Source organism: Engystomops pustulosus, chromosome 10, assembly GCF_040894005.1.
Source record: "Engystomops pustulosus chromosome 10, aEngPut4.maternal, whole genome shotgun sequence".
In the NCBI taxonomy this organism is placed as follows: domain Eukaryota; kingdom Metazoa; phylum Chordata; class Amphibia; order Anura; family Leptodactylidae; genus Engystomops; species Engystomops pustulosus.
In genome coordinates, this window is record NC_092420.1 from 2096812 (window position 1) to 2168900 (window position 72089).

A 72089-nucleotide genomic window follows, 5' to 3' on the forward strand; every position below is an offset into this window, starting at 1 on the left:
AGTCATACCCCCCCTCACTATATACTACAGTCATACCCACCCCCCTCACTATATACTACAGTCATACCCCCCTCACTATATACTACAGTCATACCCACCCCCCTCACTATATACTACAGTCATACCCCCCCTCACTATATACTACAGTCATACCCCCCCTCACTATATACTACAGTCATACCCCCCCTCACTATATACTACAGTCATACCCCCCTCACTATATACTACAGTCATACCCCCCTCACTATATACTACAGTCATACCCCCCTCACTATATACTACAGTCATACCCCCCCTCACTATATACTACAGTCATACCCTCCCTCACTATATACTACAGTCATACCCCCCCCTCACTATATACTACAGTCATACCCCCCCTCACTATATACTACAGTCATACCCCCCCTCACTATATACTACAGTCATACCCACCCCTCACTATATACTACAGTCATACCCACCCCTCACTATATACTACAGTCATACCCCCCTCACTATATACTACAGTCATACCCCTCTCACTATATACTACAGTCATACCCACCCCTCACTATATACTACAGTCATACCACCCCTCACTATATACTACAGTCATACCCCCCCTCACTATATACTACAGTCATACCCACCCCTCACTATATACTACAGTCATACCCCCCTCACTATATACTACAGTCATACCCCCCTCACTATATACTACAGTCATACCCCCCTCACTATATACTACAGTCATATCCCCCTCACTATATACTACAGTCATACCCCCCTCACTATATACTACAGTCATACCCCCCTCACTATATACTACAGTCATACCCCCCCCCCTCACTATATACTACAGTCATACCCCCCTCACTATATACTACAGTCATACCCACCCCTCACTATATACTACAGTCATACCCCCCCTCACTATATACTACAGTCATACCCACCCCTCACTATATACTACAGTCATACCCCCCTCTCACTATATACTACAGTCATACCCCCCTCACTATATACTACAGTCATACACCCCTCACTATATACTACAGTCATACCCCCCCTCACTATATACTACAGTCATACCCCCCCTCACTATATACTACAGTCATACCCACCCCCCCTCACTATATACTACAGTCATACCCCCCTCACTATATACTACAGTCATACCCCCCCTCACTATATACTACAGTCATACCCTCCCCTCACTATATACTACAGTCATACCCTCCCCTCACTATATACTACAGTCATACCCCCCTCACTATATACTACAGTCATACACCCCTCACTATATACTACAGTCATACCCCCCTCACTATATACTACAGTCATACCCCCTCTCACTATATACTACAGTCATACCACCCCTCAACTATATACTACAGTCATACCCTCCCCTCACTATATACTACAGTCATACCCCCTCACTATATACTACAGTCATACCCCCCCTCACTATATACTACAGTCATACCCCCCCTCACTATATACTACAGTCATACCCCCCCTCACTACATACTACAGTCATACCCCCCTCACTATATACTACAGTCATACCCCCCTCACTATATACTACAGTCATACCCTCCTCACTATATACTACAGTCATACCCCTCTCACTATATACTACAGTCATACCCACCCCTCACTATATACTACAGTCATACCCCCCTCACTATATACTACAGTCATACCCCCTCTCACTATATACTACAGTCTACCACCCTTACTACATACTACAGTCATACCCCCCCTCACTATATATTACAGTCATACCCCCTCACTATATACTACATTCATACCCACCCCTCACTATATACTACAATCATACCCCCTCACTATATACTACAGTCATACCCCCCCTCACTATATACTACAGTCATACCTCTCTCACTATATACTACAGTCATACCTCCCCTCACTAATACTACAGTCATACCCCCCTCACTATATACTACAGTCATACCCCCCCTCACTATATACTACAGTCATACCCACCCCTCACTATATACTACAGTCATACCCCCCCTCACTATATACTACAGTCATACCCCCCCTCACTATATACTACAGTCATACCCCCCCTCACTATATACTACAGTCATACCCCCCTCACTATATACTACAGTCATACCCCCCCTCACTATATACTACAGTCATACCCCCTCACTATATACTACAGTCATACCCCCCTCACTATATACTACAGTCATACCCCTCTCACTATATACTACAGTCATACCCACCCCTCACTATATACTACAGTCATACCCCCCCTCACTATATACTACAGTCATACCCCCCTCACTATATACTACAGTCATACCCCCCCTCACTATATACTACAGTCATACCCCCCTCACTATATACTACAGTCATACCCCCCTCACTATATACTACAGTCATACCCCCCCTCACTATATACTACAGTCATACCACCCCTCACTATATACTACAGTCATACCCCCCTCACTATATACTACAGTCATACCCCCCCCTCACTATATACTACAGTCATACCCCCCCTCAACTATTACTACAGTCATACCCCCCCTCACTATATACTACAGTCATACCCCCCTCACTATATACTACAGTCACACCCCCCTCACTATATACTACAGTCATACCCCTCTCACTATATACTACAGTCATACCCACCCTCACTATATACTACAGTCATACCCCCCCTCACTATATACTACAGTCATACCCCCCCTCACTATATACTACAGTCATACCCCCCCTCACTATATACTACAGTCATACCCCCCTCACTATATACTACAGTCATACCCCCCTCACTATATACTACAGTCATACCCCCCTCACTATATACTACAGTCATACCCACCCTCACTATATACTACAGTCATACCCCCCCTCACTATATACTACAGTCATACCCCCCTCACTATATACTACAGTCATACACTCCCCTCACTATATACTACAGTCATACCCACCCCTCACTATACCCCCTCACTATATACTACAGTCATACCCACCCTCACTATATACTACAGTCATACCCCCCTCACTATATACTACAGTCATACCCCCTCACTATATACTACAGTCATACTCCCCCTCACTATATACTACAGTCATACCCCCCTCACTATATACTACAGTCATACCCACCCCTCACTATATACTACAGTCATACCCCCCCTCACTATATACTACAGTCATACCCACCCCTCACTATATACTACAGTCATACCCCCCTCTCACTATATACTACAGTCATACCCCCCCTCACTATATACTACAGTCATACCCCCCCTCACTATATACTACAGTCATACCCCCCCTCACTATATACTGCAGTCATACCCACCCCTCACTATATACTACAGTCATACCCCCCTCACTATATACTACAGTCATACCCCCCTCACTATATACTTCAGTCATACCCCCCCTCACTATATACTACAGTCATACCCACCCCTCACTATATACTACAGTCATACACTCCCCTCACTATATACTACAGTCATACCCACCCTCACTATATACTACAGTCATACCCCCCCTCACTATATACTACAGTCATACCCCCCTCACTATATACTACAGTCATACCCACCCCTCACTATATACTACAGTCATACCCACCCCTCACTATATACTGCAGTCATACCCCCCCTCACTATATACTACAGTCATACCCCCCTCACTATATACTACAGTCATACCCACCCCTCACTATATACTACAGTCATACCCCCCCTCACTATATACTACAGTCATACCCACCCCTCACTATATACTACAGTCATACCCCCCTCTCACTATATACTACAGTCATACCCCCCCTCACTATATACTACAGTCATACCCACCCCCCCTCACTATATACTACAGTCATACCCCCCCTCACTATATACTACAGTCATACCCCCCCTCACTATATACTACAGTCATACCCCCCCTCACTATATACTACAGTCATACCCTCCCCTCACTATATACTACAGTCATACCCTCCCCTCACTATATACTACAGTCATACCCCCCTCACTATATACTACAGTCATACCCCCCCTCACTATATACTACAGTCATACCCCCCCTCACTATATACTACAGTCATACCCCCCTCACTATATACTACAGTCATACCCACCCCTCACTATATACTACAGTCATACCCCCCTCACTATATACTACAGTCATACCCCCCCTCACTATATACTACAGTCATACCCACCCCTCAATATATACTGCAGTCATACCCCCCCTCACTATATACTACAGTCATACCCCCCTCACTATATACTACAGTCATACCCACCCCTCACTATATACTACAGTCATACCCCCCCTCACTATATACTACAGTCATACCCACCCCTCACTATATACTACAGTCATACCCCCCTCTCACTATATACTACAGTCATACCCACCCCTCACTATATACTACAGTCATACCCCCCTCTCACTATATACTACAGTCATACCCCCCCTCACTATATACTACAGTCATACCCACCCCCCCTCACTATATACTACAGTCATACCCCCCCTCACTATATACTACAGTCATACCCCCCCCTCACTATATACTACAGTCATACCCCCCCTCACTATATACTACAGTCATACCCTCCCCTCACTATATACTACAGTCATACCCCCCTCACTATATACTACAGTCATACCCCCCCTCACTATATACTACAGTCATACCCCCCCTCACTATATACTACAGTCATACCCCCCCTCACTATATACTACAGTCATACCCCCCCTCACTATATACTACAGTCATACCCCCCCTCACTATATACTACAGTCATACCCCCCCTCACTATATACTACAGTCATACCCTCCCCTCACTATATACTACAGTCATACCCCCCTCACTATATACTACATACCGTGCGCTCTCTGGACCCTCCTCCCGGTGAATCTCTCCTTCCCCTCTACACGATGATTTGCTGTGGATCTTCTGCTTTCTCTTCCCTCAGGACCAAAAGACTGAATCCCCTTCTCCAAGAGCTCATTCTGCTCCAGCACAGCAGACCGGAGCCAGACCCGACGCATCATCAGGTGCAGCACAGAGACATCGGGGAGGAAGACACAGACATCGGGGAGGAAGACACAGACATCGGGGAACAGGACAGAGACATCGGGGAGGACAGAGACATCGGGGAGAAGGACAGAGACATCGGGGAGGAAGACAGAGACATCGGGGAGGAAGACAGAGACATCGGGGAGGAAGACAGAGACATCGGGGAGGAAGACAGAGACATCGGGGAGGACAGAGACATCGGGGAGGAAGACAGAGACATCGGGGAGGAAGACAGAGACATCGGGGAGGAAGACAGAGACATCGGGGAGGAAGACACAGACATCGGGGAACAGGACAGAGACATCGGGGAGAAGGACAGAGACATCGGGGAGGAAGACAGAGACATCGGGGAGGAAGACAGAGACATCGGGGAGGAAGACACAGACATCGGGGAGGAAGACAGAGACATCGGGGAGGAAGACAGAGACATCGGGGAGGAAGACAGAGACATCGGGGAGGAAGACAGAGACATCGGGGAACAGGACAGAGACATCGGGGTGGAAGACAGAGACATCGGGGTGGAAGACAGAGACATCGGGGAGGAAGACACAGACATCGGGGTGGAAGACAGAGACATCGGGGTGGAAGACAGAGACATCGGGGTGGAAGACAGAGACATCGGGGAGGAAGACAGAGACATCGGGGAGGAAGACAGAGACATCGGGGAGGAAGACAGAGACATCGGGGTGGAAGACAGAGACATCGGGGTGGAAGACAGAGACATCGGGGTGGAAGACAGAGACATCGGGGAGGAAGACAGAGACATCGGGGAAGAAGACAGAGACATCGGGGAGAAGGACAGAGACATCGGGGAGGAAGACAGAGACATCGGGGAGGAAGACAGAGACATCGGGGAGGAAGACAGAGACATCGGGGAAGAAGACAGAGACATCGGGGAGAAGGACAGAGACATCGGGGAGGAAGACAGAGACTTCGGGGAGCAGGACAGAGACATCGGGGAGGAAGACAGAGACATCGGGGAGGAAGACACAGACATCGGGGAACAGGACAGAGACATAGGGAAGGGCAGAGACATCGGGGAGCAGGACAGAGACATCGGGGAGCAGGACAGAGGGATCCGGGAAACTTCAGAGGAAGAAGAGAAGAGGAGCCTGGGACAGCGCATCCAGGAGATCAGCACCAAGGACAGAGACATCGGGGAGACTGCAGCCCGGGCCGTGCAATCAGGTAAATCCGCTGTGTGTGAATGGGGGTCTCACAGCAGAAGATCCCGAGGTCTCAGACACTTGCTGAAAGCTCAGAGAGAAAGTTGCAGAGAAGAGAAGACAGGACAAGTTATATGAGGGGTTCAGCAGGAGAGGGGGGAAGGGCATGAAGGGTGAGGGGGCAGGAATCCTGACTATCCACTCAGGTACATTTGGGGTGCAGAGGGTTCACTGTGACAATGTTGGGTGCTGTGTAATTGCTGGGTGCTGTGTAATTGCTGGGTGCTGTGGCATTGCTGGGTGCTGTGGCATTGCTGGGTGCTGTGGCATTGTTGGGTGCTGTGGCATTGCTGGGTGCTGTGGCAATGGTGAGTGCTGTGGGATTGTTGGGTGCTGTGGCATTGCTGGGTGCTGTGGCATTGCTGGGTGCTGTGGCATTGTTGGGTGCTGTGGGATTGCTGGGTGCTGTGGCATTGCTGGGTGCTGTGGGATTGCTGGGTGCTGTGGCATTGCTGGATGCTGTGGCATTGCCGGGTGCTGTGGGATTGCTGGGTGCTTAGGCATTGCTGGGTGCTGTGGGATTGCTGGGTGCTGCAGCATTTCTGGGTGCTGTAGCATTGCTGGGTGCTGTGGTATTGCTGGGTGCTGTGGGATTGCTGGGTGCTGTAGCATTGCTGGGTCCTGTGGCATTGCTGGGTCCTGTGGCATTATTGGGTGCTGTGGGATTGCAGGGTCCTGTGGCATTGCAGGGTGCTGTGGCATTGCAGGGTGCTGTGGGATTTCTGGGTGCTGTGGGATTGCAGGGTGCTGTGGCATTGCTGGGTGCTGTGGCATTGCAGGGTGCTGTGGGATTTCTGGGTGCTGTGGCATTGCTGGGTGCTGTGGGATTGCTGGGTGCTGTGGCATGTTTGGGTGCTGTGGAATTACTGGGAGCTGTGGCATTGCTGGGTGCTGTGGAATTGCTGGGTGCTGTGGCATTGCTGGGTGCTGTGGAATTGCTGGGTGCTGTGGGATTGCTGGGTGCTGTGGCATTGCTGGGTGCTGTGGCATTGTTGGGTGCTGTGGCATTGTTGGATGCTGTGGGATTTCTGGGTGCTGTGGCATTGCTGGGTGCTGTGGCATTGTTGGGTGCTGTGGCATTGCTGGGTGCTGTGGCATTGCAGGGTGCTGTGGCATTGCAGGGTGCTGTGGCATTGTTGGGTGCTGTGGGATTTCTGGGTGCTGTGGAATTGCTGGGTGCTGTGGCATTGCTGGGTGCTGTGGCATTGCTGGGTGCTGTGGCATTTCTGGGTGCTGTGGCATTGCTGGGTGCTGGGCACGGCAGGGGATGACCTGTTATATTTAGCAGCATAGTTGGGGCTTGTGAGGTGAGGATAGATTACTGGGTCATATAAGTGGAAGGTGTTCTAGGTTGGCTTAGAGGCAAACTGATGCTATAGACACGAAACACCAGCTCTGTTAGGATCCAGAGAAGGATAACACAGCACAACACTCTGGGTACAAACTGCATACACCCTAATGACACCAAACACACACCCCACCATGTACCTACCCCAAGCTGCATGCACCCCACAATGTACTGACCTCATTATGCATGCACCCACAATGTACTGCCCCCCACACTGCATGCACCCCACAATCTACTGCCCCCACACTGCATGCACCCCACAATGTACTGCCCCCACACTGCATGCACCCCACAATGTACTGCCCCCACACTGCATGCACCCCACAATGTACTGACCTCATGCTGCATGCACCCACAATGTACTGCCCCCCACACTGCATGTACCCCACAATCTACTGCCCCCACACTGCATGCACCCCACCATGTACCTACCCCAAGCTGCATGCACCCCACAATGTACTGACCTCATTATGCATGCACCCACAATGTACTGCCCCCCACACTGCATGCACCCACAATGTACTGCCCCCCACACTGCATGCACCCCACAATGTACTGAGCCCACACTGCATGCACCCCACAATGTACTGAGCCCACACTGCATGCACCCCACAATGTACTGACCCCACACTGCATGCACCCCACAATGTACTGACCTCATGCTGCATGCACCCACAATGTACTGCTTCCCACACTGCATGCACCCCACAATGTACTGCCCCCACACTGCATGCACCCCACAATGTACTGACCCCACACTGCATGCACCCCACAATGTACTGAGCCCACACTGCATGCACCCCACAATGTACTGCCCCCCACACTGCATGCACCCCACAATGTACTGCCCCCACACTGCATGCACCCCACAATCTACTGTCCCCACACTGTATGCACCCCACAATGTACTGGCCCCACACTGCATGCACCCCACAATGTACTGAGCCCACACTGCATGCACCCCACAATGTACTGCCCCCCACACTGCATGCACCCCACAATGTACTGCCCCCACACTGCATGCACCCCACAATCTACTGCCCCCACACTGTATGCACCCCACAATGTACTGACCCCACACTGCATGCACCCCACAATCTACTGAGCCCACACTGCATGCACCCCACAATGTACTGCCCCCCACACTGCATGCACCCCACAATGTACTGCCCCCCACACTGCATGCACCCCACAATGTACTGCCCCCACACTGCATGCACCCCACAATGCACTGCCCCCACACTGCATGCACCCCACAATGTACTGCCCCCACACTGCATGCACCCCACAATGTACTGACCCCACACTGCATGCACCCCACAATGTACTGCCCCCACGCTGCATGCACCCCACAATGTACTGCCCCCACGCTGCATGCACCCCACAATGTACTGCCCCCACGCTGCATGCACCCCACAATGTACTGACCCCACGCTGCATGCACCCCACAATGTACTGACCCCACACTGCATGCACCCCACAATGTACTGCCCCCACGCTGCATGCACCCCACAATGTACTGCCCCCACGCTGCATGCACCCCACAATGTACTGCCCCCACGCTGCATGCACCACACAATGTACTGCCCCCCGCACAGCATGCACCCCACAATGTACTGACCCCCGCACTGCATGCACCCCACAATGTACTGACCTCACACTGCATGCACCCCACAATGTACTGACACCACACTCCATGCACCCCACAATCTACTGCCCCCACGCTGCATGCACCCCACAATCTACTGCCCCCACACTGTATGCACCCCACAATGTACTGCCCCCACACTGCATGGACCCCACAATGTACTGACCCCACACTGCATGCACCCCACAATGTACTGACCCCACACTGCATGCACCCCACAATGTACTGCCCCCACACTGTATGCACCCCACAATGTACTGCCCCCACACTGCATGCACCCCACAATGTACTGCCCCCACAATGTACTGCCCCCACGCTGCATGCACCCCACAATGTACTGCCCCCACGCTGCATGCACCCCACAATGTACTGACCCCACACTGCATGCACCCCACAATGTACTGACCCCACGCTGCATGCACCCCACAATGTACTGCCCCCACACTGCATGCACCCCACAATGTACTGCCCCCACGCTGCATGCACCCCACAATGTACTGACCCCACACTGCATGCACCCCACAATGTACTGACTTCACACTGCATGCACCCCACAATGTACTGCCCCCACGCTGCATGCACCCCACAATGTACTGACCCCACGCTGCATGCACCCCACAATGTACTGACCCCACACTGCATGCACCCCACAATGTACTGACTTCACACTGCATGCACCCCACAATGTACTGACACCACACTCCATGCACCCCACAATCTACTGCCCCCACGCTGCATGCACCCCACAATGTACTTCCCCCACGCTGCATGCACCCCACAATGTACTGACCCCACACTGCATGCACCCCACAATGTACTAACCCCACGCTGCATGCACCCCACAATGTACTGCCCCCACACTGTATGCACCCCACAATGTACTGACCCCACACTGCATGCACCCCACAATGTACTGCCCCCACGCTGCATGCACCCCACAATGTACTGACCTCACACTGTATGCACCCCACAATGTACTGACCCCACACTGCATGCACCCCACAATGTACTAACCCCACGCTGCATGCACCCCACAATGTACTGCCCCCACACTGTATGCACCCCACAATGTACTGACCCCACACTGCATGCACCCCACAATGTACTGCCCCCACGCTGCATGCACCCCACAATGTACTGACCTCACACTGTATGCACCCCATAATGTACTGACCCCACGCTGCATGCACCCCACAATGTACTGACCTCACACTGTATGCACCCCACAATGTACTGACCCCACACTGCATGCACCCCACAATGTACTGACCCCACACTGCATGCACCCCACAATGTACTGACCCCACACTGCATGCACCCCACAATGTACTAACCCCACACTGCATGCACCCCACAATGTACTGACCCCACGCTGCACGCACCCCACAATCCTCTAGTCACATACTGATGCACCGCTCACCCTACAATGACAGTACCCCAATACTGCCTATGCCTTATGTGCAGGCTTGTGATCCATAGTATCTGTACCCCACAATACTGTGAGCCTGCACCGTGTAGCGGCGGCTGCCATCTGTCTCCGGGCGCTGGGGCTGCCGCTCTCTGCGGGATACATCACATCTGGTTGTGTTGCTCTATTTTCCTCTCCGTGTACAAGTGTCTTGTCTGTGTCTTTCGTCTCTTTATATTGTATAATGTGCGGCGTCTCCTCCATCTGTTTGTCACTAATTACCAGAGAATTCTGCACTTTTCTTAAAGGTGATGTGTAATGTATGAGAAGGGGGAGGTCATGGAACATAGGACATGGAACATGGAACATAGGACATAGGACATAGGACATAGGACATAGGACATAGGACATGGAATATAGGACATAGGACATAGGACATGGGACATAGGACATGGAACATAGAACATAGAACATAGGACATAGGACATGGAACATAGGAAATGGAACATATGACAAAGAACATGGAACATAGAACATAGAACATAGGACATGGAACATAGGAAATGGAACATAGGACAAAGAACATAGGACATAGGACATAGGATATAGAACATAGGACATGGAACATGGAACATAGAACATGGAACATAGAACATGGAACATATGACATAGGACATAGGATATAGAACAAAGGACATAGAACATGGGGCATAGGACATAGGATATAGAACATAGGACATGGAACATGGAACATAGAACATGGAACATAGAACATGGAACATAGAACATGGAACATATGACATAGGACATAGGATATAGAACATAGGACATAGAACATGGGACATAGAACATGGGACATAGGACATAGGACATGGAACATAGAACATGGAACATAGAACATGGAACATAGAACATGGAACATATGACATAGGACATAGGATATAGAAAATAGGACATAGAACATGGGACATAGAACATGGGACCTAGGACATAGGACATGGAACATGGAACATAGAACATGGAACATAGAACATGGAACATAGAACATGGAACATATGACATAGGACATAGGATATAGAAAATAGGACATAGAACATGGGACATAGAACATGGGACATAGGACATAGGACATGGAACATGGAACATAGAACATGGAACATGGAACATAGAACATGGAACATAGGACATAGAACATAGTACATAGGACATAGGATATAGAACATAGGACATATGACATAGGATATAGAACATAGTACATAGGACATAGGATATAGAACATAGGACATATGACATAGGATATAGAACATAGGACATAGAACATGGGACATAGGACATAGGATATAGAACATAGGACATAGAACATGGAACAAGGAACATAGAACATGGAACATAGGACATAGGACATAGAACATAGGACATAGAACATGAAACATTGGATATGGAACTTTGGACATAGGATATAGGATATAGGGCATGGAACATAGAAGATTGGACAAAGAACAAGGGACATGGAACATAGGACACAGAACATAGGACATAGAACATAGGACATGGAACATAGGACATGGAACATAGGACATAGAACATGGGACATGGAACATAGGACATAGAACATAGGACATAGAACATAGGACATGGAACATAGGACATGGAACATAGGACATAGAACATGGGACATGGAACATAGGACATAGAACATAGGACATAGAACATAGGACATAGAACATAGGACATGGAACATAGGACATGGAACATAGGACATAGAACATGGGACATGGAACAAAGAACATGGGGTATAGAATATGGAACATAGAACATGGGGCAAATCACATAGTACATGGAAAATAGAACATTGAATATAGAACATAGAACATATAACATGGGGTATAGGACATAGAACATGTGGCACAGAACATAGGACTTATCACATAGGACTTATCACATAGAACATGGGACATAGAACATGGGACATAGTACATGGGAAATAGAACATGGGACATAGTACAAGGGACATAGAACGAGGAACATGGGACATATCACATAGAACAGGGAACATAGAACATAGAACATGGGACATAGAACATAGAACAGGGAACATAGAACATAGAACAGGGAACATAGAACATAGAACATGGGACATAGAACATAGAACAGGGAACATAGAACAGGCAGGTGACATCTTGGACACAGGTGTCGTGGTTTTATCTTAGAGGATTTTTGCATCCTCCTTCCCGGAGACCCCCCCCCCCCCCCCATCTCTGCCTCTTCCAGGATCTGGTTTCCATGGCTACTCAGCCCCCCTACCCCAGACAATGCTCGGAGCCTGTGTGTAGCATTTATATGGGGGATGAGGCCAGGAGCTGCTCAGTGTCACCCAGAGGTGCTGCTCCTGCAGGAGAAATAGAGGGGCCAAGTCATGCAAGAGTCACAGAGGAGGAGCCACAGGAGGCCGGGGAAGGTCACAGGTCATGCTTTCCCCTATTTCTAGAATCCAGTGTGAGATATGATCCCAGATAATCTTAATGGAAGACTAATGCTATCAATCCCTACGATGCTTCAAGTGCCAAAGGAAACATGAAACGAACAAATCGGTCAAACATAATCAAATTCATTTCCAGAGTGGAGGTTCGGGGCAGTAAGTCTGATCACATAGGAATTCAAAGAGAACCTGTCAGCCGGTGCGACCCTGAGACTGCAGCCAGTGTTATGTATAGCCCCTGGAGAGATATGTAATCTTCCCTCACACTGCTGTGCTCTGTGCTCTCTGCAGCCAGTGTTATGTATTGTCCCTGGAGAGATGTGTAATCATACCTCACACTGCTGTGCTCTGTGCTCTCTGCAGCCAGTGTTATGTATAGCCCCTGGAGAGATATGTAATCAGACCTCACACTGCTGTGCTCTGTGCTCTCTGCAGCCAGTGTTATGTATAGCCCCTGGAGAGATATGTAATCAGACCTCACACTGCTGTGCTCTGTGCTCTCTGCAGCCAGTGTTATGTACTGCCCCTGGAGAGATGTGTAATCAGACCTCACACTGCTGTGCTCTGTGCTCTCTGCAGCCAGTGTTATGTATAGCCCCTGGAGAGATATGTAATCAGACCTCACACTGCTGTGCTCTGTGCTCTCTGCAGCCAGTGTTATGTATTGTCCCTGGAGAGATGTGTAATCAGACCTCACACTGCTGTGCTCTGTGCTCTCTGCAGCCAGTGTTATGTATTGTCCCTGGAGAGATGTGTAATCAGACCTCACACTGCTGTGCTCTGTGCTCTCTGCAGCCAGTGTTATGTATTGTCCCTGGAGAGATGTGTAATCAGACCTCACACTGCTGTGCTCTGTGCTCTCTGCAGCCAGTGTTATGTATTGTCCCTGGAGAGATGTGTAATCAGACCTCACACTGCTGTGCTCTGTGCTCTCTGCAGCCAGTGTTATGTATTGTCCCTGGAGAGATGTGTAATCAGACCTCACACTGCTGTGCTCTGTGCTCTCTGCAGCCAATGTTATGTATTGTCCTCACACTGCTGTGCTCTGTGCTCTCTGCAGCCAGTGTTATGTATTGTCCCTTGAGAGATGTGTAATCAGACCTCACACTGCTGTGCTCTGTGCTCTCTGCAGCCAGTGTTATGTATTGTCCCTGGAGAGATGTGTAATCAGACCTCACACTGCTGTGCTCTGTGCTCTCTGCAGCCAGTGTTATGTATTGTCCCTGGAGAGATGTGTAATCAGACCTCACACTGCTGTGCTCTGTGCTCTCTGCAGCCAGTGTTATGTATTGTCCCTGGAGAGATGTGTAATCAGACCTCACACTGCTGTGCTCTGTGCTCTCTGCAGCCAGTGTTATGTATTGTCCCTGGAGAGATGTGTAATCAGACCTCACACTGCTGTGCCCTGTGCTCTCTGCAGCCAGTGTTATGTACTGTCCCTGGAGAGATGTGTAATCAGACCTCACACTGCTGTGCTCTGTGCTCTCTGCAGCCAGTGTTATGTACTGTCCCTGGAGAGATGTGTAATCAGACCTCACACTGCTGTGCTCTGTGCTCTCTGCAGCCAGTGTTATGTACTGTCCCTGGAGAGATGTGTAATCAGACCTCACACTGCTGTGCTCTGTGCTCTCTGCAGCCAGTGTTCTATATTGTCCCTGGAGAGATGTGTAATCAGACCTCACACTGCTGTGCTCTGTGCTCTCTGCAGCCATTGTAATGTATTGTCCCTGGAGAGATGTGTAATCAGACCTCACACTGCTGTACTCTGTGCTCTCTGCAGCCAGTGTTATGTACTGTCCCTGGCGAGATGTGTAATCAGACCTCACACTGCTGTGCTCTGTGCTCTCTGCAGCCAGTGTTATGTACTGTCCCTGGAAAGATGTGTAATCAGACCTCACACTGCTGTGCTCTGTGCTCTCTGCAGCCAGTGTTATGTATTGTCCCTGGAGAGATGTGTAATCAGACCTCACACTGCTTTGCTCTGTGCTCTCTGCAGCCAGTGTTAATTATTATCCCTGGAGAGATGTGTAATCAGACCTCACACTGCTGTGCTCTGTGCTCTCTGCAGCCAGTGTTATGTATTGTCCCTGGAGAGATGTGTCATCAGACCTCACACTGCTGTGCTCTGTGCTCTCTGCAGCCAGTGTTATGTATTGTCCCTGGAGAGATGTGTAATCAGACCTCACACTGCTTTGCTCTGTGCTCTCTGCAGCCAGTGTTATGTATTGTCCCTGGAGAGATGTGTAATCAGACCTCACACTGCTGTGCTCTGTGCTCTCTGCAGCCAGTGTTATGTATTGTCCTTGGAGAGATGTGTAATCAGACCTCACACTGCTGTGCTCTGTGCTCTCTGCAGCCAGTGTTATGTATTGTCCCTGGAGAGATGTGTAATCAGACCTCACACTGCTGTGCTCTGTGCTCTCTGCAGCCAGTGTTATGTATTGTCCCTGGAGAGATGTGTAATCAGACCTCACACTGCTGTGCTCTGTGCTCTCTGCAGCCAGTGTTATGTATTGTCCCTGGAGAGATGTGTAATCAGACCTCACACTGCTGTGCTCTGTGCTCTCTGCAGCCAGTGTTATGTATTGTCCCTGGAGAGATGTGTAATCAGACCTCACACTGCTGTGCTCTGTGCTCTCTGCAGCCAGTGTTATGTATTGTCCCTGGAGAGATGTGTAATCAGACCTCACACTGCTGTGCTCTGTGCTCTCTGCAGCCAGTGTTATGTATTGTCCCTGGAGAGATGTGTAATCAGACCTCACACTGCTGTGCTCTGTGCTCTCTGCAGCCAGTGTTATGTATTGTCCCTGGAGAGATGTGTAATCAGACCTCACACTGCTGTGCTCTGTGCTCAGGGGAAGATGCCCCTCATGATCTCTAAGATGCGGGAGAGGTCTATCCATCTCTCCTGCTGATTCCCAGAATCTAAAATAATAATAAGTTTTATAATTGTCTACGTCCTAACGCAGAGGATCCAACCATATACCAAGATGATAAGGAATTTGGTGGTTTATTTTTAACCCCAATAATAAGGGAGGATTATACACCACCACTAGAAGGTGATCACTACATACAGATTATACACCACCACTAGGGGGAGATCACTACATACAGATTATACACCACCACTAGGAGGAGCTCACTACATACAGATTATACACCACCACTAGGAGGAGATCACTACATACAGATTATACACCACCACTAGGGGGAGATCACTACATACACATTATACACCACCACTAGGAGGAGATCACTACATACACATTATACACCACCACTAGGGGGAGATCACTACATACAGATTATACACCACCACTAGGGGGAGATCACTACATACACATTATACACCACCACTAGGAGGAGATCACTACATACACATTATACACCACCACTAGGAGGAGATCACTACATACACATTATACACCACCACTAGGAGGAGATCACTACATACACATTATACATCACCACTAGGGGGAGATCACTACATACAGATTATACACCACCAGTAGGAGGAGATCACTACATACAGATTATACACCACCACTAGGGGGAGATCACTACATACAGATTATACACCACCACTAGGAGGAGCTCACTACATACAGATTATACACCACCACTAGGGGGAGATCACTACATACAGATTATACACCACCACTAGGAGGAGATCACTTCATACACATTATACACCACCACTAGGAGGAGATCACTACATACACATTATACACCACCACTAGGGGGAGATCACTACATACAGATTATACACCACCACTAGGAGGAGATCACTACATACACATTACACACCACCACTAGGAGGAGATCACTACATACAGATTATACACCACCACTAGGGGGAGATCACTACATACACATTATACACCACCACTAGGGGGAGATCACTACATACACATTATACACCACCACTAGGGGGAGATCACTACATACAGATTATACACCACCACTAGGGGGAGCTCACTACATACACATTATACACCACCACTAGGGGGAGATCACTACATACAGATTATACACCACCACTAGGGGGAGCTCACTACATACACATTATACACCACCACTAGGGGGAGATCACTACATACACATTATACACCACCACTAGGGGGAGATCACTACATACACATTATACACCACCACTAGGAGGAGATCACTACATACACATTATACACCACCACTAGGGGGAGATCACTACATACACATTATACACCACCACTAGGAGGAGATCACTACATACAGATTATACACCACCACTAGGGGGAGATCACTACATACACATTATACACCACCACTAGGGGGAGATCACTACATACAGATTATACACCACCACAAGGAGGAGATCACAACATACAGATTATACACCACCACTAGGAGGAGATCACTACATACAGATTATACACCACCACTAGGGGGAGATCACTACATACACATTATACACCACCACTAGGAGGAGATCACTACATACACATTATACATCACCACTAGGGAGAGATTACTACATACACATTATACACCACCACTAGGAGGAGATCACTACATACACATTATACACCACCACTAGGGGGAGATCACTACATACAGATTATACACCACCACTAGGAGGAGATCACTACATACACATTATACACCACCACTAGGAGGAGCTCACTACATACAGATTATACACCACCACTAGGAGGAGATCACTACATACACATTATACACCACCACTAGGAGGAGATCACTACATACACATTACACACCACCACTAGGAGGAGATCACTACATACAGATTATACACCACCACTAGGGGGAGATCACTACATACACATTATACACCACCACTAGGGGGAGATCACTACATACACATTATACACCACCACTAGGGGGAGATCACTACATACAGATTATACACCACCACTAGGGGGAGCTCACTACATACACATTATACACCACCACTAGGGGGAGATCACTACATACAGATTATACACCACCACTAGGGGGAGCTCACTACATACACATTATACACCACCACTAGGGGGAGCTCACTACATACACATTATACACCACCACTAGGGGGAGATCACTACATACACATTATACACCACCACTAGGAGGAGATCACTACATACACATTATACACCACCACTAGGGGGAGATCACTACATACACATTATACACCACCACTAGGAGGAGATCACTACATACAGATTATACACCACCACTAGGGGGAGATCACTACATACACATTATACACCACCACTAGGGGGAGATCACTACATACAGATTATACACCACCACTAGGAGGAGATCACAACATACAGATTATACACCACCACTAGGAGGAGATCACTACATACAGATGATACACCACCACTAGGGAGAGATCACTACATACACATTATACACCACCACTAGGAGGAGATCACTACATACAGATTATACACCACCACTAGGAGGAGATCACTACATACAGATTATACACCACCACTAGGAGGAGCTCACTACATACAGATTATACACCACCACTAGGAGGAGATCACTACATACACATTATACACCACCACTAGGAGGAGCTCACTACATACAGATTATACACCACCACTAGGAGGAGATCACTACATACAGATTATACACCACCACTAGGAGGAGATCACTACATACAGATTATACACCACCACTAGGGGGAGATCACTACATACACATTATACACCACCACTAGGGGGAGATCACTACATACAGATTATACACCACCACTAGGAGGAGATCACAACATACAGATTATACACCACCACTAGGAGGAGATCACTACATACAGATGATACACCACCACTAGGGAGAGATCACTACATACACATTATACACCACCACTAGGAGGAGATCACTACATACAGATTATACACCACCACTAGGAGGAGATCACTACATACAGATTATACACCACCACTAGGGGGAGATCACTACATACACATTATACACCACCACTAGGAGGAGATCACTACATACACATTATACACCACCACTAGGAGGAGATCACTACATACACATTATACACCACCACTAGGAGGAGATCACTACATACAGATTATACACCACCACTAGGAGGAGATCACTACATACACATTATACACCACCACTAGGAGGAGCTCACTACATACAGATTATACACCACCACTAGGAGGAGATCACTACATACAGATTATACACCACCACTAGGGGGAGATCACTACATACAGATTATACACCACCACTAGGAGGAGATCACTACATACAGATTATACACCACCACTAGGAGGAGATCACTACATACACATTATACACCACCACTAGGAGGAGCTCACTACATACAGATTATACACCACCACTAGGAGGAGCTCACTACATACAGATTATACACCACCACTAGGAGGAGATCACTACATACAGATTATACACCACCACTAGGAGGAGCTCACTACATACACATTATACACCACCACTAGGAGGAGCTCACTACATACAGATTATACACCACCACTAGGGGGAGATCACTACATACAGATTATACACCACCACTAGGAGGAGATCACTACATACACATTATACACCACCACTAGGAGGAGATCACTACATACAGATTATACACCACCACTAGGAGGAGATCACTACATACAGATTATACACCACCACTAGGAGGAGATCACTACATACAGATTATACACCACCACTAGGGGGAGCTCACTACATACAGATTATACACCACCACTAGGAGGAGATCACTACATACACATTATACACCACCACTAGGAGGAGCTCACTACATACAGATTATACACCACCACTAGGAGGAGATCACTACATACAGATTATACACCACCACTAGGGGGAGATCACTACATACACATTATACACCACCACTAGGAGGAGATCACTACATACACATTATACACCACCACTAGGAGGAGATCACTACATACACATTATACACCACCACTAGGAGGAGATCACTACATACAGATTATACACCACCACTAGGGGGAGATCACTACATACAGATTATACACCACCACTAGGAGGAGATCACTACATACACATTATACACCACCACTAGGAGGAGCTCACTACATACAGATTATACACCACCACTAGGGGGAGATCACTACATACAGATTATACACCACCACTAGGAGGAGATCACTACATACACATTATACACCACCACTAGGAGGAGATCACTACATACACATTATACACCACCACTAGGAGGAGATCACTACATACAGATTATACACCACCACTAGGGGGAGATCACTACATACAGATTATACACCACCACTAGGAGGAGATCACTACATACACATTATACACCACCACTAGGAGGAGCTCACTACATACAGATTATACACCACCACTAGGAGGAGATCACTACATACAGATTATACACCACCACTAGGAGGAGATCACTACATACAGATTATACACCATCACTAGGGGGAGATCACTACATACAGATTATACACCACCACTAGGGGGAGATCACTACATACACATTATACACCACCACTAGGGGGAGATCACTACATACAGATTATACACCACCACTAGGAGGAGATCACAACATACAGATTATACACCACCACTAGGAGGAGATCACTACATACACATTATACACCACCACTAGGGAGAGATCACTACATACACATTATACACCACCACTAGGAGGAGATCACTACATACAGATTATACACCACCACTAGGAGGAGATCACTACATACAGATTATACACCACCACTAGGAGGAGCTCACTACATACAGATTATACACCACCACTAGGAGGAGATCACTACATACAGATTATACACCACCACTAGGGGGAGATCACTACATACAGATTATACACCACCACTAGGAGGAGATCACTACATACACATTATACACCACCACTAGGAGGAGCTCTTTACATACAGATTATACACCACCACTAGGAGGAGATCACTACATACAGATTATACACCACCACTAGGGGGAGATCACTACATACAGATTATACACCACCACTAGGAGGAGATCACTACATACACATTATACACCACCACTAGGAGGAGATCACTACATACACATTATACACCACCACTAGGAGGAGATCACTACATACAGATTATACACCACCACTAGGAGGAGATCACTACATACAGATTATACACCACCACTAGGAGGAGATCACTACATACACATTATACACCACCACTAGGAGGAGCTCACTACATACAGATTATACACCATCACTAGGGGGAGATCACTACATACAGATTATACACCACCACTAGGAGGAGATCACTACATACACATTATACACCACCACTAGGAGGAGATCACTACATACAGATTATACACCACCACTAGGAGGAGATCACTACATACAGATTATACACCACCACTAGGAGGAGATCACTACATACAGATTATGCACCACCACTTGGAGGAGATCACTACATACACATTATACACCACCACTAGGAGGAGCTCACTACATACAGATTATACACCACCACTAGGAGGAGATCACTACATACAGATTATACACCACCACTAGGAGGAGATCACTACATACAGATTATACACCACCACTAGGAGGAGATCACTACATACACATTATATACCACCACTAGGAGGAGATCACTACATACACATTATACACCACCACTAGGAGGAGATCACTACATACACATTATACACCACCACTAGGAGGAGATCACTACATACACATTATACACCACCACTAGGGGGAGATCACTACATACACATTATACACCACCACTAGGAGGAGATCACTACATACACATTATACACCACCACTAGGAGGAGATCACTACATGCAGATTATACACCACCACTAGGAGGAGATCACTACATACACATTATACACCACCACTAGGAGGAGATCACTACATACACATTATACACCACCACTAGGGGGAGATCACTACATACACATTATACACCACCACTAGGAGGAGATCACTACATACACATTATACACCACCACTAGGAGGAGATCACTACATACACATTATACACCACCACTAGGAGGAGATCACTACATACACATTATACACCACCACTAGGAGGAGATCACTACATACACATTCAACACCACTAGGGGGAGATCACTACATACACATTATACACCACCACTAGGAGGAGATCACTACATACACATTATACACCACCACTAGGAGGAGATCACTACATACAGATTATACACCACCACTAGGAGGAGATCACTACATACAGATTATACACCACCACTAGGGGGAGATCACTACATACAGATTATACACCACCACTAGGAGGAGATCACTACATACAGATTATACACCACCACTAGGTGGAGATCACTACATACACATTATACACCACCACTAGGGGGAGATCACTACATACACATTATACACCACCACTAGGGGGAGCTCACTACATACAGATTATACACCACCACTAGGGGGAGATCACTACATACAGATTATACACCACCACTAGGAGGAGATTACTACATACACATTATACACCACCACTAGGAGGAGATCACAACATACAGATTATACATCACCACTAGGAGGAGATCACTACATACACATTATACACCACCACTAGGGGGAGATCACTACATACACATTATACACCACCACTAGGGGGAGATCACTACATACAGATTATACACCACCTCTAGGGGGAGATCACTACATACAGATTATACACCACCACTAGGGGGAGATCACTACATACAGATTATACACCACCACTAGGGGGAGATCACTACATACAGATTATACACCACCACTAGGAGGAGATCACTACATACACATTATACACCACCACTAGGGGGAGCTCACTACATACAGATTATACACCACCACTAGGGGGAGATCACTACATACAGATTATACACCACCACTAGGAGGAGATCACTACATACAGATTATACACCACCACTAGGAGGAGATCACTACATACACATTATACACCACCACTAGGGGGAGATCACTACATACACATTATACACCACCACTAGGGGGAGATCACTACATACACATTATACACCACCACTAGGAGGAGATCACTACATACAGATTATACATCACCACTAGGAGGGAGATCACTACATACACATTATACACCACCACTAGGGGGAGATCACTACATACAGATTATACACCACCACTAGGGGGAGATCACTACATACAGATTATACACCACCACTAGGGGGAGATCACTACATACAGATTATACACCACCACTAGGGGGAGATCACTACATACAGATTATACACCACCACTAGGGGGAGATCACTACATACAGATTATACACCACCACTAGGGGGAGATCACTACATACAGATTATACACCACCACTAGGGGGAGATCACTACATACAGATTATACACCACCACTAGGGGGAGATCACTACATACACATTATACATCACCACTAGGGGGAGCTCACTACATACACATTATACACCACCACTAGGGGGAGATCACTACATACACATTATACACCACCACTAGGGGGAGATCACTACATACACATTATACACCACCACTAGGGGGAGATCACTACATACACATTATACACCACCACTAGGGGGAGATCACTACATACAGATTATACACCACCACTAGGAGGAGATCACTACATACACATTATACACCACCACTAGGAGGAGATCACTACTTACAGATTATACACCACCACTAGGAGGAGATCACTACATACAGATTATACACCACCACTAGGGGGAGATCACTGCATACAGATTATACACCACCACTAGGAGGAGATCACTACATACAGATTATACACCACCACTAGGGGGAGATCACTACATACAGATTATACACCACCACTAGGGGGAGATCACTACATACAGATTATACACCACCACTAGGGGGAGATCACTACATACACATTATACACCACCACTAGGGGGAGATCACTACATACACATTATACACCACCACTAGGAGGAGATCACTACATACACATTACACACCACCACTAGGGGGAGATCACTACATACAGATTATACACCACCACTAGGAGGAGATCACTACATACAGATTATACACCACCACTAGGGAGAGATCACTACATACACATTATACACCACCACTAGGAGGAGATCACTACATACAGATTATACACCACCACTAGGAGGAGATCACTACATACAGATTATACACCACCACTAGGAGGAGCTTACTACATACAGATTATACACCACCACTAGGAGGAGATCACTACATACAGATTATACACCACCACTAGGGGGAGATCACTACATACAGATTATACACCACCACTAAGAGGAGATCACTACATACACATTATACACCACCACTAGGAGGAGCTCACTACATACAGATTATACACCACCACTAGGAGGAGATCACTACATACAGATTATACACCACCACTAGGGGGAGATCACTACATACAGATTATACACCACCACTAGGAGGAGATCACTACATACACATTATACACCACCACTAGGAGGAGATCACTACATACACATTATACACCACCACTAGGAGGAGATCACTACATACAGATTATACACCACCACTAGGAGGAGATCACTACATACAGATTATACACCACCACTAGGAGGAGATCACTACATACACATTATACACCACCACTAGGAGGAGCTCACTACATACAGATTATACACCATCACTAGGGGGAGATCACTACATACAGATTATACACCACCACTAGGAGGAGATCACTACATACACATTATACACCACCACTAGGAGGAGATCACTACATACAGATTATACACCACCACTAGGAGGAGATCACTACATACAGATTATACACCACCACTAGGAGGAGATCACTACATACAGATTATACACCACCACTAGGAAGAGATCACTACATACACATTATACACCACCACTAGGAGGAGCTCACTACATACAGATTATACACCACCACTAGGAGGAGATCACTACATACAGATTATACACCACCACTAGGAGGAGATCACTACATACAGATTATACACCACCACTAGGAGGAGATCACTACATACACATTATATACCACCACTAGGAGGAGATCACTACATACACATTATACACCACCACTAGGAGGAGATCACTACATACACATTATACACCACCACTAGGAGGAGATCACTACATACACATTATACACCACCACTAGGGGGAGATCACTACATACATATTATACACCACCACTAGGAGGAGATCACTACATACACATTATACACCACCACTAGGGGGAGATCACTACATACACATTATACACCACCACTAGGAGGAGATCACTACATACACATTATACACCACCACTAGGAGGAGATCACTACATACAGATTATACACCACCACTAGGAGGAGATCACTACATACACATTATACACCACCACTAGGAGGAGATCACTACATACACATTATACACCACCACTAGGAGGAGATCACTACATACACATTATACACCACCACTAGGAGGAGATCACTACATACACATTCAACACCACTAGGGGGAGATCACTACATACACATTATACACCACCACTAGGAGAAGATCACTACATACACATTATACACCACCACTAGGAGGAGATCACTACATACAGATTATACACCACCACTAGGAGGAGATCACTACATACAGATTATACACCACCACTAGGGGGAGATCACTACATACAGATTATACACCACCACTAGGAGGAGATCACTACATACAGATTATACACCACCACTAGGTGGAGATCACTACATACACATTATACACCACCACTAGGGGGAGATCACTACATACACATTATACACCACCACTAGGGGGAGCTCACTACATACAGATTATACACCACCACTAGGGGGAGATCACTACATACAGATTATACACCACCACTAGGAGGAGATTACTACATACACATTATACACCACCACTAGGAGGAGATCACAACATACAGATTATACATCACCACTAGGAGGAGATCACTACATACACATTATACACCACCACTAGGGGGAGATCACTACATACACATTATACACCACCACTAGGGGGAGATCACTACATACAGATTATACACCACCTCTAGGGGGAGATCACTACATACAGATTATACACCACCACTAGGGGGAGATCACTACATACAGATTATACACCACCACTAGGGGGAGATCACTACATACAGATTATACACCACCACTAGGAGGAGATCACTACATACACATTATACACCACCACTAGGGGGAGCTCACTACATACAGATTATACACCACCACTAGGGGGAGATCACTACATACAGATTATACACCACCACTAGGAGGAGATCACTACATACAGATTATACACCACCACTAGGAGGAGATCACTACATACACATTATACACCACCACTAGGGGGAGATCACTACATACACATTATACACCACCACTAGGGGGAGATCACTACATACACATTATACACCACCACAAGGGGGAGATCACTACATACAGATTATACACAACCACTAGGAGGAGATCACTACATACACATTATACACCACCACTAGGGGGAGATCACTACATATACATTATACACCACCACTAGGGGGAGCTCACTACATACAGATTATACACCACCACTAGGAGGAGATCACTACATACACATTATACACCACCACTAGGAGGAGATCACTACATACACATTATACACCACCACTAGGAGGAGATCACTACATACACATTATACACCACCACTAGGGGGAGATCACTACATACAGATTATACACCACCACTAAGAGGAGATCACTACATACACATTATACATCACCACTAGGAGGGAGATCACTACATACACATTATACACCACCACTAGGGGGAGATCACTACATACAGATTATACACCACCACTAGGGGGAGATCACTACATACAGATTATACACCACCACTAGGGGGAGATCACTACATACAGATTATACACCACCACTAGGGGGAGATCACTACATACAGATTATACACCACCACTAGGGGGAGATCACTACATACAGATTATACACCACCACTAGGGGGAGATCACTACATACAGATTATACACCACCACTAGGGGGAGATCACTACATACAGATTATACACCACCACTAGGGGGAGATCACTACATACACATTATACATCACCACTAGGGGGAGCTCACTACATACACATTATACACCACCACTAGGGGGAGATCACTACATACACATTATACACCACCACTAGGGGGAGATCACTACATACACATTATACACCACCACTAGGGGGAGATCACTACATACACATTATACACCACCACTAGGGGGAGATCACTACATACAGATTATACACCACCACTAGGAGGAGATCACTACATACACATTATACACCACCACTAGGAGGAGATCACTACTTACAGATTATACACCACCACTAGGAGGAGATCACTACATACAGATTATACACCACCACTAGGGGGAGATCACTGCATACAGATTATACACCACCACTAGGAGGAGATCACTACATACAGATTATACACCACCACTAGGGGGAGATCACTACATACAGATTATACACCACCACTAGGGGGAGATCACTACATACAGATTATACACCACCACTAGGGGGAGATCACTACATACACATTATACACCACCACTAGGGGGAGATCACTACATACACATTATACACCACCACTAGGAGGAGATCACTACATACACATTACACACCACCACTAGGGGGAGATCACTACATACAGATTATACACCACCACTAGGAGGAGATCACTACATACACATTACACACCACCACTAGGGGGAGATCACTACATACAGATTATACACCACCACTATGGGGAGATCACTACATACAGATTATACACCACCACTAGGGGGAGATCACTACATACACATTATACACCACCACTAGGAGGAGATCCCTACATACACATTATACACCACCACTAGGGGGAGCTCACTACATACAGATTATACACCACCACTAGGAGGAGATCACTACATACACATTATACAGCACCACTAGGGGGAGATCACTACATACACATTATACAGCACCACTAGGGGGAGATCACTACATACAGATTATACACTACCAGTAGGAGGAGATCACTACATACAGATTATACACCACCACTAGGGGGAGGTCACTACATACAGATTATACACCACTACTAGGGGGAGATCACTACATACAGATTATACACCACCACTAGGGGGAGATCACTACATACAGATTATACACCACTACTAGGGGGAGATCACTACATACAGATTATACACCACCACTAGGGGGAGATCACTACATACACATTATACACCACCACTAGGGGGAGATCACTACATACAAATTATACACCACCACTAGGGGGAGATCACTACATACACATTATACATCACCACTAGGCGGAGATCACTACATACAGATTATACACCACCACTAGGAGGAGATCACTACATACACATTATACACCACCACTAGGGGGAGATCACTACATACAGATTATACACCACCACTAGGAGGAGATCACTACATACACATTATACACCACCACTAGGAGGAGATCACTACATACACATTATACACCACCACTAGGGGGAGATCACTACATACACATTATACACCACCACTAGGGGGAGATCACTACATACACATTATACACCACCACTAGGGGGAGATCACTACATACACATTATACACCACCACTAGGGGGAGATCACTACATACACACTATACACCACCACTAGGAGGAGCGCACTACATACACATTATACACCACCACTAGGGGGAGATCATTACATACACATTATACACCACCACTAGGAGGAGATCACTACATACAGATTATACACCACCACTAGGGGGAGATCACTACATACAGATTATACACCACCACTATGGGGAGATCACTACATACAGATTATACACCACCACTAGGGGGCGATCACTACATACACATTATACACCACCACTAGGGGGAGATCACTACATACAGATTATACACCACCACTAGGGGGAGATCACTACATACACATTATACACCACCACTAGGGGGAGATCACTACATACAGATTATACACCACCACTAGGAGGAGATCACTACATACACATTATACACCACCACTAGGAGGAGATCACTACATACACATTATACACCACCACTAGGAGGAGATCACTACATACACATTATACACCACCACTAGGGGGAGATCACTACATACAGATTATACACCACCACTAGGAGGAGATCACTACATACACATTATACACCACCACTAGGAGGAGATCACTACATACACATTATACACCACCACTAGGAGGAGATCACAACATACAGATTATACACCACCACTAGGGGGAGATCATTACATACAGATTATACACCACCACTAGGGGGAGATCACTACATACAGATTATACACACCACTAGGGGGAGATCACTACATACAGATTATACACCACCACTAGGAGGAGCTCACTACATACACATTATACACCACCACTAGGAGGAGATCACTACATACACATTATACACCACCACTAGGGGGAGATCACTACATACACATTATACACCACCACTAGGGGGAGATCACTACATACACATTATACACCACCACTAGGAGGAGATCACTACATACAGATTATACACCACCACTAGGGGGAGATCACTACATACAGATTATACACCACCACTAGGGGGAGGTCACTACATACAGATTATACACCACCACTAGGAGGAGATCACTACATACACATTATACACCACCACTAGGGGGAGATCACTACATACAGATTATACACCACCACTAGGGGGAGATCACTACATACAGATTATACACCACCACTAGGAGGAGATCACTACATACACATTATACACCACCACTAGGGGGAGCTCACTACATACACATTATACACCACCACTAGGGGGAGATCACTACATACACATTATACACCACCACTAGGGGGAGATCACTACATACACATTATACACCACCACTACGGTGTAGGGGATTACAATGTTTGTAGTAAACTCCTGAGCTTCCCTTAGTGGCAGCACTATGTAATAATTTCCATGACTTTTGTGATGATTTAGACTTCAGGATCAGCAAAAACAGAAAATCCCAGAAACCTTCATTATGAAACGATTCTCTGCAGGTATTACGGGGCACAGACACCTCACTCCCTGCACTGTGGTGCTTCGCACATAGGGGGCAGTGCAGAGGGAGGGCTGCATCATGTAACATTATACACAGGGGACGGAGTGATGGGAGCGCCAGATGGAGGCAGCAGATTATTGCTCTGCACACAGTGTCTTTTGCAGAGCATCGCTCTAGACCTCACATGACAATGGTCTGCAGGCAGAGGGATCCCTGAGTGAGGGGGTTCTCAATGTGAAAATGTGTGGGGGCTGGGGGGAAGAAGAGGCTGCAGAATGAATGTGCACACACAGGGGGCAGTGCCAGTCCTGCGGAAGGTCCTCCTTGGGGACATGTAGATTGGGGGGTCCTCATTGTAACCTGGGTCCATGCACAGGGAGGCGACCCCCCTCATACTGGGGTGACTCGGTCACATCATGGGGCGTAGGGTATTTGGGGGGAAGTAGTGAGATGACCTCGTGTGGGATTGAAGGCTGAAGGGTATAGTAGAATCAGTACAGGGGAAGGAGCCTGGTGCACAGCAGCACAGAGGATGTCAGCAGAGGAGGGGAAGGAGCCTGGTGCACAGCAGCACAGAGGATCTCAGGAGAGGAGGGGAAGGAGCCTGGTGCACAGCAGCACAGAGGATGTCAGGAGAGGAGGGGAAGGAGCCTGGTGCACAGCAGCACAGAGGATGTCAGGAGAGGAGGGGAAGGAGCCTGGTGCACAGCAGCACAGAGGATGTCAGGAGAGAAGGGGAAGGACCCTGGTGCACAGCAGCACAGAGGATGTCAGGAGAGGAGGGGAAGGAGCCTGGTGCACAGCAGCACAGAGGATGTCAGGAGAGGAGGGGAAGGAGCCTGGTGCACAGCAGCACAGAGGATGTCAGGAGAGAAGGGGAAGGACCCTGGGGCACAGCAGCACAGAGGATGTCAGGAGAGGAGGGGAAGGAGCCTGGTGCACAGCAGCACAGAGGATGTCATGAGAGGAGGGGAAGGAGCCTGGTGCACAGCAGCACATAGGATGTCAGGAGAGGAGGGGAAGGAGCCTGGTGCACAGTAGCACAAAGGATGTCAGGAGAGGAGGGGAAGGAGCCTGGTGCACAGCAGCACAGAGGATGTCAGGAGAGGAGGGGAAGGAGCCTGGTGCACAGCAGCACAGAGGATGTCAGGAGAGGAGGGGAAGGAGCCTGGTGCACAGCAGCACAGAGGATGTCAGCAGAGGAGGGGAAGGAGCCTGGTGCACAGCAGCACAGAGGATGTCAGGAGAGGAGGGGAAGGAGCCTGGTGCACAGTAGCACAAAGGATGTCAGGAGAGGATGGGAAGGAGCCTGGTGCACAGCAGCACAGAGGATGTCAGGAGAGGAGGGGAAGGAGCCTGGTGCACAGCAGCACAGAGGATGTCAGCAGAGGAGGGGAAGGAGCCTGGTGCACAGCAGCACAGAGGATGTCAGGAGAGGAGGGGAAGGAGCCTGGTGCACAGCAGCACAGAGGATGTCAGGAGAGAAGGGGAAGGACCCTGGTGCACAGCAGCACAGAGGATGTCAGGAGAGGAGGGGAAGGAGCCTGGTGCACAGCAGTACAGAGGATGTCAGGAGAGGAGGGGAAGGAGCCTGGTGCACAGCAGTACAGAGGATCTCAGGAGAGGAAGGGAAGGATCCTGGTGCACAGCAGCACAGAGGATGTCAGGGAGGAGGTGAAGGAGCCTGGTGCACAGCAGTACAGAGGATGTCAGGAGAGGAGAGGAAGGACACTGGTGCACAGCAGTACAGAGGATGTCAGGAGAGGAGGGGAAGGAGCCTGGTGCACAGCAGCACAGAGGATGTCAGGAGAGGAGGAGAAGGAGCCTGGTGCACAGCAGCACAGAGGATGTCAGGGAGGAGGTGAAGGAGCCTGGGGCACAGCAGCACAGAGGATGTCAGGAGAGGAGAGGAAGGAGCCTGGTGCACAGCAGCACAGAGGATGTCAGGAGAGAAGGGGAAGGAGCCTGGTGCACAGCAGCACAGAGGATGTCAGGAGAGGAGGGGAAGGAGCCTGGTGCACAGCAGCACTGAGGATGTCAGGAGAGAAGGGGAAGGACCCTGGTGCACAGCAGCACAGAGGATGTCAGGAGAGGAGGGGAAGGAGCCTGGTGCACAGCAGTACAGAGGATGTCAGGAGGGGAAGGAGCCTGGTGCACAGCAGCACAGAGGATGTAAGGAGAGGAGGGGAAGGAGCCTGGTGCACAGCAGCACAGAGGATGTCAGGAGAGGAGGGGAAGGAGCACAAAAGCACAGAGGATGTCAGGAGAGGAGGGGAAGGAGCCTAGTGCACAGCAGTACAGAGGATGTCAGGAGAGGAGGGGAAGGAGCCTGGTGCACAGCAGCACAGAGGATGTCAGGGAGGAGGGGAAGGAGCCTGGTGCACAGCAGCACAGAGGATGTCAGGAGAGGAGGGGAAGGAGCCTGGTGCACAGCAGCACAGAGGATGTCAGGAGAGGAGGGGAAGGAGCCTGGTGCACAGCAGCACAGAGGATGTCAGGAGAGGAGGGGAAGGAGCCTGGTGCACAGCAGCACAGAGGATGTCAGCAGAGGAGGGGAAGGAGCCTGGTGCACAGCAGCACAGAGGATGTCAGGAGAGGAGGGGAAGGAGCCTGGTGCACAGCAGCACAGAGGATGTCAGGAGAGGAGGAGAAGGAGCCTGGTGCACAGCAGCACATAGGATGTCAGGAGAGGAGGGGAAGGAGCCTGGTGCACAGCAGCACAGAGGATGTCAGGAGAGGAGGAGAAGGAGCTTGGTGCACAGCAGTACAGAGGATGTCAGGAGAGGAGGGGAAGGAGCCCAGCAGCACAGAGGATGTCAGGGAGGAGGGGAAGGAGCCTGGTGCACAGCAGCACAGAGGATGTCAGAAGAGGAGGGGAAGGAGCCTGGTGCACAACAGCACAGAGGATGTCAGGAGAGGAGGGGAAGGGGCCTGGTGCACAGCAGCACAGAGGATGTCAGGAGAGGAGGGGAAGGAGCCTGATGCACAGCAGTACAGAGGATGTCAGGAGAGGAAGGGAAGGAGCCTGGTGCACAGCAGCACAGAGGATGTCAGGAGAGGAGTGGAAGGAGCCTGGTGCACAGCAGCACAGAGGATGTCAGGAGAGGAGGGGAAGGAGCCTGATGCACAGCAGTACAGAGGATGTCAGGAGAGGAAGGGAAGGAGCCTGGTGCACAGCAGCACAGAGGATGTCAGGAGAGGAGGGGAAGGAGCCTGGTGCACAGCAGCACAGAGGATGTCAGGAGAGGAGGGGAAGGAGCCTAGTGCACAGCAGTACAGAGGATGTCAGGGAGGAGGGGAAGGAGCCTGGTGCACATCAGCACAGAGGATGTCAGGAGAGGAGGGGAAGGAGCACAGCAGCACAGAGGATGTGAGAAGAGGTGGGGAAGGACCCTGGTGCACAGCAGCACAGAGGATGTCAGGAGAGGAGGGGAAGGAGCCTGGTGCACAGCAGCACAGAGGATGTCAGGGAGGAGGGGAAGGAGCACAGCAGCACAGAGGATGTCAGGAGAGGAGGGGAAGGAGCCTGGTGCACAGCAGCACAGAGGATGTCAGGGAGGAGGGGAAGGAGCCTGGTGCACAGCAGTACAGAGGATGTCAGGAGAGGAGGGGAAGGAGCCTGGTGTACAGCAGCACAGAGGATGTCAGGAGAGTAAGGGAAGGAGCCTGGTGCACAGCAGCACAGAGGATGCCAGGAGAGGAGGGGAAGGAGCCTGGTGCACAGCAGCACAGAGGATGTCAGGAGAGGAGAGGAAGGAGCCTGGTGCACAGCAGCACAGAGGATGTCAGGAGAGGAGGGGAAGGAGCCTGGTGCACAGCAGCACAGAGGATGTCAGGGAGGAGGTGAAGGAGCCTGGGGCACAGCAGCACAGAGGATGTCAGGAGAGGAGGGGAAGGAGCCTGGTGCACAGCAGCACAGAGGATGTCAGGAGAGGAGGGGAAGGAGCCTGGTGCACAGCAGCACAGAGGATGTCAGGAGAGGAGGGGAAGGAGCGTGTTGCACATCAGCACAGAGGATGTCAGGAGAGGAGGGGAAGGAGCACAGCAGCACAGAGGATGTGAGGAGAGGTGGGGAAGGACCCTGGTGCACAGCAGCACAGATGATGTCAGGAGAGGAGGGGAAGGAGCCTGGTGCACAGCAGCACAGAGGATGTCAGGGAGGAGGGGAAGGAGCACAGCAGCACAGAGGATGTCTGGAGAGGAGGGGAAGGAGCCTGGTGCACAGCAGCACAGAGGATGTCAGGGAGGAGGGGAAGGAGCCTGGTGCACAGCAGCACAGAGGATGTCAGGGAGGAGGGGAAGGAGCCTGGTGCACAGCAGCACAGAGGATGTCAGGAGAGGAGGGGAAGGAGCCTGGTGCACAGCAGCACAGAGGATGTCAGGAGAGGAGGGGAAGGAGCCTGGTGCACAGCAGCATAGAGGATGTCAGGAGATGAGGGGAAGGAGCCTGGTGCACAGCAGCACAGAGGATGTCAGGAGAGGAGGGGAAGGAGCCTGGTGCACAGCAGCACAGAGGATGTCAGGAGAGGAGGGGAAGGAGCCTGGTGCACAGCAGCACAGAGGATGTCAGGAGAGGAGGGGAAGGAGCCTGGTGCACAGCAGCACAGAGGATGTCAGGAGAGGAGGGGAAGGAGCCTGGTGCACAGCAGTACAGAGGATGTCAGGGAGGAGGGGAAGGAGCCTGGTGCACAGCAGCACAGAGGATGTCAGGAGAGGAGGGGAAGGAGCGTGGTGCACAGCAGTACAGAGGATGTCAGGAGAGGAGGGGAAGGAGCCTGATGCACAGCAGTACAGAGGATGTCAGGAGAGGAAGGGAAGGAGCCTGGTGCACAGCAGCACAGAGGATGTCAGGAGAGGAGGGGAAGGAGCCTGGTGCACAGCAGCACAGAGGATGTCAGGAGAGGAGGGGAAGGAGCCTAATGCACAGCAGTACAGAGGATGTCAGGAGAGGAAGGGAAGGAGCCTGGTGCACAGCAGCACAGAGGATGTCAGGAGAGGAGGGGAAGGAGCCTGGTGCACAGCAGCACAGAGGATGTCAGGAGAGGAGGGGAAGGAGCCTTGTGCACAGCAGTACAGAGGATGTCAGGGAGGAGGGGAAGGAGCCTGGTGCACATCAGCACAGAGGATGTCAGGAGAGGAGGGGAAGGAGCACAGCAGCACAGAGGATGTCAGGAGAGGAGGGGAAGGAGCCTGGTGCACAGCAGCACAGAGGATGTCAGGAGAGGAGAGGAAGGAGCCTGGTGCACAGCAGCACAGAGGATGTCAGGAGAGGAGGGGAAGGAGCCTGGTGCACAGCAGCACAGAGGATGTCAGGGAGGAGGTGAAGGAGCCTGGGGCACAGCAGCACAGAGGATGTCAGGAGAGGAGGGGAAGGAGCCTGGTGCACAGCAGCACAGAGGATGTCAGGAGAGGAGGGGAAGGAGCCTGGTGCACAGCAGCACAGAGGATGTCAGGAGAGGAGGGGAAGGAGCGTGTTGCACATCAGCACAGAGGATGTCAGGAGAGGAGGGGAAGGAGCACAGCAGCACAGAGGATGTGAGGAGAAGTGGGGAAGGACCCTGGTGCACAGCAGCACAGATGATGTCAGGAGAGGAGGGGAAGGAGCCTGGTGCACAGCAGCACAGAGGATGTCAGGGAGGAGGGGAAGGAGCACAGCAGCACAGAGGATGTCTGGAGAGGAGGGGAAGGAGCCTGGTGCACAGCAGCACAGAGGATGTCAGGGAGGAGGGGAAGGAGCCTGGTGCACAGCAGCACAGAGGATGTCAGGGAGGAGGGGAAGGAGCCTGGTGCACAGCAGCACAGAGGATGTCAGGAGAGGAGGGGAAGGAGCCTGGTGCACAGCAGCACAGAGGATGTCAGGAGAGGAGGGGAAGGAGCCTGGTGCACAGCAGCATAGAGGATGTCAGGAGATGAGGGGAAGGAGCCTGGTGCACAGCAGCACAGAGGATGTCAGGAGAGGAGGGGAAGGAGCCTGGTGCACAGCAGCACAGAGGATGTCAGGAGAGGAGGGGAAGGAGCCTGGTGCACAGCAGCACAGAGGATGTCAGGAGAGGAGGGGAAGGAGCCTGGTGCACAGCAGCACAGAGGATGTCAGGAGAGGAGGGGAAGGAGCCTGGTGCACAGCAGTACAGAGGATGTCAGGGAGGAGGGGAAGGAGCCTGGTGCACAGCAGCACAGAGGATGTCAGGAGAGGAGGGGAAGGAGCCTGGTGCACAGCAGTACAGAGGATGTCAGGAGAGGAGGAGAAGGAGCTTGGTGCACAGCAGTACAGAGGATGTCAGGAGAGGAGGGGAAGGAGCCCAGCAGCACAGAGGATGTCAGGGAGGAGGGGAAGGAGCCTGGTGCACAGCAGCACAGAGGATGTCAGGAGAGGAGGGGAAGGAGCCTGGTGCACAGCAGCAAAGAGGATGTCAGGAGAGGAGGGGAAGGAGCCTGGTGCACAGCAGCACAGAGGATGTCAGGAGAGGAGGGGAAGGAGCCTGATGCACAGCAGTACAGAGGATGTCAGGAGAGGAAGGGAAGGAGCCTGGTGCACAGCAGCACAGAGGATGTCAGGAGAGGAGGGGAAGGAGCCTGGTGCACAGCAGCACAGAGGATGTCAGGAGAGGAGGGGAAGGAGCCTAATGCACAGCAGTACAGAGGATGTCAGGAGAGGAAGGGAAGGAGCCTGGTGCACAGCAGCACAGAGGATGTCAGGAGAGGAGGGGAAGGAGCCTGGTGCACAGCAGCACAGAGGATGTCAGGAGAGGAGGGGAAGGAGCCTTGTGCACAGCAGTACAGAGGATGTCAGGGAGGAGGGGAAGGAGCCTGGTGCACATCAGCACAGAGGATGTCAGGAGAGGAGGGGAAGGAGCCTGGTGCACAGCAGCACAGAGGATGTCAGGAGAGGAGGGGAAGGAGCACAGCAGCACAGAGGATGTCAGGAGAGGAGGGGAAGGAGCACAGCAGCACAGAGGATGTCAGGAGAGGAGGGGAAGGAGCACAGCAGCACAGAGGATGTCAGGAGAGGAGGGGAAGGAGCCTGGTGCACAGCAGCACAGAGGATGTCAGGAGAGGAGGGGAAGGAGCACAGCAGCACAGAGGATGTCAGGAGAGGAGGGGAAGGAGCACAGCAGCACAGAGGATGTCAGGAGAGGAGGGGAAGGAGCCTGGTGCACAGCAGCACAGAGGATGTCAGGGAGGAGGGGAAGGAGCCTGGGGCACAGCAGCACAGAGGATGTCAGGAGAGGAGGGGAAGGAGCCTGGTGCACAGCAGCACAGATGATGTCAGGAGAGGAGGGGAAGGAGCCTGGTGCACAGCAGTACAGAGGATGTCAGGAGAGGAGGGGTACTGTCCCCTTGGGTGTCTTCGGTGGCAGCTTCTCCTCTCAGATTTGGGGAGGGGGTGGAGGGAGCCTCCAGTCTGTTCTCTCAGGAGACGAGCAGCAGATGATGCGGGAGGCTCCTGCACTACATCTGTGTCATAGTGGATGAAGCAGAGCTGTGTGCGCAGGATCCACACTGTAACAATGTCACCGCCATGTCCGTGCTCTGATGTCATTGTGATGTAATGGGGACAATTCTAAGGGGCAAATAAACATAAAACACACACACACGCACACACATATATATATATACACACACTATACACTATATACTGCCTCCTGCCCCTCCTGCAAGGGCAACAAAATATTGTATTACCCTCTGATTCTCTGTCTCTTCCTGTAAAATACATAACAACACACAGTGCTGCCTCCCTGTCTCTCTCTATAAATCATGTAGGTACAGATAGTGCTGCCTCCCTGTCTCTCTCTATAAATCATGTAGGTACAGATAGTGCTGCTTTCCTGTCTCTCTCTATAAATGATGTAGGTACAGATAGTGCTGCTTCCCTGTCTCTCTATAATCATGTAGGTACAGATAGTGCTGCCTCCCTGTCTCTCTCTATAAATGATGTAGGTACAGATAGTGCTGCCTCCCTGTCTCTCTCTATAAATAATGAAGGTACAGATAGTGCTGCTTCCCTGTCTCTCTATAATCATGTAGGTACAGATAGTGCTGCCTCCCTGCCTCTCTCTATAAATCATGTAGGTACAGATAGTGCTGCTTCCCTGTCTCTCTATAATCATGTAGGTACAGATAGTGCTGCCTCCCTGCCTCTCTCTATAAATCATGTAGGTACAGATAGTGCTGCTTCCCTGTCTCTCTATAATCATGTAGGTACAGATAGTGCTGCCTCCCTGTCTCTCTCTATAAATCATGTAGGTACAGATAGTGCTGCCTCCCTGCCTCTCTCTATAAATCATGTAGGTACAGATAGTGCTGCCTCCCTGCCTCTCTCTATAAATCATGTAGGTACAGATAGTGCTGCCTCCCTGCCTCTCTCTATAAACCATGTAGGTACAGATAGTGCTGCCTCCCTGTCTCTCTCTATAAATGATGTAGGTACAGATAGTGCTGCCTCCCTGTCTCTCTGTATAAATAATGTAGGTAAAGATAGTGCTGCCTCCCTGCCTCTCTCTATAAATCATGTAGGTACAGATAGTGCTGCCTCCCTGTTTCTCCCTGTAAATGATACATGTCTCTTTTTCTCCCCCCAGGATAAAGGTGCAGTAGTCCTCCTCTGGGTCCTCTATGTCTCCCCCGTTCCAGCTCCTTGTCTTGCCTGGTCTTTTCTCATGGTTTCTTGGCCACCCTGTCCCATTCTCCTGCAATTCCTGAAGAAGTGACTCGTCAATCTCTCTCCTCCGGTGGATGCAGTAGAGCCCATGGCGACCCTCCTCTGGACGCTGCTCGTGCTTCCTGTCTTCGGCACCGAGAAAGGCACCAAGATCCCAAGACCAGAGATCCGGGTGGAAGGTGACCTGGTCATAGGGGGTCTCTTCCCCGTCCATGAGAAGGGGGGCCCTGGATCCGAGTGTGGGCGCATGAATGAACATCGAGGGATGCAGCGGCTGGAGGCCATGCTCTTTGCTTTAGACTCCATTAACAAGGACCCAACAATCCTCCCAGGACTCAAGCTGGGGGCCCACATACTGGACACCTGCTCTAAAGACACCTACGCCCTGGAGCAAGCCCTGGAGCTGGTGCGCGGCTCCTTAACTCGTGGTGATGGACCTCAGTACCTCTGCCCAGATGGATCCTACGCTATCCACGGGGAGACCCTCACAGCGATCAGCGGAGTCATCGGAGGGTCTTATAGTGATGTCTCTATACAGGTAAATGTACCCCAAACTTATGGACATGAGGGGGGGGGGTATTTATTATTGGTTTTCCTGGGATTTTTTTATTTAAAAAGAATCCCACACAGAAAATAGACCATAAGAACATTTAATAAACGGCTAAAGCCACATGAATGAACCTGATGAGCTCCAAAAATAGACATAGACCTGTCATAAGGAGCCTAATGGTACACAACCCCCGAGGCCTCCGTAACACACAGCCCATTGGGCCACATTTATCAGAACCAGATAATAAAGGGTGTTGTCATTGAGGGGCTTCGTCCATGGGAGCCATAGTAGAAGGTGTGGTCAGATTGTGGCCAATCACTGGTGTTCCAGGAGCAGGACACTCTATGATTGGTCAGAAATCCTACAGGTAACGGTAGACAACCTTGCAGATAAGGAGATACCCCTTGGGTTCTGCTCCATTATCTTCTATGGCTCAGCATAACCTCAGAATGTGAGTGAGCATCCGGCGGCACAGTAAGAGAATCTCTCACACACGACGGCTACATTGCTCAGAAATGAAAACAATTACTGAGAAATCCGCTTCCCTATCGATGGCTCCATTAGGGTTTGGACTGATCTTGGAGTTGTGTATGTGCCGTATATAATCGGGAACATCTAGGAAGAGGAAGACCTCATATTCCATCCGTACAAGACCAAGCTCATCATTACAGTGTAACATGGGTGATTATTGTGCACCGACGATCCTCAAGGGCTGGGACACATCTCGGCTCAGGGATCACGTCACATAATGGTACAGGACCCATAAAATATTGGCCCTTGTATGGTCCAGGAGGCGCACACCCTGTCCCCTATGGCTCCATTATCTACCAAAGCTTTCTGATGCTGACCCATATAGAGAAAAGTAGCTGTTACATGGGGATACAGGGCACCAAGTCCTGGACATGTGCCACAGATTCCCGGTGGTGGAGAAGCCTCTACCACGAACACAAGAAGAGTAGCTGTCATATGATCACTCCATTCCCTATCATCTAAAGGCAGCCAACCCTTCTCTGTAGCATGGTGACAGTACTGGTGGGTCTTTATGTATGTTTTTGCAGGCTCAGGGCAAAGCAAGCGGCTTAGGAGAAGCACCATGTGGCTAGGCTAATAGATGAGAAGTTCTGTGGAAGCCTGAACTTCAGGATACACCTCTACAAAGGTTTATGCCTTGGGGACAACCCACATTTACATCTCACAAAACATGTGTCAGGAATTCAATCTCATGTCTGACCCCCAGACCCTGGTTGGCTTCATATCAACAGAGATCCTTTCACATGGCACATAGAAGTGATGAGAGATTCTATGCCTATTGACTGAGTCTTATCTCTGCCCTTGAGTTATACCCTGTGACCTTTCATCCCCGCAGGTCGCCAACCTCTTGAGACTCTTCCAGATCCCGCAGATCAGTTACGCCTCTACAAGTGCCAAGCTGAGTGATAAGACCCGCTACGACTTCTTTGCCCGCACTGTGCCTCCTGACTTCTACCAAGCCAAGGCCATGGCAGAGATCCTGCGCTTCTTCAACTGGACCTATGTGTCCACCGTGGCATCTGAAGGGGATTATGGTGAGACTGGCATCGAAGCCTTTGAGCAGGAGGCCAGGGCTCGTAACATTTGCATCGCAACCTCTGAAAAGGTTGGGCGCTCCATGAACAAGAAGACCTTTGCTAGTGTCATCAAAGCCCTTCAGCAGAAGCCTAGTGCCAAGGTGGTCGTACTCTTCACCAAAATTGAGGATGCCCGGGAACTTCTGGCCGCTGCCCAGCAACTCAATGTTTCCTTCATGTGGGTGGCAAGTGATGGTTGGGGAGCGCTGGAGAGTGTGGTGTTGGGCAGTGAGGAAGTCGCTGAAGGAGCCATTACCATTGAGCTGGCATCTTACCCACTGTTTGAGTTCTCCAGGTACTTCCAGTCTTTACATCCCTCCAATAACACTCGAAATCCATTCTTTAGAGAATTTTGGGAGAATAAGTTTCATTGCTGGCTCAATTCTTCTGACTGTGCTAAACATTCGCTGCAAGATGTCAAATTTGAGCAAGAGTCCAAAATCATGTTTGTGGTAAACGCTGTATACGCCATGGCACACGCACTGCACAACATGTACCAGAACCTCTGCCCAAATACCAGCAGCCTCTGCCCCGCAATGAACCCGATCAATGGACGTCGCTTTTACCGGGACTACATCCTGAATGTCAAGTTTGATGGTGAGTAGCTTCTACCATACATTAGCGACGTGTCTATTGGTCATAGATGTTTACATTTCACTGCTTGTAGATGATCTGTCTAAATCCGGATTAGAACTCTCATCATCCACGTGTTCCACCTAATTACCAGATCTGATCCTCATTATCAATTGCAATGTAAATTCTTAATCATTTTTCATTCCCCTGCAGCTCCATTCCCTCCCCCGGACACTCAGAGCATTGTCAGATTCGACAAGTTTGGTGATGGAATTGGCCGTTACAACATTTTCTGCTTTGAAAAATCGAATTCCCAGTATCGATACCAGAAGGTTGGCTACTGGGCTGAGGAACTGACTCTCAATACCAGCCTCATCTCATGGGCTCGAAGCTCTGTACCGGTGTCTCAGTGCAGTGACCCCTGCAAGAAGAATGAGGTGAAGAGCATGCAGCCTGGAGATGTTTGTTGTTGGATCTGCATACCCTGCCAGCCCCACGAGTACCTCCTGGATGAGTTCACTTGTAAAGACTGTGGTCTGGGGTATTGGCCCAATGTGGACCTTAAGGACTGTTTTGAGCTTCCTCAAGAGTACATCCGCTGGAGTGACGCCTGGGCTCTGGGACCTGTCTGCCTCTCCTGCCTCGGTCTACTGTCCACCCTGTTTGTCATTTGGGTGTTTGTTCAGAACAATAACACACCTATTGTGAAGGCCTCAGGACGTGAGCTCTGCTACATCCTCCTGATAGGAGTACTGCTCTGCTATGCCATGACCTTTATCTTTATTGCCAAACCATCCACTGGTGTTTGCACTCTCCGTCGCCTTGGACTTGGCACATCCTTTGCTATTTGCTATTCGGCATTATTAACCAAGACCAACCGTATTGCCCGTATCTTTAATGGTGCCCGTGATGGAGTCCAGAGACCTCGGTTTATAAGTCCGGCCTCCCAAGTTGGAATTTGCATGGTTCTCATCTCCTGCCAGCTCCTTGTAGTGTTGATATGGCTCCTTCTGGAGCCAGCCGGGACTCGTAAGGACACTGCCCCCGATAAACGATATGTGGTGACCCTGAAGTGTAACAGTGGAGATGGCAGCATGCTGGTGTCCCTCTCATATAACGTCCTGCTGGTTCTCCTCTGCACCCTCTACGCGTTCAAGACGAGGAAGTGTCCTGAGAACTTCAATGAAGCCAAATTCATAGGATTCACCATGTACACCACCTGCATCATCTGGCTCGCGTTCCTGCCCATCTTCTATGTCACCTCCAGTGACTACCGGGTAAGAAGGGCCGGGTGGGCTCATACACATGGCAGGGAATGACGCCACATTGACAAGGACACATAGACAAGCAACTACCCAATGGTCACCATAAGAAACTCCTACTGAGGGCATCACACATTAGGGAGAAAGGTGCACAGTCTGACAAAAGTGCAGCACGACCCTTAGTAAATGATCCCCAAAGAGTTCTGCCATTATTACATGTTGCTTAGACTCGGGTCCCTCTACTGTCCACGTGACCTGTAGCAGCCCCTTTGCTATTTGCATCTTTAGACAATGAGGATAATGAGATTTAGATCACGAAGCACCATCTTCACCCCTTCTTCCCTTGGTTCCAGGTTCAGACCACCACCCTGTGTGTGTCGGTCAGTCTCAGCGGCTCCGTGGTCTTAGGATGTCTCTTTACTCCCAAGCTTCATGTAATCATGTTCCAGCCACAGAAAAATGTCACCAGCCACCGCAGTGCCACCAACCGCTTCAGTGCCACAGGGGCAGGAGGGTCTCACGGTGAGTACATGGGTGGGATGTCGGGTCTGGACCAGTAATCTGTAGATATCATAGTCATGTAGGAGTCAGAGGTCTTCACTAGTAGAAACTTGTAGAAGACTCGATAGCTGGATCTTCATGTCACCTGACAGACGGGGGGTTACAGGTCATGCTGGGTCAAGATAGAAATGTGATGATGATGCAGGAATAAACATGATCCCTCCATGTATAACATGTATTGGCTTCCAAACTGAAGGGGCTTCATGTTGGGAGGAAAGAGAAAATCCTTACAAAGAATCCCCCGTACGTCTCTGCCATAACCTACGGCTCAGATGTGGAGAAATGCCGACTAAGACCACAAGCCCCTTCTCCATTGTCCTCTCCTCCCTCCTGCCCATAATGCCCCGGGAGCTCTTTTAATGGGTTGATTTAAATTCATGTCCCTCCAGAAGCCGCTGGCGCCCATTAACCTGCGGAGACTCTGCCTCATCTCTAACAAGGAACTTAACAAATTGCTCATTAATGTTACCCCCTGCAGTTGCAGCAAAGTATCAGAAACTCAGAATTTAGCCGCCCAATAGACCCATAAAACCCATGTACCCCCACAGAGGACCCCACAGCAGTTCCCCCCATAAAGCTATTGGAGAAAGTCTTGAGACACAGGAATAATTGGGTTGTGTTTGCAGGTTCCACGGTGCAGTATGTCCCCACGGTGTGCAATGGTCGGGAAGTGGTTGACTCTACGACCTCATCCCTCTGAAGAGACTACTGGAGAGACGGTTGGAGCTGATGATGTCGTGATGACATCATGGAAGGTCAAGCCTCATCTGTATAGTGCAGGAGGTGTATGGAGAGACTTGTCCAGTCATCCCTGGTGAATGGCTGCTTTGATACATTGGTCTTGCACCACAAGTCAACTGCTCCTCATGTCTCTAGCATAAACATTTGTCATTGCACTTACAATGAAGGAGAAACCCGGGACCACTGTCATGAGTAGCGGCCAAAGAACATGAGGCCATAGGAAGGTGTCCAGCTCCACACCAGGTATATATCTCAAGGGAAAATGGTGATCGAGAAGACCCAATGAAGGGAAATCTCTAGACCCGTACAATCTGTATCCACAGCAATGGAGAAATATTCCACGTCCCCAGAGGTTGCCTCCGGTAAGTGGAGGTGACTGCCCGGCAGAGAAGCCGAGGAGCCCAAAGGATCGCTGAGAAGTCATAGTAATGAAAAACCAAGGAAGACCGAGACCAGAACATCCAGAACCTCTAGCACTCATTGCTGGGCCTCCGATGTGGGGCCCCCTATGGCACGACGGGACCCGCTGAACATTTTGTGATAATGAGACAATATATTTTCTTCTTTTATTTGCACTAAATTTGCCAAATCAGAACTTAGGAGAAGAGTAAAACGAAGACGTCTCCATGTGCCGGATACAACGTCATGTAAATAAAATATCCGATCCTAAAACACGTTTCTACTTGTCCTCCTTATGTCACGTGATATAAAGCTCATCGGTATCCGAATTGTGGGGGAAAGGTGATTGATGGGGGCATTACTAGTGCTAGGACCGGTCCACACAACAGAGGTGACCCCGGCACTGCCACTACGGAGGAGCTGTACCCCAAAATACAACGCAGAGAAATGAGGAGCATCAAGGTCTAAGCCAAGAAGAGGAAACCCTGGAAGTGCCATCACACCGACGTCACCCATTAAATAGATCACCCACAAAGTATAATACCCCTAAATAACCCCCCCTACTGGCGCACACACAGTATAATGTCCTCTCGCTGCGATAGCCTCTTAGTTTTAATGACCCCCCCTTACAGCCCTCCCCATTATATTTATCGTCCAACTGAGACCCCCATAATATCACTGCACCAACTGATTCATACCTCCAGCTGTCCCTCATACCTGAGACTCATAGATGATTGATAGGTATGTGCCCTGATTTACCCCAGAGCTGCACTCACTATTCTGCTGCTGGTGCAGTCACTGTGTACATACATGACATTACTTATCCTGTACTGATCCTGAGTTACATCCTGTATTATACTCCAGAGCTGCACTCACTATTCTGCTGCTGGTGCAGTCACTGTGTACATACATGACATTACTTATCCTGTACTGATCCTGAGTTACATCCTGTATTATACTCCAGAGCTGCACTCACTATTCTGCTGCTGGTGCAGTCACTGTGTACATACATGACATTACTTATCCTGTACTGATCCTGAGTTACATCCTGTATTATACTCCAGAGCTGCACTCACTATTCTGCTGCTGGTGCAGTCACTGTGTACATACATGACATTACTTATCCTGTACTGATCCTGAGTTACATCCTGTATTATACCCCAGAGCTGCACTCACTATTCTGCTGCTGGTGCAGTCACTGTGTACATACATGACATTACTTATCCTGTACTGATCCTGAGTTACATCCTGTATTATACCCCAGAGATGCACTCACTATTCTGCTGCTGGTGCAGTCACTGTGTACATACATGACATTACTTATCCTGTACTGATCCTGAGTTACATCCTGTATTATACTCCAGAGCTGCACTCACTATTCTGCTGCTGGTGCAGTCACTGTGTACATACATGACATTACTTATCCTGTACTGATCCTGAGTTACATCCTGTATCATACCCCAGGGCTGCACTCACTATTCTGCTGCTGGTGCAGTCACTTATCCTGTACTGATGCTGGTGAGTAGCTCGGGACACTATTCCCTGTGATGTAGCAGTGCTGGGGACGTCTGTGCAGTATTATATGGAGCATCTTCTGGATCATCTCATGTAGGTCAGGGCTGCAGAATCTTTATCTTGGGCTGAGCTGATGGTCGCTGCCGGGTTCTTGTCTCTCATTCAGTAGTTGGAGGTCAAACTGTAGCTGGAAGCAGAACTCCGCTCGTCCTCCCCATAATACCAGCCGAGGCTGCAGAGCCGCCAGCAACAAGACAAGACACGCTAGATTTACTTTATACACACTGTAGTCAATATATATACTTAACGTACACTACACACACTGTATATACACACACTACACACACTGTATATACACACACTACATACACTGTATATACACACACTACATACACTGTATATACACACACTACATACACTGTATATACACACACTACATACACTGTATATACACACACTACAAACACTGTATATACACACACTACACACACTGTATATACACACACTACACACACTGTATATACCCATACTGTATATACACACACTACATACACTGTATATACACACACTACAGACACTGTATATACCCATACTGTATATACACACACTACATACACTGTATATACACACACTACAGACACTGTATATACCCACACTACAGACACTGTATATACCCACACTACATACACTGTATATACACACACTACACACACTGTATATACCCATACTGTATATACACACACTACAGACACTGTATATACACACACTACAGACACTGTATATACACACACTACATACACTGTATATACACACACTACAGACACTGTATATACACACACTACAGACACTGTATATACACACACTACATACACTGTATATACACACACTACATACACTGTATATACACACACTACACACACTGTATATACCCACACTGTATATACACACACTACATACACACACTACAGACACTGTATACACACACTACATACACTGTATATACACACACTACACACACTGTATATACCCACACTGTATACACTGTATATACACACACTGTATACACTGTATATACACACACCACAGACACGGTATATAGACTGTATATACACACACTACAGATACTGTATATACACACACTACATACACTGTATATACACACACTACATACACTGTATATACACGCACTACACACACTGTATATACCCACACTGTATATACTGTATATACACACACTGTATACACTGTATATACACACACCACAGACACGGTATATAGACTGTATATACACACACTACAGATACTGTATATACACACACTACATACACTGTGTATACACACACTACAGACACGGTATATACACACACTGTATACACTGTATATACACACACTGTATACACTGTATATACACACACCACAGACACTGTATATACACACACCACAGACACGGTATATAGACTGTATATACACACTACAGACACTGTATATACACACACCACAGACACGGTATATAGACTGTATATACACACTACAGACACTGTATATACACACACTACATACACTGTATATACACACACCACAGACACGGTATATAGACTGTATATACACACACTACAGACACTGTATATACACAGACTACATACACTGTATATACACACACCACAGACACTGTATATGCACACACCACAGACACTGTATATACACACACTACAGACACGGTATATACACACAATGTACACTACAGACACTGTATATACACACACTACATACACTGTATATACACACACCACAGACACGGTATATAGACTGTATATACACACACTACAGACACTGTATATACACAGACTACATACACTGTATATACACACACCACAGACACTGTATATGCACACACCACAGACACGGTATATACACACACTACAGACACGGTATATACACACAATGTACACTACAGACAATGAATATACACACACACACTACAGACACTGTATATACACACACAAACTACAGACACTGTATATACACACACAAACACACACTACAGACACTGTATATACACACACTACAGACACTGTATATACACAAACTACATACACTGTATATACATAAACTACATACACTGTACATACACACACTACATACACTATATATACACACACTACATACACTGTATATACACACACTACATACACTGTATATACACACACTACAGACACGGTATATACACACACTACAGACACGGTATATACACACAATGTACACTACAGACACTGTATATACACACACACACACACACTACAGACACTGTATATACACACACACACTACAGACACTGTATATACACACACTACAGACACTGTATATACACACACTACAGACACTGTATATACACACACCACAGACGCGGTATATAGACTGTATATACACACACTACAGACACTGTATATACACACACTACAGACACTGTATATACACACACTACAGACACTGTATATGCACACACTACAGACACTGTATATGCACACTCTACAGACACTGTATATGCACACTCTACAGACACTGTATATGCACACTCTACAGACACTGTATATGCACACTCTACAGACACTGTATATGCACACTCTACAGACACTGTATATACACACACTACAGACACTGTATATACACACACTACATACACTGTATATACACACACTACATACACTGTATACACACACTACATACACTGTATATACACACACTGTATACACACACACTACAGACACTGTATATACACACACTACATACACTGTATACACACACACTACATACACTGTATACACACACACTACATACACTGTATACACACACACTACAGACACTGTATACACACACACTACAGACACTGTATATACACACACTACAGACACTGTATATACACACACTACAGACACTGTATACACACACACTACAGACACTGTATATACACACACTACAGACACTGTATACACACACACTACAGACACTGTATATACACACACTACATACACTGTATATACACACACTACATACACTGTATATACACACTACAGACACTGTATATGCACACACTACAGACACTGTATATGCACACACTACAGACACTGTATATACCCATACTGTATATACACACACTACATACACTGTATACACACACACTACAGACACTGTATATACACACACTACATACACTATATACACACACTACATACACTGTATATACACACACTACATACACTGTATATACACACACTACATACACTGTACATACACACACTACATACACTATATATACACACACTACATACACTGTATATACACACACTACAGACACGGTATATACACACACTACAGACACGGTATATACACACACTACAGACACGGTATATACACACAATGTACACTACAGACACTGTATATACACACACACACACACACACACACACTACAGACACTGTATATACACACACACACTACAGACACTGTATATACACACACTACAGACACTGTATATACACACACTACAGACACTGTATATACACACACCACAGACGCGGTATATAGACTGTATATACACACACTACAGACACTGTATATACACACACTACAGACACTGTATATACACACACTACAGACACTGTATATGCACACACTACAGACACTGTATATGCACACTCTACAGACACTGTATATGCACACTCTACAGACACTGTATATGCACACTCTACAGACACTGTATATGCACACTCTACAGACACTGTATATGCACACTCTACAGACACTGTATATGCACACTCTACAGACACTGTATATACACACACTACAGACACTGTATATACACACACTACATACACTGTATATACACACACTACATACACTGTATACACACACTACATACACTGTATATACACACACTGTATACACACACACTACAGACACTGTATATACACACACTACAGACACTGTATACACACTACATACACTGTATATACACACACTACATACACTGTATACACACACACTACAGACACTGTATACACACACACTACAGACACTGTATACACACACACTACAGACACTGTATATACACACACTACAGACACTGTATATACACACACTACAGACACTGTATACACACACACTACAGACACTGTATATACACACACTACAGACACTGTATATACACACACTACATACACTGTATATGAACACACTACAGACACTGTATATGCACACACTACAGACACTGTATATGCACACACTACAGACACTGTATACGCACACACTACATACACTGTATATGCACACACTACAGACACTGTATACGCACACACTACAGACACTGTATATGCACACACTACAGACACTGTATACGCACACACTACATACACTGTATATGCACACACTACAGACACTGTATATGCACACACTACAGACACTGTATATACACACACACACTACAGACACTGTATATACACACACTACAGACACTGTATACGCACACACTACAGACACTGTATATGCACACACTACAGACACTGTATATGCACACACTACATACACTGTATATGCACACACTACAGACACTGTATATGCACACACTACAGACACTGTATATACACACACACACTACAGACACTGTATATACACACACACACTACAGACTCTGTATATACACACACTACAGACACTGTATATGCACACACTACAGACACTGTATATGCACACACTACAGACACTGTATATGCACACTCTACAGACACTGTATATGCACACTCTACAGACACTGTATATGCACACACTACAGACACTGTATATACACACACTACAGACACTGTATATACACACACTACATACACTGTATACACACACTACATACACTGTATATACACACACTGTATACACACACACTACAGACACTGTATATACACACACTACATACACTGTATACACACACTACATACACTGTATATACACACACTACAGACACTGTATATACACACACTACATACACTGTATATACACACACTACATACACTGTATACACACACACACTACAGACACTGTATATACACACACTACATACACTGTATATACACACACTACATACACTGTATATGAACACACTACAGACACTGTATATGCACACACTACAGACACTGTATATGCACACACTACAGACACTGTATATGCACACACTACATACACTGTATATGCACACACTACAGACACTGTATACACACACACTACAGACACTGTATATGCACACACTACAGACACTGTATATGCACACACTACATACACTGTATATGCACACACTACAGACACTGTATATGCACACACTACAGACACTGTATATACACACACTACAGACACTGTATATACACACACTGTATATGCACACACTACAGACACTGTATATGAACACACTACAGACACTGTATATACACACACTACCGACACTGTATATGCACACACTACAGACACTGTATATGCACACACTACAGACACTGTATATGCACACACTACATACACTGTATATGCACACACTACAGATACTGTATATACACACACTACACACACTGTATATACACACACTACAGACACTGCATATGCACACACCACAGACACTGTATATACACACACTACACACACTGTATATACACACACTACATACACTGTATATACACACACTACATACACTGTATATACACACACTACATACACTGTATATACACACACTACAGACACTGTATACACACACACTACATACACTGTATATACACACACTACATACACTGTATATACACACACTACATACACTGTATACACACACACTACATACACTGTATATACACACACTACATACATTGAAGCAAAAGAAAACACATGATAGAAGATCATAGATTCTGATAGAAGACAGGAGCTCAGCATACACACCATGGGGCACATTTACTTACCCATCCGGAGGATACACCGGACACACGGACTGCACGCGCATTAGTGAATCCGCCGTAGCAAACCCTGAGAGAAGGCGCCGGAGCTCCCCGTACTTGCATGTTGTGGCTAGTAAAACCGGTATAGTACACCCCGAGAGGAGGCGTAGGCGCTTTCCACATCTGCGCATTGTGGCAAGTGAAGCCTACATAGCACACACTGAGAGGAGGCGTCGGTGCTCCCCACATCTGCAGGTTGTGGCTAGTGAAGCTGATGTAGTCCCCCTGTAGAGGAGGCGCCGGAGTTTCCCACACCTGCACTTTGTGGCTAGTGAATCCGGTGCAGCATACCCCAAGAGGAGGCGCCGGTTATCCACATCTGCGCATTGTGGCTAGTGAATCCGGCCTAGCACACCCCTAGAGGAGGCGCCGGTTATCCACATCTGCGCATTGTGGCTAGTGAATCCGGCCTAGCACACCCCTAGAGGAGGCGCCGGTTATCCACATCTGCGCATTGTGGCTAGTGAATCCGGCATAGCACACCCCTAGAGGAGGCGCCGCCGGAGTTTTTTTTTTTTTTTTATTGAGGCCACACTAATGTAACATACAAGTCGATTTTGGACATTAAACTACACATTTGTCATGAATGTGGCGCCCCCCGCACTGCAACTTTTTTTTGGTGCACCTTTACCATGGGGCGTGTTGGACTCTGGATGATAAATGTGTCGCATGCCCCCACTGAACACCGTACGCCCCCTAATCTGTGTCGCATGATGGCAAGTGCAGCTGCGGAAAAAAACGGTTGCGTGATAAATGTGGTGCGGACACTTCTTAAATACTTGTGAAAGCAGATAACACTAGAAAGAACGTGCAAAGCCCGACAGAAAACTGTAGTAAATGAGCCCCAGTACGTTATTCTCAGTTCTCCCGGAGGAGCGGGAACCTCCCCCTCTCCATAGACTTCTATGTAGAATATAACCTCAGGGGATGAGCTATCAGTCAATGCAAAGTTTGATGACCGTCAGTGACCATTAAAGTAAAACTTTGATCCTGTTACTTCTCAGTCAGTGAAGGGAGGCACCTAGTGGCCACAGCGGAGAACAGCAGCCTCTACTACAAGGGGCACAGACACCTAATGTGGGGGAAGAGCTTTTAGGACCGGAACCCTCGGAACCAATCATTATTCATCACAATCCCCCAAAAATCTTTTATTGACCCCCAGAACGAGCCCTTGTTGACCACAACTGAAGTTTCACATCAATGGGGGCAATTACTTTACAGATTCCAGAGAAGACCCCTGGTGGTCACAGGAGAGCACTGCCACTGCCCAGACGCCTAATGTGCGGGAAGAGCAGAGGAGAATTTGGGACCAGACCCCCTGATGAACCATTATTGACCGCACCTGAAAGATGAAGGTCTAGTCACAAGACCCTCGGGGGCGACACTGAGAATCTTCTCTTTCCTCTGATACCAAAACTGTCAGGTCTGACATCTCCGCTACCAACAGCCTCTCCCTATAAGCTAACTGAACACAAAATCCGTCATTTACAACCACACGAGGTAACACGTGGGGTGTGCTGTCCCCACCAGGGGGGGGGGTGTCCTGTCCCCACCAGGCGGGTGTGCTGTCCCCACCAGGGGGGTGTGCTGTCCCCACCAGGGGGGTGTGTCCTGTCCCCACCGGGGGGGGGTGTCCTGTCCCCACCGGGGGGGGGGGGGGGGTGTCCTATCCCTACCAAGGGGGGGGGTGCTGTCCCCACCAGGGGGTGGGGGGTTGGTGCTGTCCCCACCGGGGGGTGGGGGGGGGGTGCTGTCCCCACCAGGGGGTGTACTGTCCCCACCAGGGGGGTGTCCTATTCCTACCAGGGGGGCGTGCTGTCCCCACCGGGGGGGGGGGGGGGGGTGGTTGCTGTCCCCACAGGAGGAGAATTAGGTAACTGGCTGGCAGATAGTGACTGGGAGACTTTCTCACCTTCACAACCAGAATATGGAGCAGACGGGACCAGAGCTCAGGAATGTGCAGCAAGACCTGGTGTATTCACCTCCGATACAGCGACAGCCACTGATACATCCATAGTCACTGATACAGCCATAGTCACTGATACATCCATAGCCACTGATACATCCATAGTCACTGATACATCCATAGTCACCGATACATCCATAGTCACCGATACATCCATAGCCACTGATACATCCATAGCCACTGATACATCCATAGTCACTGATACATCCATAGTCACTGATACATCCATAGTCACTGATACATCCATAGCCACTGATACATCCATAGCCACTGATACATCCATAGCCACTGATACATCCATAGTCACTGATACATCCATAGTCACTGATACATCCATAGTCACTGATACATCCATAGTCACTGATACATCCATAGTCACTGATACATCCATAGTCACCGATACATCCATAGTCACTGATACATCCATAGTTACCGATACATCCATAGTCACTGATACATCCATAGTCACTGATACATCCATAGTCACTGATACATCCATAGTCACTGATACATCCATAGCCACTGATACATCCATAGTCACCGATACATCCATAGTCACCGATACATCCATAGTCACCGATACATCCATAGTCACTGATACATCCATAGCCACTGATACATCCATAGTCACGATACATCCATAGTCACCGATACATCCATAGTCACCGATACATCCATAGTCACTGATACATCCATAGTCACTGATACATCCATAGTCACTGATACATCCATAGTCACTGATACATCCATAGTCACCGATACATCCATAGTCACCGATACATCCATAGTCACTGATACATCCATAGTCACTGATACATCCATAGTCACTGATACATCCATAGTCACTGATACAGCCATAGTCACTGATACAGCAATAATCACTGATACAGCGATAATCACCGTTACATCCGTAATTGATGCTTCAGGAGCCCAAAACATGTGTGTTGCCAGTTATAGATGACCTAAAATGGCTGCCACAGGAAATAACCAGGGAACAGGGTTCCAAAACCACACCCACATAGAAAAAACTTTATTAACGGGGGCAGAGGGAGCACATGTACATTTTGACCAGCAGATGGCAGCATAGCACCAAGATATGTCACATATAACACTGTAACAATGAATGTAGAACAGAATGCAGTAATATGAACATTTAAATAACAATATATAAAACTGAGAAGAACAGCACAGAGCACAGTGTATACAGTTGTGGTGTAAGGGGTATATATGATATACGTAGGGGTACAGTGTGGTCGGTTGTGGTGTGAGGGGTATATATGATACATTTGGGGGCACAGTGTGGTCAGTTGTGGTGTGAGGGGTATATATGATATATGTGGGGGTACAGTGTAATCAGTTGTGGTGTGAGGGGTATATATGATATATGTGGGGGTACAGTGTGGTCAGTTGTGGTGTGAGGGGTATATATGATATATGTAGAGGGTACAGTGTGTACAGTTGAGGTGTGAGGGATATATATGGTATATGTGAGGGTACAGTGTATACAGTTGAGGTGTGAGGGGTATGTAAGATATATGTGGGGGTACAGTGTGTACAGTTGTGGTGTAAGAGGTATATATGATATATGTGGGGGTACAGTGTGTACAGTTGTGGTGTAAGAGGTATATATGATATATGTGGGGGCACAGTGTGAATAGCTATATACTGGGGGGTATGGTCTGGCTGACTATATACTGGGGGGGAATGGGCTGGCTGACTATATACTGGGCGTCATTAGCTGGCAGGCTATAAAGTAGGGGTATGGGCTGGCTGACTACCTATTGGGGGCAGGGGCTGGCTGACTATATATTGGGGACAAGGCCTGGATGACTATATACTGGTGGGGATGGGCTGGCTCACTATATATATCGGGGACATGGGCTGGCAGACTATATACTGGGGGAAGGGGCTGGCTGGCTATAAACTAGGGCGTGGGCTGGCTAGCTATATACCTGGGGGGCATGGGCTGGCTGACTACATATTGGGGCAGGGGCTGGCTGACTATGTATTGGGGACAGGGGCTGGCTGACTACATACTGGGGGGGATGGGCTGGCTGACTATATATTGGGGGCATGGGCTGGCAGACTATATACTGGGGGCATGGGCTGGCTGGCTATATACTAGGGTGTGGGCTGGCTAGCTATATACTCGGGGGGCAGGGGCTGACTATATACTGGGCCTTGCAGACTATATACTGGGTGGAGGCTGTGACCAATGCATTTCCCACCTTAGTCTTATACTCAAGTCATTTTTATTTAAATAAGGTACCTTGGCTTATACTCGGGTCGGCTTAGGCTCGAGTGTAAACGGTAATTATTGTCATGGGTAGTCCCGCGACCCGTGCCTCTCACCCCTCGCCAGCGCACCGCAGGTGTGACTCATGCGTCTCGGCTCCTGCTCCGGCTTCTGCGCTCCCTGTCGCGGCTGCTCCATCATCTTCGGCCATGCGCGCGCGTCCCTGACTCCTATGGTGATGGAAAAACCTCCTCTCCTCTAGGTGTAGAGGATGCCCCTGTCTATGGTGATGGTGATACCCCCTCTCCTCTAGGCGTAGAGGATACCCCCTGTCTATGGTGATGGTGGAAACTCCTCTCCTCTAGGTGTAGAGGATTCCCCCCGTCTATAGTGATGGTAGAACCTCCTCTCCTCTAGGTGTAGAGGATGCCCCCTGTCTATGGTGATGGTAGAACCTCCTCTCCTCTAGGTGTAGAGGATGCCCCCTGTCTATGGTGATGGTAGAACCTCCTCTCCTCTAGGTGTAGAGGATGCCCCCTGTCTATAGTGATGGTAGAACCTCCTCTCCTCTAGGTGTAGAGGATGCCCGCTGTCTATGGTGATGGTAGAACCTCCTCTCCTCTAGGTGTAGAGGATGCCTCCTGTCTATGGTGATGGTAGAACCGCCTCTCCTCTAGGTGTAGAGGATGCCCCCTGTCTATGGTGATGGTAGAACCTCCTCTCCTCTAGGTGTAGAGGATTCCCCCTGTCTATGGTGATGGTAGAACCTCCTCTCCTCTAGGTGTAGAGGATTCCCCCTGTCTATGGTGATGGTAGAACCTCCTCTCCTCTAGGTGTAGAGGATGCCCCCTGTCTATGGTGATGGTAGAACCTCCTCTCCTCTAGGTGTAGAGGATGCCCCCTGTCTATGGTGATGGTAGAACCTCCTCTCCTCTAGGTGTAGAGGATGCCCCCTGTCTGTGGTGATGGTAGAACCTCCTCTCCTCTAGGTGTAGAGGATTCCCCCTGTCTATGGTGATGGTAGAACCTCCTCTCCTCTAGGTGTAGAGGATGCCCCCTGTCTATGGTGATGGTAGAACCTCCTCTCCTCTAGGTGTAGAGGATGCCCCCTGTCTATGGTGATGGTAGAACCTCCTCTCCTCTAGGTGTAGAGGATGCCCCCTGTCTATGGTGATGGTAGAACCTCCTCTCCTCTAGGTGTAGAGGATGCCCCCTGTCTATGGTGATGGTAGAACCTCCTCTCCTCTAAGTGTAGAGGATGCCCCCTGTCTACTGTCTATGGTGATGGTAGAACCTCCTCTCCTCTAGGTGTAGAGGATGCCCCCTGTCTATGGTGATGGTAGAACCTCCTCTCCTCTAGGTGTAGAGGATGCCCCCTGTCTATGGTGATGGTAGAACCTCCTCTCCTCTAGGTGTAGAGGATGCCCGCTGTCTATGGTGATGGTAGAACCTCCTCTCCTCTAGGTGTAGAGGATGCCTCCTGTCTATGGTGATGGTAGAACCGCCTCTCCTCTAGGTGTAGAGGATGCCCCCTGTCTATGGTGATGGTAGAACCTCCTCTCCTCTAGGTGTAGAGGATTCCCCCTGTCTATGGTGATGGTAGAACCTCCTCTCCTCTAGGTGTAGAGGATGCCCCCTGTCTATGGTGATGGTAGAACCTCCTCTCCTCTAGGTGTAGAGGATGCCCCCTGTCTATGGTGATGGTAGAACCTCCTCTCCTCTAGGTGTAGAGGATGCCCCCTGTCTATGGTGATGGTAGAACCTCCTCTCCTCTAGGTGTAGAGGATGCCCCCTGTCTATGGTGATGGTAGAACCTCCTCTCCTCTAAGTGTAGAGGATGCCCCCTGTCTACTGTCTATGGTGATGGTAGAACCTCCTATCCTCTAGGTGTAGAGGATGCCCCCTGTCTATGGTGATGGTAGAACCTCCTCTAGGTGTAGAGGATGCCCCCTGTCTATGGTGATGGTAGAACCTCCTCTCCTCTAGGTGTAGAGGATGCCCCCTGTCTATGGTGATGGTAGAACCTCCTCTCCTCTAGGTGTAGAGGATGCCCCCTGTCTATGGTGATGGTAGAACCTCCTCTCCTCTAAGTGTAGAGGATGCCCCCTGTCTACTGTCTATGGTGATGGTAGAACCTCCTCTCCTCTAGGTGTAGAGGATGCCCCCTGTCTATGGTGATGGTAGAACCTCCTCTCCTCTAGGTGTAGAGGATGCCCGCTGTCTATGGTGATGGTAGAACCTCCTCTCCTCTAGGTGTAGAGGATGCCTCCTGTCTATGGTGATGGTAGAACCGCCTCTCCTCTAGGTGTAGAGGATGCCCCCTGTCTATGGTGATGGTAGAACCTCCTCTCCTCTAGGTGTAGAGGATTCCCCCTGTCTATGGTGATGGTAGAACCTCCTCTCCTCTAGGTGTAGAGGATGCCCCCTGTCTATGGTGATGGTAGAACCTCCTCTCCTCTAGGTGTAGAGGATGCCCCCTGTCTATGGTGATGGTAGAACCTCCTCTCCTCTAGGTGTAGAGGATGCCCCCTGTCTATGGTGATGGTAGAACCTCCTCTCCTCTAGGTGTAGAGGATGCCCCCTGTCTATGGTGATGGTAGAACCTCCTCTCCTCTAAGTGTAGAGGATGCCCCCTGTCTACTGTCTATGGTGATGGTAGAACCTCCTCTCCTCTAGGTGTAGGGGATGCCCCCTGTCTATGGTGATGGTAGAACCTCCTCTCCTCTAGGTGTAGAGGATGCCCCCTGTCTATGGTGATGGTAGAACCTCCTCTCCTCTAGGTGTAGAGGATGCCCCCTGTCTATGGTGATGGTAGAACCTCCTCTCCTCTAAGTGTAGAGGATGCCCCCTGTCTACTGTCTATGGTGATGGTAGAACCTCCTCTCCTCTAGGTGTAGAGGATGCCCCCTGTCTATGGTGATGGTAGAACCTCCTCTCCTCTAGGTGTAGAGGATGCCCGCTGTCTATGGTGACGGTAGAATCTCCTCTCCTCTAGGTGTAGAGGATGCCTCCTGTCTATGGTGATGGTAGAACCGCCTCTCCTCTAGGTGTAGAGGATGCCCCCTGTCTATGGTGATGGTAGAACCTCCTCTCCTCTAGGTGTAGAGGATTCCCCCTGTCTATGGTGATGGTAGAACCTCCTCTCCTCTAGGTGTAGAGGATGCCCCCTGTCTATGGTGATGGTAGAACCTCCTCTCCTCTAGGTGTAGAGGATGCCCCCTGTCTATGGTGATGGTAGAACCTCCTCTCCTCTAGGTGTAGAGGATGCCCCCTGTCTATGGTGATGGTAGAACCTCCTCTCCTCTAAGTGTAGAGGATGCCCCCTGTCTACTGTCTATGGTGATGGTAGAACCTCCTCTCCTCTAGGTGTAGAGGATGCCCCCTGTCTATGGTGATGGTTGAACCTCCTCTCCTCTAGGTGTAGAGGATGCCCGCTGTCTATGGTGATGGTAGAATCTCCTCTCCTCTAGGTGTAGAGGATGCCTCCTGTCTATGGTGATGGTAGAACCGCCTCTCCTCTAGGTGTAGAGGATGCCCCCTGTCTATGGTGATGGTAGAACCTCCTCTCCTCTAGGTGTAGAGGATTCCCCCTGTCTATGGTGATGGTAGAACCTCCTCTCCTCTAGGTGTAGAGGATGCCCCCTGTCTATGGTGATGGTAGAACCTCCTCTCCTCTAGGTGTAGAGGATGCCCCCTGTCTATGGTGATGGTAGAACCTCCTCTCCTCTAGGTGTAGAGGATGCCCCCTGTCTATGGTGATGGTAGAACCTCCTCTCCTCTAAGTGTAGAGGATGCCCCCTGTCTACTGTCTATGGTGATGGTAGAACCTCCTCTCCTCTAGGTGTAGAGGATGCCCCCTGTCTATGGTGATGGTAGAACCTCCTCTCCTCTAGGTGTAGAGGATGCCCGCTGTCTATGGTGATGGTAGAATCTCCTCTCCTCTAGGTGTAGAGGATGCCTCCTGTCTATGGTGATGGTAGAACCGCCTCTCCTCTAGGTGTAGAGGATGCCCCCTGTCTATGGTGATGGTAGAACCTCCTCTCCTCTAGGTGTAGAGGATTCCCCCTGTCTATGGTGATGGTAGAACCTCCTCTCCTCTAGGTGTAGAGGATGCCCCCTGTCTATGGTGATGGTAGAACCTCCTCTCCTCTAGGTGTAGAGGATGCCCCCTGTCTATGGTGATGGTAGAACCTCCTCTCCTCTAGGTGTAGAGGATGCCCCCTGTCTATGGTGATGGTAGAACCTCCTCTCCTCTAGGTGTAGAGGATGCCCCCTGTCTATGGTGATGGTAGAACCTCCTCTCCTCTAAGTGTAGAGGATGCCCCCTGTCTACTGTCTATGGTGATGGTAGAACCTCCTCTCCTCTAGGTGTAGAGGATGCCCCCTGTCTATGGTGATGGTAGAACCTCCTCTTCTCTAGGTGTAGAGGATGCCCCCTGTCTATGGTAATGGTAGAACCTCCTCTCCTCTAGGTGTAGAGGATGCCCCCTGTCTATGGTGATGGTAGAACCTCCTCTCCTCTAAGTGTAGAGGATGCCCCCTTTCTATGGTGATGGTAGAACCTCCTCTCCTCTAGGTGTAGAGGATGCCTCCTGTCTATGGTGATGGTAGAACCTCATCTCCTCTAGGTGTAGAGGATGCCCCCTGTCTATGGTGATGGTAGAACCTCCTCTCCTCTAGGTGTAGAGGATGTCCCCTGTCTATGGTGATGGTAGAACCTCCTCTCCTCTAGGTGTAGAGGATGTCCCCTGTCTATGGTGATGGTAGAACCTCCTCTCCTCTAGGTGTAGAGGATGCCTCCTGTCTATGGTGATGGTAGAACCTCCTATCCTCTAGGTGTGGAGGATGCCCCCTGTCTATGGTGATGGTAGAACCTCCTCTCCTCTAGGTGTAGAGGATGTCCCCTGTCTATGGTGATGGTAGAACCTCCTCTCCTCTAGGTGTAGAGGATGCCCCCTGTCTATGGTGATGGTAGAACCTCCTCTCCTCTAGGTGTAGAGGATGCCTCCTGTCTATGGTGATGGTAGAACCTCCTCTCCTCTAGGTGTAGAGGATGCCTCCTGTCTATGGTGATGGTAGAACCACCTCTCCTCTAGGTGTAGAGGATGTCCCCTGTCTATGGTGATGGTAGAACCTCCTCTTCTCTAGGTGTAGAGGATGCCCCCTGTCTATGGTGATGGTAGAACCTCCTCTCCTCTAGGTGTAGAGGACGCCCCCTGTCTATGGTGATGGTAGAACCTCCTCTCCTCTAGATGTAGAGGACGCCCCCTGCCTATGGTGATGGCAGAACCTCCTCTCCTCTAGGTATAGAGGATGCCCCCTGTCTATGGTGATGGCAGAACCTCCTCTCCTCTAGGTGTAGAGGATGCCACCTGTCTATGGTGATGGTAGAACCTCCTCTCCTATAGGTGTAGAGGATGCCCCTGTCTATGGTGTTGGTAGAACCTCCTCTCCTCTAGGTGTAGAGGATGCCCCCTGTCTATAGTGATGGTAGAACCTCCTCTCCTTTAGGTGTAGATGATTCCCCCTGTCTATGGTGATGGTAGAACCTCCTCTCCTTTAGGTGTAGAGGATGTCCCCTGTCTATGGTGATGGTAGAACCTCCTTTCCTCTAGGTGGAGAGGATGTCCCCTGTCTATGGTGATGGTAGAACCTCCTTTCCTCTAGGTGTAGAGGATGCCCCCTGTCTATGGTGATGGTAGAACCACCTCTCCTCTAGGTGTAGAGGATGCCCCCTGTCTATGGTGATGGTAGAACCACCTCTCCTCTAGGTGTAGAGGATGTCCCCTGTCTATGGTGATGGTAGAACCTCCTCTCCTCTAGGTGTAGAGGATGTACCCTGTCTATGGTGATGGTAGAACCTCCTCTCCTCTAGGTGTACAGGATGCCCCCTGTCTATGGTGATGGTAGAACCTCCTCTACTCTAGGTGTAGAGGATGTCCCTTGTCTATGGTGATGGTAGAACCTCCTCTCCTCTAGGTGTAGAAGATGTCCCCTGTCTATGGTGATGGTAGAACCTCCTCTCCTCTAGGTGTAGAGGATGCCCCTGTCTATGGTGATGGTAGGACCTTCTCTCCTCTAGGTGTAGAGGATGCCCCCTGTCAATGGTGATGGTAGAACCTCCTCTCCTCTAGGTGTACTGTAGAGGATTCCCCCTGTCTACGGTGATGGTAGAGCTGCCTCTCCTCTAGGTGTAGAGGATGCCTCCTGTCTATGGTGATGATAGAACCTCCTCTCCTCTAGGTGTAGAGGATGTCCCCTGTCTATGGTGATGGTAGAACCTCCTCTCCTCTAGGTGTAGAGGATGCCCCCTGTCTATGGTGATGGTAGAACCTCCTCTCCTCTAGGTGTAGAGGATGTCCCCTGTCTATGGTGATGGTAGAGCCACCTCTCCTCTAGGTGTAGAGGATGTCCCCTGTCTATGGTGATGGTAGAACCACCTCTCCTCTAGGTGTAGAGGATGCCCCCTGTCTATGGTGATGGCAGAACCTGCTCTCCTCTAGGTGTAGAGGATGTCCCCTGTCTATGGTGATGGTATAACCTCCTCTCCTCTAGGTGTAGAGGATGCCCCCTGTCTATGGTGATGGTAGAACCACCTCTCCTCTAGGTGTAGAGGATGTCCCCTGTCTATGGTGATGGTAGAACCTCCTCTCCTCTAGGTGTAGAGGATGCCCCCTGTCTATGGTGATGGTAGAACCTCCTCTCCTCTAGGTGTAGAGGATGTCCCCTGTCTATAGTGATGGTAGGACCTCCTCTCCTCTAGGTGTAGAGGATGTCCCCTGTCTATGGTGATGGTAGAACCACCTCTCCTCTAGGTGTAGAGGATGCCCCCTGTCTATGGTGATGGCAGAACCTGCTCTCCTCTAGGTGTAGAGGATGCCCCCTGTCTATGGTGATGGTAGAACTGCCTCTCCTCTAGGTGTAGAGGATGGACCCTGTCTATGGTGATGGTAGAGCCTCCTCTCCTCTAGGTGTAGTGGATGCCTCCTGTCTATGGTGATGGTAGAACCTCCTCTCCTCTAGGTGTAGCGGACGCCCCCTGTCTATGGTGATGGTAGAACCTCCTCTCCTCTAGGTGTAGAGGATGCCCCCTGTCTATGGTGATGATAGAACCTCCTCTCCTCTAGGTGTAGAGGATGTCCCCTGTCTATGGTGATGGTAGAACCTCCTCTCCTCTAGGTGTAGAGGATGCCCCCTGTCTATGGTGATGGTAGAACCTCCTCTCCTCTAGGTGTAGAGGATGCCTCCTGTCTATGGTGATGATAGAACCTCCTCTCCTCTAGGTGTAGAGGATGTCCCCTGTCTATGGTGATGGTAGAACCTCCTCTCCTCTAGGTGTAGAGGATGCCCCCTGTCTATGGTGATGGTAGAACCTCCTCTCCTCTAGGTGTAGAGGATGTCCCCTGTCTATGGTGATGGTAGAGCCACCTCTCCTCTAGGTGTAGAGGATGTCCCCTGTCTATGGTGATGGTAGAACCACCTCTCCTCTAGGTGTAGAGGATGCCCCCTGTCTATGGTGATGGCAAAACCTGCTCTCCTCTAGGTGTAGAGGATGTCCCCTGTCTATGGTGATGGTATAACCTCCTCTCCTCTAGGTGTAGAGGATGCCCCCTGTCTATGGTGATGGTAGAACCACCTCTCCTCTAGGTGTAGAGGATGTCCCCTGTCTATGGTGATGGTAGAACCTCCTCTCCTCTAGGTGTAGAGGATGCCCCCTGTCTATGGTGATGGTAGAACCTCCTCTCCTCTAGGTGTAGAGGATGTCCCCTGTCTATAGTGATGGTAGGACCTCCTCTCCTCTAGGTGTAGAGGATGTCCCCTGTCTATGGTGATGGTAGAACCACCTCTCCTCTAGGTGTAGAGGATGCCCCCTGTCTATGGTGATGGCAGAACCTGCTCTCCTCAAGGTGTAGAGGATGCCCCCTGTCTATGGTGATGGTAGAACTGCCTCTCCTCTAGGTGTAGAGGATGGACCCTGTCTATGGTGATGGTAGAGCCTCCTCTCCTCTAGGTGTAGTGGATGCCTCCTGTCTATGGTGATGGTAGAACCTCCTCTCCTCTAGGTGTAGCGGACGCCCCCTGTCTATGGTGATGGTAGAACCTCCTCTCCTCTAGGTGTAGAGGATGCCCCCTGTCTATGGTGATGGTAGAACCTCCTCTCCTCTAGGTGTAGAGGATGCCCCCTGTCTATGGTGATGGTAGAACCTCCTTTCCTCTAAGTGTAGAGGATGCCCCGTGTCTATGGTGATGGTAGAACCTCCTCTCCTCTAGGTGTAGAGGATTCCCCCCGTCTATAGTGATGGTAGAACCTCCTCTCCTCTAGGTGTAGAGGATGCCCCCTGTCTATGGTGATGGTAGAGCCGCCTCTCCTCTAGGTGTAGAGGATGCCTCCTGTCTGTGGTGATGGTAGAATCTCCTCTCCTCTAGGTGTAGAGGATGCCCCCTGTCTATGGTGATGGTATAACCTCCTCTCCTCTAGGTGTAGAGGATGCCCCCTGTCTATGGTGATGGTAGAACCTCCTCTCCTCTAGGTGTAGAGGATGCCCCTGTCTATGGTGATGGTAGAACCTCCTCTCCTCTTGGTGTAGAGGATGCCTCCTGTCTATGGTGATGGTAGATCCTCCTCTCCTCTAGGTGTAGAGGATGCCCCCTGTCTATGGTGATGGTAGAACCTCCTCTCCTCTAGGTGTAGAGGATGTCCCCTGTTTATGGTGATGGTAGAATCTCCTCTCCTCTAGGTGTAGAGGATGTCCCCTGTCTATGGTGATAGTAGAACCTCCTCTCCTCTAGGTGTAGAGGATGCCCCTTGTCTATGGTGATGGTAGAATCTCCTCTCCTCTAGGTGTAGAGGATGCCCCCTGTCTATGGTGATGGTAGAACCTCCTCTCCTCTAGGTGTAGAGGATGCCCCCTGTCTATGGTGATGGTAGAACCTCCTCTCCTCTAGGTGTAGAGGATGCCCCCTGTCTATAGTGATGGTAGAACCTCCTCTCCTCTAGGTGTAGAGGATGCCCCCTGTCTATGGTGATGGTAGAACCTCCTCTCCTCTAGGTGTAGATGATGCCCCCTGTCTATGGTGATGGTAGAACCTCCTCTCCTCTAGGTGCAGAGGATGCCCCCTGTCTATGGTGATGGTAGAACCTCCTCTCCTCTAGGTGCAGAGGATGCCCCTTGTCTATGGTGATGGTAGAACCTCCTCTCCTCTAGGTGAAGAGGATGCCCCCTGTCTATGGTGATGGTAGAACCTCCTCTCCTCTAGGTGCAGAGGATGCCCCCTGTCTATGGTGATGGTAGAACCTCCTCTCCTCTAGGTGCAGAGGATGCCTCCTGTCTATGGTGATGGTAGAACCTCCTCTCCTCTAGGTGCAGAGGATGCCCCCTGTCTATGGTGATGGTAGAACCTCCTCTCCTCTAGGTGCAGAGGATGCCTCCTGTCTATGGTGATGGTAGAACCTCCTCTCCTCTAGGTGAAGAGGATGCCCCCTGTCTATGGTGATGGTAGAACCTCCTCTCCTCTAGGTGCAGAGGATGCCCCCTGTCTATGGTGATGGTAGAACCTCCTCTCCTCTAGGTGCAGAGGATGCCCCCTGTCTATGGTGATGGTAGATCCTCCTCTCCTCTAGGTGTAGAGGATGCCCCTGTCTATGGTGATGGTAGAACCTCCTCTCCTCTAGGTGTAGAGGATGCCTCCTGTCTATGGTGATGGTAGAACCTCCTCTCCTCTAGGTGTAGAGGATGCCCCCTGTCTATGGTGATGGTAGATCCTCCTCTCCTCTAGGTGTAGAGGATTCCCCTGTCTATGGTGATGGTATAACCTCCTCTCCTCTAGGTGTAGAGGATGCCCCCTGTCTATGGTGATGGTAGATCCTCCTCTCCTCTAGGTGTAGAGGATTCCCCTATTTATGGTGATGGTAGAACCTCCTCTCCTCTAGGTGTAGAGGATGCCCCCTGTCTATGGTGATGGTAGAACCTCCTCTCCTCTAGGTGTAGAGGATGCCTCCTGTCTATGGTGATGGTAGAACCTCCTCTCCTCTAGGTGTAGAGGATGCCTCCTGTCTATGGTGATGGTAGATCCTCCTCTCCTCTAGGTGTAGAGGATGCCTCCTGTCTATGGTGATGGTAGAGTCTCCTCTCCTCTAGGTGTAGAGGATGTCCCTGTCTTTGGTGATGGTAGAGTCTCCTCTCCTCTAGGTGTAGAGGATGCCCCTGTCTATGGTGATGGTAGAACCTCCTCTCCTCTAGGTGTAGAGGATGCCTCTGTCTATGATGATGGTAGAATCTCCTCTCCTCTAGGTGTAGAGGATGCCTCTGTCTATGGTGATGATAGAACCTGCTCTCCTCTAGGTGTAGAGGATGCCCCTGTCTATGGTGATGGTAGAACCTCCTCTCCTCTAGGTGTAGAGGATGCCTCTGTCTATGGTGATGGTAGAACCTCCTCTCCTCTAGGTGTAGAGGATGCCCCCTGTTTATGGTGATGATAGAACCTGCTCTCCTCTAGGTGTAGAGGATGCCCCCTGTCTATAGTGATGGTAGAACCTCCTCTCCTCTAGGTGTAGAGGATGCCTCCTGTCTATGGTGATGGCAGAACCTGCTCTCCTCTAGGTGTAGAGGATGCCCCCTGTCTATGGTGATGGTAGAACTGCCTCTCCTCTAGGTGTAGAGGATGGACCCTGTCTATGGTGATGGTAGAGCCTCCTCTCCTCTAGGTGTAGTGGATGCCTCCTGTCTATGGTGATGGTAGAACCTCCTCTCCTCTAGGTGTAGCGGACGCCCCCTGTCTATGGTGATGGTAGAACCTCCTCTCCTCTAGGTGTAGAGGATGCCCCCTGTCTATGGTGATGGTAGAACCTCCTCTCCTCTAGGTGTAGAGGATGCCCCCTGTCTATGGTGATGGTAGAACCTCCTTTCCTCTAAGTGTAGAGGATGCCCCGTGTCTATGGTGATGGTAGAACCTCCTCTCCTCTAGGTGTAGAGGATTCCCCCCGTCTATAGTGATGGTAGAACCTCCTCTCCTCTAGGTGTAGAGGATGCCCCCTGTCTATGGTGATGGTAGAGCCGCCTCTCCTCTAGGTGTAGAGGATGCCTCCTGTCTGTGGTGATGGTAGAATCTCCTCTCCTCTAGGTGTAGAGGATGCCCCCTGTCTATGGTGATGGTATAACCTCCTCTCCTCTAGGTGTAGAGGATGCCCCCTGTCTATGGTGATGGTAGAACCTCCTCTCCTCTAGGTGTAGAGGATGCCCCTGTCTATGGTGATGGTAGAACCTCCTCTCCTCTTGGTGTAGAGGATGCCTCCTGTCTATGGTGATGGTAGATCCTCCTCTCCTCTAGGTGTAGAGGATGCCCCCTGTCTATGGTGATGGTAGAACCTCCTCTCCTCTAGGTGTAGAGGATGTCCCCTGTTTATGGTGATGGTAGAATCTCCTCTCCTCTAGGTGTAGAGGATGTCCCCTGTCTATGGTGATAGTAGAACCTCCTCTCCTCTAGGTGTAGAGGATGCCCCTTGTCTATGGTGATGGTAGAATCTCCTCTCCTCTAGGTGTAGAGGATGCCCCCTGTCTATGGTGATGGTAGAACCTCCTCTCCTCTAGGTGTAGAGGATGCCCCCTGTCTATGGTGATGGTAGAACCTCCTCTCCTCTAGGTGTAGAGGATGCCCCCTGTCTATAGTGATGGTAGAACCTCCTCTCCTCTAGGTGTAGAGGATGCCCCCTGTCTATGGTGATGGTAGAACCTCCTCTCCTCTAGGTGTAGATGATGCCCCCTGTCTATGGTGATGGTAGAACCTCCTCTCCTCTAGGTGCAGAGGATGCCCCCTGTCTATGGTGATGGTAGAACCTCCTCTCCTCTAGGTGCAGAGGATGCCCCTTGTCTATGGTGATGGTAGAACCTCCTCTCCTCTAGGTGAAGAGGATGCCCCCTGTCTATGGTGATGGTAGAACCTCCTCTCCTCTAGGTGCAGAGGATGCCCCCTGTCTATGGTGATGGTAGAACCTCCTCTCCTCTAGGTGCAGAGGATGCCTCCTGTCTATGGTGATGGTAGAACCTCCTCTCCTCTAGGTGAAGAGGATGCCCCCTGTCTATGGTGATGGTAGAACCTCCTCTCCTCTAGGTGCAGAGGATGCCCCCTGTCTATGGTGATGGTAGAACCTCCTCTCCTCTAGGTGCAGAGGATGCCTCCTGTCTATGGTGATGGTAGAACCTCCTCTCCTCTAGGTGAAGAGGATGCCCCCTGTCTATGGTGATGGTAGAACCTCCTCTCCTCTAGGTGCAGAGGATGCCCCCTGTCTATGGTGATGGTAGAACCTCCTCTCCTCTAGGTGCAGAGGATGCCCCCTGTCTATGGTGATGGTAGATCCTCCTCTCCTCTAGGTGTAGAGGATGCCCCTGTCTATGGTGATGGTAGAACCTCCTCTCCTCTAGGTGTAGAGGATGCCTCCTGTCTATGGTGATGGTAGAACCTCCTCTCCTCTAGGTGTAGAGGATGCCCCCTGTCTATGGTGATGGTAGATCCTCCTCTCCTCTAGGTGTAGAGGATTCCCCTGTCTATGGTGATGGTATAACCTCCTCTCCTCTAGGTGTAGAGGATGCCCCCTGTCTATGGTGATGGTAGATCCTCCTCTCCTCTAGGTGTAGAGGATTCCCCTATTTATGGTGATGGTAGAACCTCCTCTCCTCTAGGTGTAGAGGATGCCCCCTGTCTATGGTGATGGTAGAACCTCCTCTCCTCTAGGTGTAGAGGATGCCTCCTGTCTATGGTGATGGTAGAACCTCCTCTCCTCTAGGTGTAGAGGATGCCTCCTGTCTATGGTGATGGTAGATCCTCCTCTCCTCTAGGTGTAGAGGATGCCTCCTGTCTATGGTGATGGTAGAGTCTCCTCTCCTCTAGGTGTAGAGGATGTCCCTGTCTTTGGTGATGGTAGAGTCTCCTCTCCTCTAGGTGTAGAGGATGCCCCTGTCTATGGTGATGGTAGAACCTCCTCTCCTCTAGGTGTAGAGGATGCCTCTGTCTATGATGATGGTAGAATCTCCTCTCCTCTAGGTGTAGAGGATGCCTCTGTCTATGGTGATGATAGAACCTGCTCTCCTCTAGGTGTAGAGGATGTCCCCTGTCTATGGTGATGGTAGAACCTCCTCTCCTCTAGGTGTAGAGGATGCCTCTGTCTATGGTGATGGTAGAACCTCCTCTCCTCTAGGTGTAGAGGATGCCCCCTGTTTATGGTGATGATAGAACCTGCTCTCCTCTAGGTGTAGAGGATGCCCCCTGTCTATAGTGATGGTAGAACCTCCTCTCCTCTAGGTGTAGAGGATGCCTCCTGTCTATGGTGATGGTAGAACCTCCTCTCCTTTAGGTGTAGAAGATGCCCCTGTCTATGGTGATGGTAGAACCCCCTCTCCTCACCTTTCCTCCAGGCGAGGAGGATGCCCCTTGGCCCTGGACACAGGCCTTTGTGCATTGTAATAAGGTCTCCCCTTTACTAAGGTGAATCACCCCCCATCCCCCTTATAAGCTTTGTTGATCTCCCCTGCACTCGCTCCAGTTCTACTTTGTTCTTATCATGAGAATCTATTCCTCTCTTGTTACATCCCATAATTTTATTTGCTTTTTTTAGCAGCTGCCTTGCTCTGGTCACTAAACTTAAATTTACCATTGACCAACACCCCTAAGTCTTTTTCAACAGTTTTACCAACTGATTTGACTATTCAGAACATAATTGTACTTCGTTTTCATCTCTCAATTGCATAACCTTACATTTATCTACATTAAACATCAATATGAATGCTACACAGCGCATATACAATTTATCAACCTTTGCAGCTCCCCACCTAAGTGTATTCTCTCAAAGTGATTGACATCTTGCTGCAGGTGCCAGATGGAGCGACGTCTGGCCGAAACATTCAGGGTGCGTCCAGGCACTGCATTGTAACTCACTGGTGACTTCAGTCAGTGCTTGTTATACACATCTATTGGCTCCGGTAAACTGTATATTCTATATGCTACGATGTGTATCTTTACTTGTTTCTTTGACTATCCTCTATCTTACAATTTTGAACCTTATCGCCATTTTGGTTTGCTTTTTTGTTCTGACTGTCTTTTTTGTTTGTCATTGATTGACAGCAGATAACATTGTAACATCCATGAAATAATCATCTAATACAATAATAAATCCCGATACAAAGAAAAATACATGTTCTGATGATCTGCAGTAGACATCCATGTGAGATCCTCATGGAGATGTATGGCTGTGCCTAGAACCTGCTGTCAGTGACCTGATGCTCGTCCCGTGTGACCATCTCCTGTTCCTTCACATCGTGACCCTCAGTTCAGATAACCTTTCCTGGTCGGGTTAGTGATGAAGCTGTAGTCCTAGCTGCCCCTGTGCTGTAATATTCAGGTTCTATACAGGGAGGCTCCTGTCATTGCCAATCCCCGTCAGCTCTTCATAGTTGGATTCATGCTAATGAATAAGTTGCGATGAATCCTGAGTGTGCAGTCGGATGGAGCTCAGATTCTCACTTCTTCTCATCTACTAGTCATGTGGACACTGAGCAGGGCTCCCGTACACTAGACTCAGCCTGCGCGTGATATCTCTATACAGGGGGCAGACGTGGGGGTCTGTCTTAGTATTCAACAACTTGGTATTTGAGGCCTCCAGGTGTTTGTACTCCAAAAAAAAAAACATATAAAAAATGGATATTTTTACATTATCCCAATATCAGACACTGATCTCGTGATACACATGGATGGGAAGGAAAGAGTCAGCTCTTCCTATGTGTCACATCTGTGGACAGTATAATTTGTGTTTCTCGTTTTTTCTTCTTCTCTTACATTTTATGCTTTCCAGGGATTTCTTGCTGTTATATACATTATTAATCTGAAGGATAATTAGGACTTTTAGTGTTTCTCAGTAAATCTGTGTCCACATCCTGAGCAGGGAGCGTCCAATCAGAGATATAATGTATCGGAGATGGATATAATGTATCAGTGATGGGGGGGGATTCTGTGATGGATATAATGTATCAGAGATGGATATGTGTCCACATTGGATATAATGTATTAGTAATGGGGGAGCGGGGGCAGTAATTGCCTGTATACACCTCCCTCTGTATAAGGAGAATATACAAGACGCTGATTCCTGGAGACTTCGGAGGAGGAAGAGGAAGGAAAAGTCACCTCCAGACTTCAGCCCCGGAGCCTCATCTGAAAGGTGCGGATGTATGTGCTGTGTGTTATATATGATCCATCCCTACACGATGATTGTCTTATCTCTGATGGTCGGGGTTGGGAAGGGTTTGGTGTTTGATGCAGAACTTTCTAGACTCTGGGAGCAGCACAAGAGAAAGAAATGGCCGGTTACATTTACAGTAAGTTGAGATGAAGATGTGAGTCCATCAGGATCAGTGAGATATGTTTTATTGTAATAATTGTAATGTCACCAGTAGATTTGTCTCTGAACCTTCCCTTCTAGTTGTATCCAGGTATCAGTGCCCACGCGTGATACCACATGGCATAGTAAATGACTGAATAGAATGGGTTACCAAAAAATATACATCACAAACCAAAGACAGAAGTTTTATTATAAAAAATCATAAAGTAATAGAAGAGTTTAACATCAAATATTCAACA

At 48.8% G+C, this 72089-nt stretch overlaps 2 protein-coding genes across 2 annotated transcripts; both read left to right on the plus strand.

The window, feature by feature from the left end:
• Nucleotides 1-4939: 4939 nt before the first annotated feature.
• Nucleotides 4940-39099, plus strand: LOC140103664 (uncharacterized). The gene is made up of 2 exons (XM_072126843.1): nucleotides 4940-6269; nucleotides 38962-39099. The coding sequence occupies exons 1-2, from the start codon at nucleotides 4940-4942 to the stop codon at nucleotides 38964-38966; spliced, it is 1335 nt and encodes a 444-aa protein (XP_071982944.1). The 3' UTR covers nucleotides 38967-39099.
• Nucleotides 39100-39123: 24 nt separating this feature from the next.
• On the plus strand, nucleotides 39124-45013 carry GRM2 (glutamate metabotropic receptor 2). The gene is made up of 5 exons (XM_072126842.1): nucleotides 39124-39579; nucleotides 40958-41795; nucleotides 41985-43048; nucleotides 43387-43555; nucleotides 44221-45013. The coding sequence occupies exons 1-5, from the start codon at nucleotides 39130-39132 to the stop codon at nucleotides 44292-44294; spliced, it is 2595 nt and encodes an 864-aa protein (XP_071982943.1). The 5' UTR covers nucleotides 39124-39129; the 3' UTR covers nucleotides 44295-45013.
• Nucleotides 45014-72089: the final 27076 nt, after the last annotated feature.

Bases quoted from the DNA above. Each gene is read 5' to 3' on its own strand.
- GRM2 (XM_072126842.1), top strand. From the start codon at position 39,130: ATGGCGACCCTCCTCTGGACGCTGCTCGTGCTTCCTGTCTTCGGCACC. The intron at 41,796-41,984 runs GTGAGTAGCTTC...ATTCCCCTGCAG, and splicing joins CCTGAATGTCAAGTTTGATG to CTCCATTCCCTCCCCCGGAC. The intron at 43,556-44,220 runs GTGAGTACATGG...TTGTGTTTGCAG, and splicing joins AGGGGCAGGAGGGTCTCACG to GTTCCACGGTGCAGTATGTC.
- LOC140103664 (XM_072126843.1), top strand. From the start codon at position 4,940: ATGATTTGCTGTGGATCTTCTGCTTTCTCTTCCCTCAGGACCAAAAGA.